At 43.3% G+C, this 71404-nt stretch overlaps 4 protein-coding genes, 2 long non-coding RNA genes and 1 pseudogene across 9 annotated transcripts; 6 read left to right on the top strand and 1 right to left on the bottom strand.

Annotated features, from left to right (window-relative positions):
* Nucleotides 1-23192: 23192 nt before the first annotated feature.
* On the top strand, nt 23193-29011 carry LOC136486726 (probable serine/threonine-protein kinase At1g54610; annotated as a pseudogene).
* A 757-nt stretch (nt 29012-29768) lies between these two features.
* Nucleotides 29769-31147, bottom strand: LOC136484866 (glucuronoxylan 4-O-methyltransferase 2-like). Its single transcript, XM_066481832.1, has one exon. The coding sequence runs from the start codon at nt 31066-31068 to the stop codon at nt 30049-30051; it is 1020 nt and encodes a 339-aa protein (XP_066337929.1). The 5' UTR covers nt 31069-31147; the 3' UTR covers nt 29769-30048.
* Nucleotides 31148-34398: 3251 nt separating this feature from the next.
* On the top strand, nt 34399-39949 carry LOC136484865 (glycine-rich protein 5-like). Of its 2 annotated transcripts, none has more exons than XM_066481830.1 (3): nt 34399-34656; nt 36746-36911; nt 39576-39949. In XM_066481830.1, the coding sequence occupies exons 1-3, from the start codon at nt 34500-34502 to the stop codon at nt 39664-39666; spliced, it is 414 nt and encodes a 137-aa protein (XP_066337927.1). In that variant the 5' UTR covers nt 34399-34499; the 3' UTR covers nt 39667-39949. The 2 variants fall into 2 exon arrangements, with proteins under 2 accessions (XP_066337927.1, XP_066337926.1); XM_066481829.1 differs by having other exon boundaries at nt 34403-34656; nt 36740-36911.
* Nucleotides 39950-40388: 439 nt separating this feature from the next.
* Nucleotides 40389-42512, top strand: LOC136486723 (chlorophyll a-b binding protein CP26, chloroplastic-like). Its single transcript, XM_066483686.1, has 5 exons — nt 40389-40654; nt 40882-40966; nt 41368-41418; nt 41565-41685; nt 41966-42512. Exons 1-5 carry the CDS (start codon nt 40456-40458, stop codon nt 42359-42361), a joined length of 852 nt encoding a protein of 283 aa, XP_066339783.1. The 5' UTR covers nt 40389-40455; the 3' UTR covers nt 42362-42512.
* A 5215-nt stretch (nt 42513-47727) lies between these two features.
* LOC136484864 (uncharacterized) lies at nt 47728-50947 on the top strand. 3 transcript variants are annotated; one of them, XR_010766236.1, is made up of 4 exons: nt 47728-48428; nt 48857-48937; nt 49478-49621; nt 50199-50575. It is a non-coding gene; the product is annotated as an uncharacterized lncRNA (long non-coding RNA). The 3 variants fall into 3 exon arrangements; XR_010766235.1 differs by lacking the exon at nt 47728-48428 and adding an exon at nt 50708-50947 and having other exon boundaries at nt 48498-48937; nt 50199-50374; XR_010766234.1 differs by lacking the exon at nt 47728-48428 and having other exon boundaries at nt 48502-48937.
* A 2452-nt stretch (nt 50948-53399) lies between these two features.
* LOC136486069 (uncharacterized) lies at nt 53400-54829 on the top strand. The gene is made up of 3 exons (XR_010766652.1): nt 53400-53527; nt 54145-54271; nt 54363-54829. It is a non-coding gene; the product is annotated as an uncharacterized lncRNA (long non-coding RNA).
* A 3729-nt stretch (nt 54830-58558) lies between these two features.
* On the top strand, nt 58559-59128 carry LOC136488831 (uncharacterized). The gene has a single exon (XM_066485634.1). The coding sequence runs from the start codon at nt 58559-58561 to the stop codon at nt 59126-59128; it is 570 nt and encodes a 189-aa protein (XP_066341731.1).
* Nucleotides 59129-71404: the final 12276 nt, after the last annotated feature.

Genomic DNA, 71404 nt, shown 5'->3' with positions numbered 1-71404 from the left:
CTCTCTAACTCTGACTCTAGTAGGGGGAGGCATCACCCCTTGTGAGAATGTTTTATGGTAGGTATCCCTGAGGGACATGTCGAAAGCATCCACGAGGGAGGGGCTACCGCACCAAACGACCTTGATGATGAGGTCAAGGAAGATGTAGGGGTCCTTCCTCGCATGTGGGTGGAACAACTAAGGGCGCGGCACTAGGAGCTCAAGAATGCATGACTCCAACTCAAGCAGGAGCACACAGAGCTTGAGCGAGAGATCGAGTGCCGTGAAGACGGTGGGCGTGCGTGAACCATGGACCACGACGTGAACCGGAGGATCATTGAAGATGATGGAGCCCTCCCACACTTCGCTCGGGCAAGCTAGAACTTTGCTGCCATGGTGGCCTTGCTCTGAGGGTGCCCGAAGCTCAGGACACCCAAAGATCATCGGGCCCATCGTGAAATCTACACGATGCTCAAGTGCATGGTGGTGTAGCAGGCGGAGAGCTCGCTGTCTTAGTGATGTGAGATCGATGCCAATTAGTGTGTGCCCTTGGGACAAGATGTTAGGGACGTGTCTGTTTACCAGGCACCACACGGTGGTAGGGTGCGCGCCATGGCCCCAGTGCATGAGCGTCTCAGCCTCCACCGTGATGCACGTAACACCTAGGATGCTCGTAGGCATGGACAAAGCGACAAGAGAGAGGAAGTCAGTCGTGGCTACCACCCTCATCGTGGCAGATGCTACAATAGTGGCAAGGATAGGAGCCCAAGCCCTAACCTGCTAAGACCTCAGGCCTTTGGCCAACATATACTCAATGTCGCCTTCCCATTGTGGTACCAACTGCCGACCAACATCCCAAAATACTCCAGGAAAACAAACCTTGGACTGTGGCTCGAGGATTATCGGCTTGCTTACCAAGCTAGAGGAGCAAATAGTGACAGTTTCATTATCCACAACCTCTCAATGTTCTTGGCTGATTTGGCACGAACATGGTTGGAGCACCTTCCACCCAACCGGATTCAAAGTTGGGCGGACCTAAAGGAGATTTTTGTGGGAAACTTCTAGGGCACCTACAAGCGTCTTGGGAACCCGTAGGATCTCAAAAAACTACTGATAGAAGTCTGAGGAAACTCTTCATGAGTACATTTGGCACTTCTCCCAGTAGTGCAATGAGCTGCCCGACGTCACCAATGTTGATGTTATAGGAGCCTTCCTATCCAGGATCACCTACGAGTCTCTGGTTCACAAGCTAGGATGCAAGGGCCTATGAACCACCAAGGAGCTCCTAGACATCACCACTAGCCATGCCTCGAGCGAGGATGCGGTCGGAGCAATTTTTGACCGTCCCAAGGACAAGGCGAAGAGGGACGAGGACGTCGGTGAAGGCCCTGCCAACCACCCAATAAGAAGAAGAACAAGCAGCGACGCGAGGGCTCACTCGTGGCTGCTGTCGACCATAAGGGTGTTGAAAGCCCACCGAGGGTAGCCCATGCCACTTCGAGAAGCTGCTCAAAGGGCCATGCCTGAACCATGCCTTTCCCATCAAGAACCTATACAAAGACTGTGCCCTCATGAAGTTGTTCCTATCTGGTGGTTCCAATAAGGCGAAGCATAGGAAGGAGCCCAAGCCAGCGGCAGACGATGCCGAGAGGAAGGACGGTGGCTTTTCAATAATGGATGGCTGCCTCATGATCTTTGGTGGGGTGGCGGCTTATAACTCCAAGCACCACCAAAAGCTTGCACATCGCGACATCTATATGGCCAAGCCGCTCCATCTTTCCTCTATGGTCGCAGTCTGCCATCACCTTTGACTGGTCCAACCACCTAGAGAGCATCCCGCAGTGGGGAAGGTACACGCTAGTGATCGACCCGATCATTGGCACAAAGTGGCTCACTAAGAAACTCATGGAAGGAGGCAGTGGCCTCAACATCATGTATGCCGAGACACTTGATGCCATGGGCATCGATCGGTCACGCATCCGACCAACTGGAGCGCCTTTCCATGGCATCATGCCGAGGAAGCAAGATGTACCACTTGGGTAGATTGACCTACCCATCACATTCAGGAATCCGATCAACTATAGGATAGAGACCCTCACATTCGAGGAGGTCAGGTTCCAAGAAACCTACCACGCCATCCTAGGACGATCGTGCTACACGAAGTTCATGGCCATCCCCAACTACACCTACCTAAAGCTCAAGATGTTAGGCCCGTGTGGGGTCGTCACCGTCGGCACCTCCTTCTAGCGCACTTATGAGTGTGAAGTTGAGTGTTGTGAGCATGCCTTAGTGATTATTGCCTCTGAGGAGCTCATGGTCATCAAGGAGGGGACCACCGAGGAAGCACCCGACCCCAAGAGGTCGGCTGGATCTTTTGAGCCAGTGCTGACATGCATTTTTGCCAGCGACTAGTACAAGCCCTCAGTCCGCTACGAGGGGCTAGAACGAACTAGTGATAGGCCATCAACCCTGGGCTCGAGGGCTGACCAACCCTTAGCTCCCCCTGATCTCAAGGTCATGGAGCTTGATGTAGACCCAGTGGAAGAGCCCGACCCTCTTGCTGACTGGAGGATGCCTTACCTCGATTACCTCCTCCATGAGGTGCTACCGATGGACAAAATAGAGGCTTGGCAGCTCACGCATCGCACCAAGTCCTTCATCATTATTGAGGGGGAGCTCTACAAGCAAAGCCACACCGGGATCTGAAAGTGCAATCAAACCTTAATTGTGGGTTTTGGTGATAATGACTAGGCAATTGGAGAACTAATAAGATTTATCGAGATAACAAGCAGGGAATTTATATTCGAGGATGCTACACGAAATGAAGGAGCCCCCAATTATAAATGTAGATGCTTCAAACTCAAAGGAGGTTTAAATTCTTTTATATATTAAATTTGAGCATAGGAAAGGCCATACTATAAAGGGGGGCATAATGCATAAGCTAATATGTGCTACCAAGTGCTCAAACAACCACATGCATCCTCAGATTCACAGCCAAGATAGTCTACACTTCACTATTACCCTTGCTGTCTTGCGTGGTGCGAGCTCTGTCTTGCCCCACCCCTTGGGTGCAAGCTTCGTCTCACCCGACCCCTTGGTCGCAGGCTTTGTCTCGCCCGACCTTGAGGCCACGGGGTCTGTCTCGCCAGACCTCGAGGCCACATGCTTTGTCTCGCCTGACCCCTTGGGTGCGGTGTCCGTTGTGGGCTAGGGGTATATATACCTTTCCTTTTCCTCCCCAATGGCTATCTATGATTTAAGTAACCATTGGGGGCTGGGGGATATATATATCTTTCCCCTTCCTCCCTAATAGTAACCAGCTTTGTTCTTCCTCACTTGAGCATGCCCAAAATAGAGCAGGAGCTCTCTCTCTCTCTCACTCCATTGTTGACCTCAAGCCCCCAAGCAAATTCATTGATTTCCCTATCAATCCTTGAGGGAAAAAGGGTCCAACTTGATTTGAGAGTAGCTCCATTGATTCCCAAACTCAAAAGAGCATTTGGTTCATGTTTTAGTCAGCGGTTGTGTTTGTTACTCTTGGAGCTTGGCTCCTAGCCAGCTAGAGCATCGCCTGTGGAGCTTGCCAAGTTGTGTGGCAGCCCCGAGAGGTTTGTAACCACCTCTTGCAGTGATTAAAATCACCCCTCATCTCAAGAGTTCACTCTCTTGACTTGAGAACGAGGTAGGGTAGCAAAGCCCTAAGACTTAGTGGTATACCTCAACAACGTGGACTTAGACAAGCCTTGGTGGTGAGCTAAACTACGGGATAAATCCTTGTGTCATCTTGTGCTTGTGTTGCTACACTTGTGTTCTTGTTGTTGTTGAGGTGATTTCTAGGGTTTGAGGCCGATCTACTTGTGTGTGGTGTTCCCACCACCTTCAGCTGTCGATCTGTGATCTACTACCCTGGAGGATGCTAAGAAATTTACTCGATCTAAATTTCATTGGGTAGATTTGGAACTATGAACTAATCTCTCCTACAGGTGCGGTAGTGCCGCTATTTAGTGCGGTAGTGCTGCTATGCGGCTATGCCGCGCTCATAGAGCGGTAGTGCCATGGGTGAATTTGACTTCGGTTTGAGTTGAATTTGTACAAGCCTATTCACCCCCCCTCTAGGCGTACTAGAGATCCTACAAGTGGTATCAGAGAAGGTTACCTCATGTGTGCTTCACCGCATGAGGTATGGAGCCCAGGGGAGGATCCAATGTTGTGAAGCCCATCAACGTCGATCTAGAGGACATTGGGCTGCATGACACTGACATCAGTGAGCTTAGCGCCTCTACAGCGAGCAACTCCATGCTCCCGCAGCTAGAGGCAACTGATGCTGAAAAAGCTCAAAATGAAGAAGAAAGAAGAAGAAGAAGGGCAGCTAGAAAAGAGAAAAGAGAAAAGAGAAGCTAGAGAGAAGAAGAAGAAGGAGCAGCAGTGGTTAGAAGAGAAGAAAGCAAGAAAAGAAGAAAGAAGACTCAAGAGAGAAGCTAGAAGAAAAAGAAGAGAAGCAAGAAAGAAGGAACAAGAAGCAAAAGCCTCCAATGCATCTTCAAGTGAGCTATCTAGCAGCTCTGAAGATGGTGATGATGATGAGTCCTACCAAGTGCATTGCAAGAAGGACAAGAAAGGAAAGGGCAAGAAGAATGGCGACAACACATATGCTGCCGTATCCTTTAACTATTCTTCTATGTCTATGCCTAACCATGATCGCAAGTCTCTCCTCAATGTGCCAGCGAGCAAGTTACCTCATTTCGATGGGACTAACTTTGCCAAGTGGAAGCACTTGATGAGAGCCTATCTTATAGGTCTTCATCCTGGCATTTGGGAGGTTGTTTGCAATGGATTTGAGCCACCGGTTGATCCCAAGAATCCAACCATGGAAGAAATGAGAATCATCCACCTCAATGGTCATGCTACTAGTGTGCTACTTAGTGCCTTGGATGGTGATGAGTACAATAGAGTGATTGGTGTGGATGTTGACAAGCAAATTTGGGATACTTTACAACTTGCACATGAAGGAGTTAACAAAGTGAGAAAGGCAAGAATTGATTTGTTGATGTCCAAGCTCAACCGATTTGTTATCTTGGATGGAGAAGGGCCACAGGAGATGTTTGATAGGTTGATGACCATGGTGGGCAAAATTAGAGGCTATGGTTGTGATGAGCTAGATGATCACAAAGTTGTCAAGATCATGTTGGAAGCTTATTCACCAAGAAATAAGACCGTAGTAACTCTAATTAGAGACAAGAAGAAGTTTGAGTACTTCACACCAAATGATGTACTTGGGAGGATCTTGACCTTTGACATGCAAATATAAGAAGCAAATGAGAGGAAGAAGCTTGGAGAATTGCAAGCAAAGCTAGAAGGCATCAAGATCAACAAGGATGTAGCTCTCAAGGCCAACAAATCAAGCAAGCAAGGCTCTACTAGCAAGCCTAGAGCAATCAAGCAAGTTCAAGAAAGAGTAGAGGCCACCTCATCCTCTAGTGAGAGTGAACATGATGATGACCAATATGAGAAAGTGGATGATGTTGCTCTCTTTATGAGGAGGCTTCATAAAGGGTTGAAGAAGCCAGGGTATAAGGTAGTAAAGAGGAAGTTTCCAAACAAGAAGAAGAGGACATGCTACAATTGTGAAAGCACCAATCACTTCATTGCCAAGTGCCCACATAAGATCAAGGAGAACAAGTATAAGAAAGAGAAGGAGGACAAGGCTGACTGGAGAAAGAGCAAGAAAAACATGGGAGAAGCTCACATTGGGCATGAATGTGATTCATCTATTCAAAGCTCAAGTGAAGAAGATGAGAAAGTTGCAACCATTGCTTTCCATGAGCCATCTTCTTCACCAAGACTCTTCACCAACATGTTCGATGATGACTACTACTCCCCTCACATTTGTCTTATGGCAAAGGGTGAGAAGATAAAATCTAAATCCAAGGCCAAAGCTCCTCCACCTCCACCTCCTAGTGATATCTCTAGTAGTGATAATAGTGATAACTCTAGTGATGAAGAAATTGATAAATTAACTAAGAACTTAGATGGAAAGATCAAAATATTCATCACTAAACTAATAGACGACTTAAAGAGTGTCTAAGCCAAGCTAGAATCTAGAGAGGAAACTCTTATCCAACAAGAGGATCTCTACATTGCTAGCAAGGAAGCTCTTGCATTAGAGAGAAGTGAGGTGGAATCCTTGCACAAGGCCTTGGCCAAAGAACAAGGGGACCATGCTATCACAAAGAAAGAAAATATTGCACTTAAGAAAAAGTAATGTGACTTAGATGAAAAGCACAAAGAACTTGAGCTGCAATATAACACTCCTTGGGATAGCAACTCACATCCTTCTAAGGCAAAGGATGCCTCTACTACTTCCACTAGTCAAGGTTGTGAAAAATGTTATAATATTGTTTTGAATGCTTATTCTACTAACCTTGCTAACATGGAGGCAATGAGAAAAGAAATTGCTAGACTCAATGAGATCATTGGCAAGGGTTGCTTGAGTGGTAAGGCTCAAGTAAGTGACAAGAAGGCAAATGATTCAAAAGTGCCTCAATTCAAGCAAGGGAGACACCCCTCAATCAAGCATGGGCTAGGGCACACTGTAGGAGCCAAGACAAATGGAAGAAAGATTATAAATGGCTATGAGTGTGTCAAGTTTGAGAGGAAGAAAAGAGTTGGTACAAATTAGCCTACACAGACAGCGGTAGTGCCGTAGTCTATAGCGGCAGTGCCATAGTGAAGGCTAGCTGTGTCGCTCCCTGCAAAATGGGAAGGCTACCAATTCTGCTCTTGATCAAACTAAGCCTAAGAAGAAGGTGTCCTAGTAGAAACAGGTTCAGCAGAAGCCAAAGGAATTAGTGTGGGGCACTATGAACAAGTATGCCTATCAACCAAAGTTTCAACCACCTCGACAAAGCTTGACATCGTGTTTTGTTTTAAGGAACAATAGCAATGGAAAAGTGGTTGCCAAATATGTTGAAAAGGAAGTCAACACATATAGGAATACTTCTATTTGGGTTCCTAAATTTCTTATGACTAACATGCAAGGCCCCAAGTCTAATTGGGGACCTAAATCAAGCAACTAAATCTGTTTTGCAAGCATACTCCTCTGGTGGGTCAAGTTAGGTGCTTGATAGTGGACATACAAATCATATGACCAGAGAAAGGAGTATGTTCTCATCATATACCCTGAAGATAGACTCAAATGAAAATATTCTCTTTGGAGACAACTCTAAGGGGGATGTGATTGGTCTTAGTAAAGTTGCTATAACCCTTGAGCATTCAATTACAAATGTTTTACATGTTGACTCGTTAGGTTACAATTTGTTGTTTGTCTCTCAATTATGCGAGATGGGCTTCAATTGTCTCTTTACGGATAAGGGTGGGGAAGTCTTTAGAAGGGAGGATTCCTCCATTATCTTTATAGGTCATTTAAAGAACAAGCTTTACCTAGTTGATTTCAACAAAAGTAAAGCTAATCTTGAGACTTGTTTAGTGGCAAAATCTAGCATCGGGTGGCTTTGGCATCACCGACTAGCCCATGTTCAGATGAAGAACTTGGCCAAACTTCAAAAGGACGAACACATCCTTGGACTAACAAATGTTCACTTTGAGAAAGATAGGATATGTAGCGTTTGTCAAGCCAGAAAGCAAGTTGGCGTACCTCACCCACCAAAGAGCATCACGACCACGACGCAACCATTGGAGGTAATACACATGGATCTCTTTGGACCGGTCGCCTACCTAAGTATCAGGGGTAACAAATATGGTCTTGTTATTGTTGATGATTATTCCCATTTCACTTGGGTATTTTTCTTATTTGATAAGTGTCAAGTTAGAGATAAAGTGAAGACTTTTGTTAGAAGTGCTCAAAAGGAGTTCGGTCTCCCCATCAAGAAAATGATAAGCGACAATGAGACTAAATTCAAGAACACCCAAGTTGAGGAGTTTCTTGATGAAGAAGGCATCAAGCATGAGTTCTCAACTCCATACACCCTACAACAAAATGGTGTAGTAGAGAGGAAGAATCGTACACTAATTGACATGGCAAGGACAATGCTAGATGAGTACAAGATGCCAGACCTCTTTTGGTGCAAAGCCGTCAACACCACTTGCCATGCCATCAACCGCCTCTACCTACACAAGAAGTTGAAGAAAACTTCATATGAGCTTCTAACCGGTAACAAACCAAAGGTGTCCTACTTTAGAGTGTTTGGGTGTAAGTGTTTCATACTTAATAAGAAACCCAAAACCTCTAAGTTTGCACCTAAAGTTGATGAAGGTTTTTTTCTTGGTTATGGATCAAATGAGCATGCTTATCATATTTTCAACAAAACCTCTGGGAGAGTTGAAATAGCGATAGACGTGACATTTGATGAATCTAATGGCTCTCAAGTGGAGCAAGTTGATTCAAGTGTTATAGGAAAGGAGGATCCACCATGTGAAGCAATCAAGCAATTCGCTATTGGTGATATAAGACCATAAGAAGACAAAGTCACTGAAGTGGAGGTTCCTCAAGCTACTAATGAACAAAGTTCCACTAACATACCTGATGTTGAGGGGGAGCAGACCCCTGCTGCAAATTAGCAGAGCAGTAGTGCCACACATAAGAGTGGCAGTGCCACACTCCCTCTAACAGCAGCAGCAAGTCTAACTCCGATTCAAGGATAGAACCTACAACCTACATTCGAGCAAGAAGATAATGAAGATCCAGAAGATGGACAAGAGGGCATTGATTATCCAAGGCTAAGGCAAACAATACAATGGGTTCATCCCGTTGACAATATCCTTGGGAGTCTTCAAAAGGGGGTAACAACTCGTTCACATTTAGCAAACTTTTACCAATATCACTCGTTTATTTCCTCTTTGGAACCTCTTAAGGTTGAGCAAGCACTTGGTGATCCAGATTGGCTGATGGCCATGCAAGATGAGCTCAACAATTTTGAAAGAAATCAAGTATGGACCTTAGTGGAGAGACCCAACACCAATATCATTGGCACCAAGTGGTCTTCCACAACAAGCAAGATGAGAATGGCATGGTGACAAGAAATAAGGCAAGATTGGTTGCTCAAGGTTTCACTCAAGTAGAGGGCTTGGACTTTGAGGAAACATATGCACCGGTGGCAAGACTTGAAGCAATCCAAATGCTTCTAGCCTATGCCGATCATCACAATTTCAAGCTATATCAAATGGACGTGAAGAGTGCATTCCTCAATGGCCCCATTCAAGAACATGTCTATGTTGAGCAACCATCAAGTTTTGAAGATCCCAAGTTCCCTAACCACGTCTACAAACTCCAAAAGGCCCTCTATCTGCTTAAGCAAGCACCAAGAGCATGGTATGAATGCCTTAAGGAATTCTTGCTTAAACAAGGCTTTGAAATAGGCAAAGTCGACCCTACCCTTTTCACTCACAATGTTGGTAAAGATATATTTGTGTGCCAAATATATATCGATGACATAATATTTGGTAGTACTAATCATACTTTTTATGAGGAATTTAGTAGGATTATGACGAAGAAATTTGAGATGTCTATGATGGGTGAATTGAAGTTCTTCCTTGGATTTCAAATCAAGCAAGTGAAGGATAGAACTTTCATTAGCCAAACGAAGTACACCCATGATATGCTCAAGAAGTTTGACATGGTGAATGCCAATCCTATCAAAACTCTCATACCAACCAATGGACATCTAGATCTCAATGATGAAGGAAAAGCCATGGATACTAAGGTATATCATTCCATGATCGGCTCTCTACTTTATTTGTGCGCATCTAGGCCCAATATTATGCTTAGTGTGTGCATGTGTGCTAGATTTCAAGCTAACCCGAAAGAGTGTCACTTGGTGGCCGTTAAGAGAATCTTGAGATATTTAGTACACACTCGTAACCTTGGTTTGTGGTATCCTAAGGACTCTAAGTTTGATCTACTTAGGTATTCAGATTCTGATTATGCCAGTTGCAAAGTAGATCAAAAAAGCACTTTGGAGACATGTCAATTCCTTGGACGATCCCTAGTGTCTTGGAGTTCTAAAGAGCAAAATTGTGTGCATGTTGTGCCCAACAACTTTGGATGAGGCAAACCCTTCAAGATTTTAAATGTCACTTCACAAAAATCCCACTCTTGTGTGACAACAAAAGTGCTATAAAGTTAGCCAACAATCTTGTAAGCCACTCAAGAACTAAGCACATAGACATCCGACATCGTTTCTTGAGAGGCCACAAAACCAAAGGAGATATCGAAATTCGCCATGTGAGCACCAAAAAGCAACTAGCCGATATCTTCAAAAAGCCCCTCAACAAGTCAAGGTTTTGTGCTTTGCGTAGTGAGCTAAATATACTTGATTCTCATAACATGGCTTAAAGTTTAGCATGCCTTTGTTTGATAAATTAGTATCTAGGCAAAAAAGTTGAAAATTTTATATTATGCATGAAAATGATCTCTAAAAGGCAACTTATGTATCATGATCATGGTATGTATTGATTATTTGTTTCTGGTCATGGTATATAGGTAATATGTGTCCATATCCTTTACAGAGAGAGTCATATAGATTATAGCTAACTCCCACTGTTTTGGGGAGTGCGGTAGTGCTGCGCCTACCATGCGGCAGTGCCACACTTTGAATCTCAATTGAGATTCGGCCCAAACAGTTTTACTGTGGGGCTCATTTATTCTTCCTCTTATCCTTAGGTCTATAGTAATTTCTTTCCCTCTCTCTTCTTCCCAATGCCGACACCTATGCCTCTCTCTCCTCTCGCGCCCACGCCGTCGCCATCGCTTGGTCGCACATTGCCGATCTCTAGTAGTGTTGTGGCAGCTGCCAGCCCTCCCTCAATGTCGCTAACGGCTGCTACTACCCCTAGCTCGAGCAGTTTCTTCTGTCTCCTCTCCTATCCTCATTTGAGAAGATGGAGCACGGAGATAATGACCGAAGGGGAAAAGGAAGATGAATGAGCAAAGAGATAAGGATCCACCTCACCATGGTCGAGGGAGTTCAACAGTAGCAAGCAGTAGTGCAGCTCCAAGGGGACTTGGTGACAGGGGGAGGCACGAGCAATACATTGAAGATGAGGAGAGGCTAGAGATGATAGGTCATACCAGTGATGCCATTCTTGACACCCCACAACATCTCTCTAAGTTTGATGGCAGATACATGAGAGATTTTGAGGGTGAGATCATCATGAGACCTCCAGATGACTCCCGCCAGCATATAGTTGTCAACTATTCCAAGAGTTGGAAGCTGGTCGAAGAGGCAAGGGGGATCAATCCCTATGCAGTGCATAAGGATTTGGGCATTGATTACAGATTCTAGAATGAGTTTCATTCTAACTTTTATGCCACTACCATTCTTGCATCCAAGAAAACCAAGATCATCAAGATGTAGTATATCGATTAGGATGAGATGCTAGAGGAGGAGCCTAAGTTTGACAAAATAATCAAAATTTGTGATAGGTTCTAGCTTTCAGACATCATGGGTTTTCAGTATAACTAGAATGAGGAGGTTCTTGTATAGTTTCATACCACATACTTCTATGACCAGACCTCTGATGAGATTCACTAGATGACTAATGGTCGGCACTACTGAGTCGATTTTGTCACTTTTAGCCGGATTCTTGGCTTTAGGGAGGAGCACAGAGGTTACACTTACATTCATGATGAGCCTCGAGCTGAGACCTGTGACATCAGATACATGTGGAGAGATAAAAAGATTGCAGATGGCAAGAGGAGTGGTCTACATAGCTTCTATTACATACTCAACAACCTCTTCAGGAACACCATCAACCCAAAGGATGAAGCAGCCTTAGATATTAATAGCTATGTGAGAAATGTGTTGGCTAGATTTGCTCTAGGTGGGGATAGGTTCAATGTCCCTAGATTCATATGGACTATGTTGAGATTTGCAGTGGAGGATGGGAGGAGGGGGTTGCCCTATGCCCTAACCTCATGTTCATGATTGAGAGGGTCATTGAATTTTATTTTCCAAAGGATGGGATGCACACCGTCTACAAAATTGAGAAGAACCAGCTAGCTACAGCTACTCAGGGAGTAGGGAGCTCTCATGCTCATGTACACATCCCTGAATCTTCTCGCTCTAGGTCTCACAGAGGAGGCAAGATGAAGAAGTTTGGCAAGTGGTTGAAGGTAATCTTTGGCAAGTGCACCTATGTAGCTGATAGAGCATATGAGACACAGCTTGAGCAGCGTCAGCAGCATGGATAGGACCTTCCACCACTTCCTCCTATTCCACCTCCTCCATAGTATGACCTTTTGAGTCTCTCTAACATAGATTTAGATGATGAGGAGGAGGAGCAGGGATGAGCAGCAGATTGGGATGAGACCCTAGAGGGATACCATCAAAGATAGGAGCCGAGGTGTTCCACTCGTTCCACTCGCTACACCGCCACTACTCACCATCAGGGCCATGCATGTATTGACTCCGATGACGATGATGGTGGTGCTGAGACTGATGTAGGAGGTGCTAGGGCTACAGGAGATGATGATATTGATTGGACGGACATCTAGGGAGATGACGAGTAGGTGTTGATCTTTCTTCTTTTCTTCTTTTTTTGGTGCTTTATGCCAAAGGAGGAGAAAATTAGAGGGGTCAACAATTTTTTTGAATTAGAGGGGTCAACAACTTTCTCGACGCCATGGAGGTTGTTGCAGCTAGAGTCTTGTTCATGTCCATTAAAAACTCTAAATTCTGAAATAATGCTACTATTTGACTCTTTGTGTGGGATATGGACATATATTAATCTATGCTATCGCTTGTGATACAATTGTGCTAGAATGTATATGTTTATATGTATCACATGTTGTGTGGTGTCTGTTCTGATCTGTGCTGTTACAGTAAGTGCGACAGTGCCATACCCAGCTGCAACAGCAAACCGTGTTGTGCATAAACTGTCATTTGCATCATGTTTTACATACCTAACAAAGTATACAGCACCCCACAAGAGCATGGATGTAGGGGGAGCCCCATCACTTTCACTAAAATGTGAATCTTGGCTTCTTATGCCAAATTTGAGAATTCAATTCTCTATTCACATACTTAGGGGGAGGTTGTACACCCATCGCTGGAAAAGTCTCAGTATTTATTTCATATCTTTTGTAAGCTCTAATTGGGTTGTCATCAATCACCAAAAAGGGGGAGATTGAAAATGTAATCAAGCCTTAATTGTGGGTTTTGGTGATAATGACCATGTAATTGGAGAACTAATGAGATTTATCGAGATGACAAGTAGGGAATTTATATTCGAGGATGCTACACGAAATGGAGGAGCCCCCAATTATAAATGTAGATGGATTCAAACTCAAAGGAGGTTTAAATTATTTTATATATTAAATTTGAGTATAGGAAAAGCTGTACTATAAAGGGGGCACAATGCTTAAGCTAATATGTGCTACCAAGTGCTCAAACAACCACATGCATCCTCAGATTCACAGCCAAGACAATCTACACTTCACTATTACCCTTGTTGTCTTGCGTGGTGCGAGCTCTGTCTCGCCTGACCCTTTGGTCACGGGCTTCATCTCGCCCAACCTCGAGGCCATGGGGTCTGTCTCGCCTGACCTTGAGGTCATGGGCTTTGTCTCACCTGACCCCTTGGGTGTGGTGTCCGTGTGGGCTAGGGGTATATATACCTTTTCCTTTCCTCCCCAATGGCTATCTATGATTTAAGTGACTGTTGGGGGCTAGGGGATATATATATCTTTCCCCTTCCTCCCCAACGGTAACTAGCTCTCTTCTTCCTCTCTTGAGCATGCCCAAAATAGAGCAGGAGCTCTCTCTCTCTCACACTCCATTGTTGACCTCTAGCCCCCAAGAAAATCCATTGATTTCCCTATCAATCCTTGAGGAAAAAAGGGTCCAACTTGATTTGAGAGCAGCTCCATTGATTCCTAAACTCAAAAGAGCACTTGGTTCATGTTTTAGCTGGCGGTTGTGTTTGTTACTCTTGGAGCTTGGCTCCTAGTCGGCTAGAGCGTCACCCGTGGAGCTTGCCAACTTGTGTGGCAGCCCTGGGAGGCTTGTAACCACCTCTTGCAGCGATTAAAATCACCCCTCTTCTCAAGAGTTCACTCTCTTTACTTGAGAATAAGGTAGGGTAGTAAAGCCCTAAGTTTAGGTGGTATACCTCAACAACGTGGACTTAGGCAAGCCTTGGTGGTGAGCTGAACCATGGGATAAATCCTTGTGTCATCTTGTGCTTGTGTTGCTACACTTGTGTTCTTGTTGTTGTTGAGGTGATTTCTAGGATTTGAGGCTGATCTACTTGTGTGTGGTGTTCCCACCACCTTCAGCTGTCGATTTGTGATCTACTACCCTGTAGGAAGCTAAGAAATTTACCCAATCTAAATTTTATTTGGTAGATTTTGAACTGTGAACTAATCTCTCCTACAGGTGCGGTAGTGTCACTGTTTAGTGCGGTAGTGCTGCTGTGCGGCTGTGCCATGCTCACAGAGCGGTAGTGCCATGGGTGAATTTGACTTCAGTTTAAGTTGAATTTTTATAGGCCCATTCACCCCCTCTAGGCGTACCAGAGATCCTATAGGATCCTACAGCGCTACATCCCCATCGAACAAGGAAAGCAATTGCTAAGAGATATCTACGGTGGGGTCTGCGGGCACCATGCTACACCTAGGACCCTGGTCAAAAATGCATTCCAACAAGGCTTCTACTGGCCGACCATAGTAGCTGACGCTGAACAGATTGTGCGCACCTACGAAGGGTGTCAATACTACGCTCGACTGACCCACTTGTCGGCCCAAACGCTCCAAACGATCCCCATCACATGGTCATTTGTGGTCTGGGGGTTTGATATGGTCGGACCTCTCAAGAGAACGCCCGGGGGCTATACACACTTGCTTGTCATAGTAGACAAGTTTACAAAGTGGATAGAGGCTCGGTCGATCTCCGTGATCAAGTTCGAGCAAGCTGTGTTGTTCTTCCTTGGCATTGTCCATCGTTTTAGAGTCCCAAACTCCATTATCACGAACAAAAGCACGCAGTTCACTAGGAAAAGTTCCTCTGATTCTATGATAAATACCACATCCACGTCAATTGGGCTGTCATGGCCCACCCTCGCACGAACGGGTAGGTCGAGGGTGCGAACGGCATGGTCCTACAAGGCCTCAAGCCTAGGATCTTCAACCGGTTGAACAAGTTTGGCGGATGATGGGTCATGGAGCTCCCCACGATGCTCTGGACCCTGAGGACGACCCCCTAGCCAGGCCACCGGCTACACACCCTTCTTCATGGTCTAGGTTTTGAGGCTATCCTCCTGATCGACATCGACTATGGAGCACCGAGGGTCAGAGCGTACGACGGGTAGGGAGCCAAGACATTCCTCGAGGATGCCATGGATCAGCTCAACAAGGCGCACGACGTTGCCCTCCTCTGCTCGGCTAAGTACCAACATGCGTTGCATCGGTACCACAGCCGTTGGGTGTGGGGTCGGGCCTTCAACGTTGTGGACTTGGTACTCCACCTTGTCTGGAGCAATAAAAACTATCACAAGCTCTCTCCACCATGGGAGGGACCATACGTCACCGCAGAAGTGCTCCGATCCGGCACCTACAAGCTCAAGACCATCGACGGCAAGGTCTTCATCAATGCATGGAACATCGAGCAGCTATGTCGTTTTCACCCTTAACATATTCATGTACCCATGAAAACTCAGAATGGTGTTTCTAAAATACAAAAATGCTTTCTTTTTTGCTATCTTGTCCTCGATCCTTAGTGACACCCGACCCCAGCAATGGCATGGGGTCGAGCCTCACTCGGGGGCTGATAAGAGCATACCTATTCAGAAACAATCGTTGTGCCTGACCCCTTCTCACGTTAAGATCTAAAAGCGAGAGCTGTGGAAATGAACACTGAGGAAAGTTGGTTGGACTACAAGGAACCTATGCCCTAGTGGCTATGGAGTTCTTACTCACCAGCATGATCAGGGTTCTTTCGCCCATGCCTTAAGCTTTGTAGACTTAACAACAAAAAAGGATCAGAATGCAGTAACCTTTTTATAACAAAAAAGAACTAAAACTTGTTCATTTATTACAAGACCACCAATTTGTTTATCTAACTAACTAATTTTTTGGGGGGGATGATCTCATCCTCTATCTTGGTAGATAAGTCCTATGCTAGAGGAGCCACCTCCTTCTTGATGTCCTCCAGCTCAGCGTCGGAGTAGCCAGGCGCAAAGCCTTAGCTCATCGTCGCTAGATTGAAGTTCTGATAGTGGCAGCGACGATCGTCAACGACTGGCAGGTCCCTAGCTCTATCCCTCTCCTTAAGCAGGGAAATAGAGAAGAAGTACCTCCATAGTTTGAAGTGGGGCTTGATCCCTAGGTACCCTTCGCACTGCACAATGAAGGCTGCAATGTGATGGATCTTGTTGGGGTTTAGATGCTGCAGCTCAATCTGGTAGTGGTGCAATAGTTCTTGGAAGAACGAATGGGGAGGAATCGCGAGTTCGTGCTCATGGAAGGGCATAAAGGACACAATGTAGCCATCAGGCGGTGCCAACACCTATTCATGACTAGGCACGAGCCACTCCGCCGCATCGGTCCTCCCATAGAGAAGATCACGCTTGACGAGGCCCTCTATGCGCGCGTAGCTGACATCGGAGCGATACCATGACTCCATGGGAGGCAAGGGCAGAAGAACAAGAGCTACGTTGGTGGAGGAAGAGTGAAGGCAATAGATCCAAATGTTGGCGGTAGAGAAGCGAAGAAGGCAAGGCTGCGGTTAGGCGTATCAAAAGATGAAGGGAAAGGCCGCTATTTATAAGGGAAGGTGGAGCGAGAGGCGAACCATCCACTTAGATCTACACGCCCGTTGTGCCTCGCCACATCGCCTCTCCGAGAAATGTGCGCATGCCACCTCTAGCCGCTCCCTTGAAGGACGCACTAGATGATGGTTCACCCCCATTCAATGGGCCGAGAACTACCATGGGTAAGGAGGGATACGAATCTTAAAACTCTCCCACGGCCCATTCAGGCCCAGGAGTTCGAAGGTTGGCCCACCAACGGGTTCCCAACTGCTCTAGGGCTCCTTTAGACTGAGGGGTAGAAAGGGATGGGCCCACTAGCAACTAGTACCTAGGCACATGAGTGCCATAGGCATCTCAACCCATGTTTGAGTCTTGGTCGGTTCACAATCCATGGTTTTTTCCTTAAAGAAAGGCAGCGAGCCTTTGGGACTGGTCGAATGGACCCAATAACTATATGGATGAAAGGTCCTAATGGCTAGAGGGGGAGTGAATAGCCTATAAAATTTATTACAACAACACTTAGCAAACCAGTTAGACAAATATGAGGCGAAGCGAGTGTTGCTCTAGCCTACTAAAAATGCAAGCCACCTACCGCAATTGTAGTTTATATAGTCTCTATCCACACAATGGCTATGTTGCTACACTAAGTTAGTGTGCTCTTAAAGGCTAACTAAAGAGCCACACTAACCAAACTAACAAGCTCTCATGACTAGCTACACTAAAAAGCTTGACAACTAGTTTGCGGTAATGTAAAGAGAGAGTAAGATGGTTATACCGCCATGTCGAGGAACGAACCAATCAATCACAAGAATGAAACCAAAGAAGACCAATCACCTTAGAATTAAATGATGACACAATGATTTTTTACTGAGGTTCACTTGCTTACCGGCAAGCTAGTCCTAGTTGTGGCGATGCACTCACTTGGAGGTTCACGCACTAATTAGCATCACACGCCAAACCCTCAATAGGGTGTCGCACAACCAACACAAGATGAGGATCACACAAGCCATGAGCAATTCACTAGAGTACCTTTGGCTCTCTACCAGGGAAAGGTCAAGAACCCCTCACAACCACCACGATCAGAGCCGAAGACAATCACCAACCTCCGCTCGACGATCCTTGCTGCTCCAAGTGCCTCTAGATGCAAACACTCAAGCAATGCACTTAGATTCTCTCCCAATCTCATAAAGATAATGAACCTATGATGGAGATGAGTGGGAGGGCTTTGGCTAAGCTCACAAGGTTGCTATGTCAATGCAAATGGCCAAGAGAGTGAGCTAGAGCCAGCAATAGGGCTTAAATAGAAGCCCCCACAAAATAGAGTCGTTGTACCCCTTCACTAGGCCTGCTCGGGTGACCAGACGCCCCGGTCAGATCGACCAGACGCACCCTGTCAGCATTCGGTCAATGAATGGCTACCACATCATCCCTCTCTTCAAATACTGAGCGCCTGATCCCAATGGTCAAGTGATGACCAGACGCAGCACAGTGCCACGACTGGATGCAGGACCCTAGCGTCCGGTCACTTCCAGTAAGCCTCCACTCACGACCAGACGTGTCTGGTCATACTCGACCAGACTCACCCAGCGTCCGGTCACTCACTGTCTCCTCTATGTGCTACCACATCAGTAGGACCGGACGCACCCCATCAGCGTCCATTCATGAAGTGGCCCAGCGTTCGGTGCACTCTGTGAAATCTTGTCTTTTCTGTATGGGGCATCGGTGGCACTGTCATACCGTCCGCACTCTATGGGCAAACACTCTGCCAGTGAAGTTTCTTACCCTTGCTCAAATATGCCAACCACTAAGTGTATCACCTTGTGCACATGTGTTAGCATACTTTCACAAAAACAATTTCAAGGGTGTTAGCACTCCACTAGATCCTAAATGCAAATGCAATGAGTTAGAGCATCTAGTGGCACTTTGATAACTACATTTTGATACGAGTTTCACCTTTCTTAATAGTACGGCTATTGAACCTAAATGTGATCACACTCACTAAGTGTCTTAATCACCGAAATGAAAAAGCTCCTACCACTTATACCTTTGCCTTGAGCCTTTTTTTCTTATACTTCTTTTCCAAGTCCAAGCACTTGATCATCACCATGGCAACACCATCATCATGTCATGATCTTCATTTGCTTCACCACCTGTGATGTTGACTAGGCCCGATCTTCCAATAGGTATGATAGCGTTGATTGGTGGAGACTCGACATTCATGATCTAGGCTTCAAACCAAGGCTGATTCGGACCCTCGCAACCATTACACCACTGCTCCGTTGGTTATCAACCACGCAAACGTGATTGACCTCACCGAGAAGGCTTTCCTGCAAACGAATCGAGAACACAAGCAAGAACAGGATAAACACAATCTAAAATTGCAAATAAATATGAGGCTTATGAAAACAAGGAGTTCAAGTCTTTATTCAAAAGGACTAATCGCCACAGGCGAACAAGATCAAGAACTGGGGCCCTGGTTCATAGCAAGCAGCCTTAGCGGCACAGTTGTAGCAAAACGATGTCTGTTTCACAAGGAAATTAAGAACTAAACAAAACCCTAAACCCTAAGGAGAGCGATGACTGCTATTTATAGAGTCTTGGGAATCACCCCCTAGACGCGCCCCCTAAAGGGCCCAAACATGATACATGGTCGAACGGACCAAAATATGGTGTCACAGCACCCTGGCAGATTCTGGATGCTGACTTGTTTCAATGATTCTCATTGATTCTAAAAGGGTTTTGATGTGAGACCACTTGCATTAGATTCCTTATCAAATTATCTTTCCAACCATATGTCGATCGTCGAAAACGGAGTCCGGATGCGTCCTGAGTGATCAGTTTAAGGTAGACTGGTCCTAGAACCTGAGATGGGCTCCAACTTCAGTTGGACTGGGCCTCCACCATGAGAAAGATGAATTGGACACCCATCCTAGACCTCCTCCTCTCCTTGGCTTGTATGTGATGAAGAAGTGATGTCCTCATCAACCTAGACTAATACTACCTATCTCATAATCACTTTTGATAAACTAGGTTAGCACTTAGGGTTTTATCAATTCATCAAAACTAAACTAGAGCTTTCAATGGATTGACTGCCAAGAATCTGGAGTCGGTCACCAGCTAACCCATACTGGACCCCCATGAACAGGAAGTCAGGGCCCCACTCGGACTAGCTTGTTAACAGCTCACCGAGCACCATGATTCGTCCATCGAGGAAAACATGGCACGGCTCAGCCCCTCCATTTTATAAAAAATGCTTAAGAGAGGACGATCATAAGATGAGCTGACCCCTTGCCCGGACCCCTGCTACACACGAGGGCTTGAGGGAAGTTGGACTCATAAGGAGACCGAATACGCGGTCGCATGACGATGGCGGATCGATCGGATCCTTGGGAGGGATCAGAATCAAGAGAAATCTTTTCTAGGCCTGGAATCTCGCAGCTACTTGTTCCCAAGGAGTCTGATCACAACAGAAAAGGATCGTAACCCACCAAGGCATCCCACAGGCAGTAGATGATCGAAACCCTCAAAGTCCCTCCATCCAAAAAAGCCTACAAAGGAGTATCCTACTCCTCCGCATGCTCGGGGGCTACAGTCAGGTATTAGTATTAGGGATACCCAAAGAAGGGATCTAAGGACCACGGACGACAACTCGCCTAGATAATCAAGGATGTATTTCAGTCTTGACCGACCCCGAAGGGATAGTTTTTGCCTCGCCAGACCCCGAGGGTATAGGAGCCGTCTCACCCGACCTTGAGGGCACGGGGTCCGTACCACCCCAACCACTATGGGTCCAAGCATGTGGGTCTAGGTCAAGCCTCTAACACCAGAAGGGGCGTAGACACGCCTTGACATGACCTATGACCACGACAGGCCACGCCTAGGGGTTCCATCGCCAACAGTGATGGGTGTGTGAGCGCTGTGCTGCCTAATCCCCGTACGACCGCTGATAGGCACGTCGGTTCACCACACCGTCCATCGGTACAAGATGGAATGCCACGACCAGCTAATGACGTCAAGGCATGGCACCAGTGGTGAACAGGAGCCCAACATAGAGCCGTCCCTGTCACCATCTATAGCATCGGCGGGACTCACATGAAGGAGAAGAAGGACGCAACGGTCCTAGAGGGCTTCTTCTCCTTGATTCTCTCCCTCTTTCCCTCTCTCTTTTCTCTTTTTCTGATGTAACCTACATCTTCCCCTTCTTCTATAAAAAGAGGAACACAACGCAACACAAGACAAGGAGATAGGCACGAGCACATGGCTGGGCAGCTGAACAAACTCTTAGCACTTTTCAATCCTTCCACCAGAGACCTGGGATCCGCTCCCTCTCTCGCCCATCTGTAACCCCTACTACAGATAGTGTCGGTAACACGAGCAGCAGCAGACTAAATGTAGAGATGTTCTGCCCGAACCAGTATAATTCTTGTGTCCTCTGAGCACACCATCTGGGCCAGACTCGTAAACTAGAAATTTACTAGCCGGTGATCCGAAACACCGACAATAAGCATCAGGGAAGACAAAAGTAATGATGATGCAAGTGTGTTATGGGTAGTTAGGAAATGGGGAAATAACTCACGCTGAATTTACTACCACCGGTACACCAAACAATCGTGTAGGGCTAACGGCCATAACGACTATCCCAGTCAGCTCGGTGTTCCAAACGACATTGGAATTCAACCCCACTACCACCGCCGCATTGATGGTTTTCAACTACCGGTTTCTATTCTTAGGAGGCATCCATATTGGTCCAACCGATGGTGAAAGTATCACACCGACGCTTTTATCGCTACGGCAGTAAAAGTGGCGATAGTGATAAATCAATATGTAGTAGTGTTCCACCCTCTCCACTGTAGTTCACCGAGCGCTCGCCATTCCACCGCGCCGCCCTCTCATCTAGCGCTGGGGCCGCTCGCCTGGGCACCGCATCCGCCCGCCTGCTGACATCCCCCCCTCGCGCGTCGCTCCACGGCACCGAGCTCCGCGTCGACGAGCCTCTATTCTCTCAAGTAGCAAGGAGATGTTATGCTGAAAGCACATGTTGTAAGAGTATGTTTCAAGTGTTTTAGATGTTTCAGGGATATGTTGCAAGTGTTTCAGATGGATGTTGTAAAAGTAGATCGAGATGTTACAATGGTTTGTACACGTATGATGCAAGCGTTTGTTCTCAATATTTGAGACGTATGTTGCAAGTATGTGTATCTAAATGTTGCGTATGTTTCACATATATGTTGCAAGTGTTTTATCTATATGTCGTGTATGTTTGCAATGGTTTTCAAGTGTTTTTAAAGTGTTTTTGACGTATGTTTCAGGTGTTTAATATGTCTTGTTTTGTATGTTGCAAGTGTTGTATCTAGATGTTTTAAAAATAGATCAGTGTTGCACATAGGATACGTGTGGGAAGTGGTAGGTGGCGTGCGACGTGAGCCCGCTGCTGGGGCACTCGGTCCAAGTCCAACGCTGCTGGGGCGCTTGCTCGCTGCGCGGGCTCCTTCTCTTGCTGGCGCGGTGGCGCCGTCTGAGGTTAAATCAAAAAAAATATCCAAAAATCCAAAAGTCAAAAGGAAATGAATTAGTTAATTCAATAAAAAAGAAAAGGGGACTCGCACTTGATTTCGTTGCCCAAGCGAATCCCATTCAATTGTTTACTTATGGAATGAGTCCGTTGGAAAGTTCAATCCATTTTTTTTTTCATATAAATTTAGCCTTTTGTGAAGGATCTGTGCCTACTCTACTTTCCTATCTAGGACTTCGATATACAAAATATATACTACTGTGAAGCATAGATTGCTGTCAACAGAGAATTTTCTTAGTATTTAGGTATTTAGATTCAAAATATCAAAGGGGCCTATTAAGAACTTTTAAAATTGTAAAATAAAGATTAATAGAACCTTCCCGAAAGAAATCAGTAGCTGGGGTGGGTCCGCCCCTACAACTCATCAAATCTGCCTTCTTTTCTGTTCTGCGCTGTACATATTCTCAAGTTATGAGAAAGAATGGATTTTAATGAAATTTTTCATTAAAAAAATAAACGAATGAAGAATATTTTGACCTCTTATCTGATAAGCAATCAAAGCATTTGAACTGCTCAATGAACAATAAATAAAGAGCTAAGGTCAAAAAGTATTAACTAGTCCACTAAATCGGGGTATTTCCTTGGCCGTAGCTGCGCTCCGAATTCAATAAATCATATTTCAATACAAGGGATGAAGGTATTCCATTGGCAAGAACGAGTGCTTTCGCTTCCATTAGGATCACTTTCATCCGACTTTCCTTCACCCTCCTAGTGAAGTGTAAAAATGCCTAGTAAAATGCTATCTAGATGGAAGCTATCTTGCTTAGTGGATTTCTTTTTAGCCAGTTGCTTTTTCGCTCCGCGCCTTCCTTTACCCTGCAACTTGACTCTATTAAGTCCGAATGAAGATTTTCCAAAAAAAAAAAAAAAAAGTTTGCCATCCTTTCCCTGTTTAGCTCATTTTATTTGCCATGTTGGGCCGTTCATCGTCCTCACGTTGTGGCTCAGCACGGCCCGGTGTTCGCCGGTGCCAGCTCGGCCCTTTTTTATCTCGTGGCTTGGGCCGCAACTAACAAAATGCAAAGCGTCGCCACCGCCTGCAGCCATGAGCCACCGCACTCAGGGAAGACGAGCTGTCGCCGGAGGCCGGTGCTCCCCGGAGGGCGTGGAAGATCTGCTGCAGCTTGGATTACCGTCCCCGTCAAGTGGCCTGTTGCACCCGCAACATCCAATGGCTGCACTGCCGGTGTCCGGTGAAGAAGATCATCGCCGCCGTCGCGGATTAGTGACGGCCATAGCAGAGGGTATTCATTCATGGAGGCTTGTCCTTAAAGAAGCGCCATGGAGCTCGTAACCTCAAGATCCGACGCCGATGCTGTGGAGGTCACGGCTTGGGTAATGTAGTCCCCCCCGTTCTTATTCCAATGTCTTCTCCTAGAATGCTTGATGATAGTTTGGTTGACTTAATATACTGTATCTATGTATCTATAAAAGGAACAGAGAAAACTAGAAATAACGATACAATCTAAATTTAGCTCTCGAGAAATCCTCACCTTCTCTCATTTTTCCCTGCTTGCTCCGAGTGCTGTGCGGATAATTTATTTTCCCTCTTTTTTTAGATAGTGATTTATTTTCCCTCTTGAAATTATCTGTACTTTTCTTTGTTAGACTAGAAAAGGGAGAAAAGCTAAAGAAATCTTGAAACAAGAAAACATATCATGGAGCAGTTAACTCTAATCCAACTTCTTTTTTGCATATTACTTTTCCCACCTTTCTCTCCTCCATTTGACGATTAGAATGGAGAAAGGGGAAGGTGGGGAACATTGTTCAATTTTTGCTGCCAATATATTTTCTTGAAAGGAAAAGAAGAGCAAGGAATCAAGTTCTGAGGTAAATCCTAATTGTCTTGTTAGGAAATTGCAGTTTTCTGTTATTGCTATTAGCCCATTTCCCTTCCTTGCCTCTTTAGCTTGGGATTCCAGTCTAATGCTTATGGATATCGATTGGTCCTGTTTTGGGTTTTCTACACCTCGTGTTACATGTTTTTGGCTGCAGTGAAGAACTTCAATTGTATTGATCATGGTGAAGAAAATTATTTCCCCCTTTATGTAGCCCCAATGATGCCTTTGAGCAAATATAGTAGAATCACAGGAATTGTCTGTTCCAGACACAGGCCATAGAAGGTGAGATTTTTTTATCCATCCTTGCCTGAATTCCTAAGAATCTTTATTTGAATTCTGGGTTGTGGAGATAGAGCTGTACAATTTGTGGGTGGCAGACAGACATCAGTCATTGTTAACTTTCCATCTGTACATCTAAATTTTATTCAGTTCTCTGAATTACAATTTAATATTGGAGTTTCTTGTAATTAGGTTTTTCCCCGCTGAAATTACAAGTAAATATCATTCTGGACTCTAGAATTGCATAAAGACCTCATTCATAATTACTAGTTTGGAACTTTGAATAAGAATTTCATCAAGGCTATTTTCGGATCAAGAGTGCCTGGCTTCATGCACTAACTTCTGTGGTAATGAAGATATTCTCCAAGAATCAGCTGCAAAGGTTAATACAGATCCGATGCATTCAGTCAAGTGGAAGGGCATAAATGTGCTTCTAAGCCACCTTTGTCCTAAGTGTTCTAAAAAACATGATAACACAACTTCAGGAAGCCAAACCACTGGATGCACATGTTGGCAATGGTTCTTCACACCGTCTACTAGTAACGATTCTGCAACTGTAGCAACTGCCAATGGTGGAAATACTGAAGTGCTCACTTCTCATCCAGAAGAAAATGGTTTTGCTCCTAGTTACAAGTTGGACAATGAAGAGACGTTAGTTCCAGCTGTTGGCCACCATAGGAAACCAAGCATGCACCATAGACTGAAAATATGGATCAGCAGTGGGCATAATGGCATAATAGGAAAATATGGGAATAAGTTGGAATTGGGTGTCCCCCATGTAGCTAGGCCATTATCAGATGAACATGCGAAACCTGGATGGCCAGATTGGCTCAAAAATGTGGCACCAGAGGCAGTACAGGGTTGGTTCCCTCGGCGACCAGATTCATTTGAGAAATTAGACAAGGTAAATTGTTAATATGGTGATACAAGTTGCTTAATCTGGTACTAGTTTTCAATGTTATTACTTCTTGGAACTAACCTTTTCTGTTGTCCTTCTGTTTTAACTATTTAACTTCTTTTCAATTGCAGGTTGGACAAGGAACTTATAGCAGTGTCTACAAAGCCCGAGATCTTAAAACTGGCAAGTTTGTCGCACTCAAAAAGGTGCGTTTTCTCAATGTGGAGCCTGAGAGCGTGCGCTTTATGGCTAGAGAGATTCTTATTCTACGGAAACTCAATCATCCAAACATCATCAAGTTGCAAGGGATCATAACATCTTCTGTTTCACAAAGCCTGTATCTTGTATTTGAGTACATGGAACATGATCTTGTTGGTCTTGCTGCGACTCCAGGCCTTAAGTTTACTGAGCCACAGGTGATTGTCATACTATCCTGGTTCATTTGTAAAGGTGACATGAACTTAAATATTTTCACATGAATCCAGGTCAAATGTTTATTTCAGCAATTACTCAGTGGCCTTGATCATTGCCACAGCAATGGAGTCCTGCATCGGGACCTAAAGAGTTCCAACCTCTTGATTGATAACGATGGTGTTCTGAAGATTGCAGACTTTGGTCTAGCAACCTCATTTGATCCTGACAATCAGCAACCACTGACTAGCCGTGTTGCAACATTGTGGTACAGACCACCTGAACTTCTTCTCGGTGCCACCAAGTATGGCCCTTCTGTGGATTTGTGGAGTACAGGGTGCATTTTTGCAGAACTGCTTGCTGGCAGGCCAATCTTGCCTGGAAGAACTGAGGTACAGGCAACTGTTACATTTTTTATGATACAGGATAGGCTATACCAGTATCTTTGGTTACACAATTTTACCTTATGCTCATTTAGTCTGTATTGTGATTTCGTCAAACAATGTTATGGTAGGTGGAGCAACTTCACAAAATTTTCAAGCTCTGTGGATCACCTTCTGGTGACTATTGGAGTAAACTGGAAGTACCACAGACAGGGATGTTCAAGCCCAGCCGCCAGTATAGTGGGTGCATTGCTGAGACATTTAAAGATTTTCCACAATCAGCTCTACTTCTTCTAGATAACTTGCTTGCACTACAACCAGATGCTCGTGGAACAGCTGCTGAGGCTCTCCGAAGTGATGTAAGTTCTACACACCTTTTACTCATCACTGTTGACTTTTTTGTTGGTTTGGAATATGACATGCAACAGCTTCTGAAGTCTTGTTTGTTATTTCAGTAGTTCAAATTTAATGATACCAAAGCACTTAAAGTTATGGCCTTGATTGCAGTAGAGCAACAAATAGGGCTCTAAAGGACACTAGTATTTGGACAGTTATCCTCCTACCACCAATGAGGCTCAGTTGACAATTTCGAACCAGATGCTACCTTTCCCAGTAAAGAATATGTTTTCCTTTCTATATATGCCTAACTGTAGTGAAAGTTAGATAGTTTTCGTGAGTTTTTAATGATTACTGCTGAAATAATAAACTCTATTTATGCATCAATTAGGAACTAGTTCAAAAGTATGAAGATAAATCATATTTTTCTCGAACACGCAGGAGAGCTGCGTATCGTTATATTAAGAAAAAAAAGGGGTAAAAACCCTTACTATGAATGAAATTAGTCAATACTTTTCCCCTAAAAGATTAATTAATGCTAACTAGTGTGCCTGGTCACTGAGCTGAAATTGCCCTGTGCTTGACTACCAGTCGAAATATGTTATCATGTGAAGTGCAAATACTTGCTTCATATGGAAGTTTCGGTTGCTTCCAGGGGAAATTTACAGTGGTTTCTTTCTGTGATTTTCTATCTAGTTCAGAGGTAGTTTATCAAAACCTAGTCTGCGTCCATACAAATTGATCAGCTGTCTGATATTCAAAGGCATCCTTTTGAAGATTTTGTACAGCACCTAATGCATGGATCCAAAATCTGTAGTTTTTCAGGAAAAAACCACTTGCTTGCAGCCCCTCAAGCTTACCAAAGTATCCCCCAAGTAAAGAGTATGATGCTAGACTTCGAAGGGAAGAAGCAATGAGGTACCATTTTTCCTAATATTTTCTTATTGGCTTCAGGGTGTGCGAGGTTGCAATCGAGAAGAATTATTGGTTGTGTTGATGTACTGTCTTCTTGTCTCAATAGGAAAAGAAAGGCAGCTGAGAGTGTCAGTGGATTTCGATCTGTCGAAACAGATGGAAATCCTTTCACAAGCGAGAAAACAAAGGTTGCTATGATTAGACCTGAATCTGCTGATGCAAGGAATGAAGTACTTGGTTCTCAGAACAGCAACCTGGGATCGAAGGGCTCAGTTGTGGTAAGTACAGTACTTATTAAATACTGATTTTACATACTGTTGTACTCGACGGAAGAATTGTTGTTGGTATCATTATATTTTCCACTTATTATTTCTCAAAGTATTTTGTTCTGCTCTGTTGACATGGTTATACAATTTCCTTTTTGTAATTCTTGGGATTGGTTAGTTCCAGAATTCAGTAGATACAGAGGTTTTAATGCTCTGCGATGATGTGGATCCTATGCTACCTATTGTGCTTGTTTATGTAATAATCTGCAATTGTTGTATAAGCTGAGATCCATAGAGTTTGCGTGGACATTGCACATATTGACTTATTTTTCTACTGGAACAAGATAGCTGCTTTGACATTACATCAGAGTATTTTTGGTGTTTTTTCTTTGTCTACCATTAACAACTTGTTTGCTATACTTCTACCTGATCAGAGGTACAAGGGCAAAAGCAGAATATATCAGCACTCAGGTTCAATGATTACAGCAAAAGGAAACATGGAGCGGATGCTCAAGGAGCATGAAAAGAATATCCAAGAAGCAGTGCGCAAAGCGCGCCTCAACAAGAGCAGAGAGTTGTGAAGCAGGTTGCTGAGGATAAACTGTTGACCGTACTGGCATTGGTATTTCCATGTTTCGACTCATGCTGCTCCGAAACCATATCAAAAGATTAATTTGCTTTTGCGTTGATTCAATCCTGTGATTTTAGGAGATCAACCACCTTAGCTGGATTGGCAATTTGGCATGGAGTTGCACTGCAGGTTGTGCCCAGCAACTTCTGAAACATCACCCACTTATTGTTGTGACCTCTGCTGCAGCGTCCTTCTTCCCTGAATCTCCGAATCAGTGGTAGCCTGGTAGGAGAGGCCGATGGTGTGGTGCTCTAGATCATTTGAAAATTTGGCACAGAAAGGCCTTCGACAGCCGCTCTTCTGCTGGACAGACCGATTTGTTGCAACTCTCTGGGTTCCCAGGAATCAATATCCTGGTGCAGCAGTCATATACTTAATGCAATATAAGTTATTATGCCTGTCACAGGGCAAGTGCTCCTTTTACCACACTCCAGGTGTTTGTAAATTGGTCCGGTTTTCTGACCTTGCAATATGAACAGCGTGTTCGTTATCCAAGCAATTGTGCAAGATTTTGGGCTCCACAAGTCACAAGAAGCAAAACTTGGAACTACCATTTTGGCTGCAAAATTGAGCTTCCATTTCCCACAAATCTTTTCATTTTTAAAAATACTATGAATCAAACCCTGATCTGGTAGCAAATCAAATGAAGAAGCAATGGTTTCTAGTTCCATGTTCTACAAAATGTTGAGAAGTCATTATTATGAGATCACAAGACTTTTTCTACAGCATTTCTCCAATGAAACCATTTATATTAAGAGTAAACAAAAGCTGTCGGCATATCTGACTTTACTAATTGTCTCATTATGTCAGACAGTTTCTTCCCTTGGAAGTTATATTCTTTTTCAATCGTTAGTTACAACATCCGAGAAGCTGTTGTGATCCTGTCGTATATATTTATCTGTATTCTCGATTTTTTTTTTTGCAAATTGCACGAGTACACGTACGTACACTCACCTTCTATGAACATAGGTATGCAAATCATACCCCTTTAAGCACCTCCGAAAGACCGTACTGGCACATCTCGAGACTGATGAAGTCACCACTAGCGTCTCGCTGTCGACGGGAACGTTGTTAAATCCTGGAATAAATCTAGAAAAATACGAGTACCCGTGCCAAGTCGAAGACTTAAACACAGATAGGTAGGTTTCACCACAAGGAACCTAACCATCTGAGCTAGGCTCTGTATTCTCAGATTTGTGTGTGCAAGAAGAACAAAATATAAATCTGACTCTTGTGCTAAGAGAAAAAGTAGATTGGAAAAATGAGCTAATGTGTTGATGCTTGTTGTAGATGTCAAATGTGGTGCTTATATGGTGAAAATGATTTCTTGTGAAAATTTGTTCTTGGCTTGTTCAAATAGGCAGAGTTACCTCTATCACCAATCCCACTTCTTTTCTTAATATTTGCCACAAATCCTTTCATTTCACGGAAATACTCTGAATCGAAACACTGCAACGATGACAACTCAATAGAGTTCACAAAAAGGGCTTTTATGGAATGTCCATTTCGTCATCCTGGAGTTCATATATAACTCCAGATCGCATTCCCCCAAGGATTATAAACAAACACCGACAAAATAAGGAGAAAAAAAAAACGAAAACGAAATCACACATACACCAGTCACAGCGTGAAATGCTGTTTCACCAGAACGAAAAATTTCTGAACTTCAGATTAAATTTATGAATGCTTATTCGATCCCTAAGACTCTTAACTCCTGCAATAGTAGCATATATCAATTAGGAGTATATCATTATTAGCATATTAATGACTATCTCAAGGGCAAAATGGCATGGCGTCCTTGTCCCTGTGGCTCGGAATGGAGAAGTGCCGGAGCCTGCCAGCTTCCTCCTTGAGGTACCCCTCGCACAGGAACACCCTGGCGAGGCTCTCCTCGGCCGTGCCATCCACGCCGTGGACCAGCACGTCCGTCTCCCCCGTCCCCGGGCGCCGCGCCCTCGCCGCCACCCCGGCGGTGTATATCGCGCCCGGCACCGGCGCGTTCACCACGATCACGTCCCACTCCTCCTCGTAGAACGCTGCCGGCAGCCCGCGCGGCGCCAGCGCGCACGGTGACTGCTCCAGGTGGTCTGGGGCGAGAGGTTTCGCCGGGGAGGCGGCGGCGGCGCAGTCGGAGGAGTTGCGGAGGGCCACCAGGAGGAGGTCTCCGTCGGACGGCGTCGTCATCGTCATGGCCTCTTGCTGGAACGCGACGGTGTGCGCCTGGAGGTCGATGCCGGCCGGGTGCGCGGCGCGGGCGGAGGCGATCCGGTCGGCGTCGGCCTCGAGGAAGAGCGTGCGGCCGCCGTGGTTGAGCGCCGCCCAGAGCGCGCTGTCGGGTCCCAGCCCGAACACCAGGAGGCCGCACGGCGCGCGCCGCGCCAGCACGCGCGAAGCGGCCCCGGCCTCGACCTCCGTCTGCCGCGGCGTCTCGTTCGACGTCGCGTAGTGGACCAGCGCCTCCGCGACGGACGCCGGCACCTTGCTGGCGCACTCTTGTTGTTGGTGGTGGTGCTGCTGCTCCTGCTGGTCATCAGCGTGGTGGGCGTCGGCGACGGCCGCGGGCGGCGTGGACGCGGCGGCAGGAGCAGCGGTGGCGCCAGCGGCGCCTGCTCTGGCGCCGCGCAACGCGGCGGAGTGGAGGGTGCGGAGGGTGAAGACGAGGAGGAAAGCGGAGGTGGCGGCGGCAACGAGGAGGGCGACGCGGCGCGGGGTGACGTTGTGCTTGAGCTTCGCCTTGGCGGAGATGAGGTGGGTCTTGAGCTTGGCCTTCCGCGCGTGCATGGGGCTCGTCATCGTGCTCAGGAGCACACTGCACACTCCCTACTCTGAGCGAGGATGTGTTCTGTTTTTTAACCTTTTTGGCCTTTCGAGTGCAGTGCCTGCCAACAGTTGTGCATTGGGATGGCAATACTTTGGTTTGGACTTTGCATTGGTCGATGCTTCAAGATTCAGCAAAACGTCGTAACATCAGCAGCTGGTGTGTGAGGTGGGTCATGAGGACTAGGCACCTAATGTTTGGTGCGGCCGTGTGGGTTAGTGAGATCTTTACCTGGAAATACAAGCAGCAGCTCCCCAAGATGATCTCCTATCGCTAGTACACAGAACGGTTTTACTGTAGATGCTTTTCGTCCCCGTTCTTCAGCGGTACTTTTTAACGAAATAATAGTATTTTTCTCTCACACGAAATCAGCATCGGCATCAGCTAAATTTCAGCAAAACGGACAGGACCGGCGCTTTTGCTGGCCGCTAGTGTAAAATCAGCAAACTCCAAAAAAAAAATACCGCCCGCCCGTGTGAAATCAGCAAACTTTACTAATGCCATCTAAGAACAGCCACTATAAATATTTACACTCAATTTTCTTAAGAAAACCACATTGTAAATGATTTCTCAGAAATTGCAGATCAGGCTCAAAAAATAGCAAAAATATATATTTTTTCGCGAGAAATACAACATATGCGGTTCCTAAGATTCAACTCAACACCTCAAACCTCGCGTCATACACCCCTTACCACTACACTCCAAAGTCACTTATGACTTAATAGCAGAAATATTCCCTTAGTATTCACTCCAACATATTTTGAAAGCCTTAAACGGATTAATAAAAAAAGCTACAAAGTTGTAGATCTCCAGATTAATAAAAAAAGCTACAAAGTTGTAGATCTCGTCGAGATCTGCAACTTGCTTTTGATCATTTTCTCATCCGAGGTCATTTGAGAAATTCAAAAAAAATTAAAACTATTAATCTTAAAACACAATTTTTCGAGCCCTAAATGATTTTAAATAAAAGGTTATCAACTACAAAGTTGTAGATCTTTTCGAATACTAAAACTTTTGTTCAGATCATTTCTCCATCCAACATCATTTGAAAACATCAAAGAAATTAAATTATTTATAGTGACGCTAGCTAGGTTAAAAAAACCGTCATTACTAGCAGTAGACTAAAAAAACAGTCAGTACAAATAAATTTACAGTTTAGTGGTGTGCTCTTGGAAACTATTCTTTTATAGTTTGGCTTCGTTTTCTATTAGAAACAAGAGTGTTTTATTGATAACGTATAATATAACTAGAAAAAAAATAAAAAGTCTAGAAGATTGAAAAAAGACTATATAACTAATCTGAACTTGGATGTTGGTCTACTTAACTCACGGACCAACAAATTCCGGTATTTCAATCCTGATCTACCAAAACCATTTACTAAGCCATAAATGGTTTTCATTGGAGGCTTCGATGCTGAGCATCTATAGGGCCCACATGTCAATGCCACTGCAACACGGGTCCACCTGTTAGCTACGATATCCTTCAACCTTCTATCATCCTCTTCAAGTATCCCTCTACGTGACCTGCCACGCCCTCGTCGACAAGGTCACACGAGGTCAAGTGCCACTGCCACCGCATGCCTTCGCATCGTTGACATTCAGCCTGTTCGTTTGTTGGGTTCAGCCAGAGCTTATCAGCCAGCCAACAGTGTTTTCTCTCATAACAAACCAGCACCAGTCAAGCTTATCAGACCCGATTATGTGCCACCACAAGCCACCACCCGTGCTGCTGTCTTTGTTCTTTTACACCACGTGGAATAGTGTAATTAATTAGGATTTTTGTGTGTCATGCTGTATTGGCGTTTCTATGAATAAAACTCTTACGTATATGCCTTTAATCCAACCCAAAGCTCGCTTATTTTACGAATCGAATCCAATAGTTTTTTTCCTTTCATGCACTGGCATGTGGGTCCTAGATGTGCATAGAGGTGAAACTCCAAATTGTTGTTTTTAGGTGAGAAGGCAGAATACCTGAATTTTTTTAAATTAAGAGGTGAAGTATACCACATAAGATACGAATAGTATCATGGAGAAATAAACAGTAGCATGAGAGAAATGAGCAGTGTCATAGGAGAAATTGGGTGGCATGAGAGAAATGAGCAGTGTCATAGGAGAAATTGGGTGCTTTATTCTCAGCACAACACAATTTCGGATTTTGGGCGGATCTAAAATTATGAGATAAGATCAATCCATTCATCTCGATCTTTGCCCCTGGTTTCGATGACTTTGATCTCTTTTGATGTGTTATGTGCTTTGCATGTCTTCTAAGCCCTTCAATATGTATACTTCTTCTATATTTGAGGTGGTTGATCCTTTGATCTTCATCGTGATCTATCTCTTGCATCTATAAGACTAAGTGCGTTTGGCAATTAAAGGGGAGAGGCATGAGAAATAGTGGTGGGAGTTGATAGAGAGAGTTTAGATGGGAAATTGACTTTTATTCCGAATCCATTGTTTGGTTTGTGGAGGGAAATAAGAGAGGGAGTTGAAGAGGGAAATTCATATGCCCTGTTTGGTGTGGGGGTTTTGAGAGGGAAATTATATAGCAAATCACGATGGATGTATTATTCTTTTATTAAGAGCACAATTGCCTCCCAATTACCACCCCTCCCTAGGGAAATGATTAGTGGGAGTTGGCCCTCTAAACTCTTATTCCCCTTTCCATCAAAACTCCCACTCTCACAAAGCAAACAAAAGATTTCTGAACTCTTATTATCTCTGAACTCCCATTCCCTACTTTCAATTACCCCTAACCAAACGAGCTAAGCACTTTATATATTAGCAAACCTTGTTAGTCTCGTTAGTTATGTTGTCACTCAACTATCAATGACCCATGTTTCTTACTAATACCATTTTAGATACACATTAAATATAAATAAATTATTGATGCAAATTTTAGATCCTATTTTTTTTATATAATTTGACTAGATATATACTAGTATATTGCCGGTGCTAAATCTTCGGTGGCGTCTAAAAAAGATACATAAATCATAAAACTAACATAAATCATTATAAACTAAAAAATAAATCAACTGTCTCGCAAATATTAGTCATTTCTCACTTAGAAATTTTTTTTGGCAAGCCCACACAACTGTGGAACCTGAACAACACTAGAGGAGGAACAACATTGTGAGAAGATGATGCCACTTCAACAATAACCCAATAGAGAGAAGCCAATATACATGTCATATTAATCAAAATTAGTAAACTTTCTTTATATAGAATATGTTTAGCATTCTAGGACGATGGTGACAACCAAGGGGGTCCACGAGAGACCGATCCTCTCCAGTCCGTCTCCCAGTTCAGTTGGCCAGTTCGACACGAAACACACACGGCAAAACCGGAACAGAAAGCCTTGGAAGGGCCGAGGCGGAAGCAGAACGAGCTGAGAAAGGGAGAAGGTTCGGATGGGGGCGAAGAAGCAGGGAGGAGGCGGCGGAGGAGACCAGAAGGGCCTCCTGTGGAGGCTGCCGAAGGTCACCTCTAAGGAGCTCGGCAAGATAGGCCCCGCCCTCGGAATCGGCATCGGCTGCGGCGCCGGCGCAGGCGTCGGATTCTTCGGCGGTAAAAGCCCCGGCCTTCCCCTCTCTTCTTGAAAATGGTTGCATTTCTTTGGTTTCTGGTCAGTTCTTGTCTAGAGGAACCGTTCGCATTGCTCTCTCCTCTTCACGCCCCGATTGATTCGGTCGATTAGGGTACCCTAAATGAGATTGAGCTTCGGTAGATTGGTGCGTACTTTATTTACCATCCCTTTTGTTGGTTGACTGGCGAGGTTGGTTATTCTATAATCTGTCTTCTTAGTGATTTGTTCTTCAGACTATGTAGTTTTGGCCATAGGCCATCATCGCTCTGGTTACCACATACCAGGTCGGGGGTTTTAGTGAGGATATGGTTTCCCCCAAGTCGCAGTTGTTCAAACAGATTTGTTTCCTCGGAACCTGCGGATTGGTTTTGAGGATTCTCTGATCTGGCGTTGCTTAATTATTCCTGAGAGATTTTATCTTTTTTTCTGAATCAGTAGCGATTCTGATTTTTTTTCTTTAAATTATCTATTAGTAGATTGATTACAGGTGCAGGTGGTATACTATCAGGATTGCAGGACTTGGCCTTTTTCATGTAAGATAGGTTTACTCAAGGGTTTATCAGTTACATATTGTTGCGATTGGTGCATGATCACAGTCCTAAATAGGGAATCTTATCAGAAGATATTTCACAATTTTTTATAACATTCACCGGTTCAGTTAAAACGTCTTATCCTAAGGTCGGGAAGTTGACACATTATTCCTAACAATACATGTTTTTGCTAAGTGTTAGCACCAAGGCAGTGTTCTGAAAAACTTGGGCACTATCCGGCAGTCGGGTGACACTGGAGGTAGGCAGATGCTCATAGAACAATTACTAACTATCTGAAATGATGTGCATTTCACTGCTTAATCCTTGAGGGCGTTAGGATAATTATTCCTGCCTAACAAGCTGTGGTTAATTTCCTGATTATTTGTGGACTAAATGTTGTGTCACTTCCAAACAAAAAACAAACGTATAACTCCTGGACTTTGGGTTTCCTACTTAATTTTTTGATTTATGTGTATTCAGAAACTGTGTACTCCCTCTGTCCCAAAATAACTGCACATCTCGCTTTTCGACGAGTTAAACTTTTTAAACTTTGATTAGATTTTTAGAAAATATGATCCACATTTGTATCTCCTAATATGTTTAGTATGAAACTATATTCCAGTATTTATCTAATGATACCCATTAAGCATCATAATTTTATTTTATTTTTGTATATCTTTGGTCAAACTTAAAAAGTTTGATCCTTGAAAAGCGAGATGTGTAGTTATTTTGGGACAGAGGGAGTAAGCATGTATGCTCTTACAACATCAAAATTTTCCACCTCAGACAATTTGATGTTTGAACTGAAACACATTATTACCAAAGTCAGCAGAAAAATATCAATTCATAATGCCAGTGGCATAGTGATTGTTGATATTGTTAGCATTCTGAAAATTGAGTGGATGAATTAATACCTGCCACTTCAGAATTGAAAAAAAAAATGATACACTATCTGACGGATGCGGATCTCATGTCCACTTTAGCCAACTAAATAAATGGAAGATCCGGTTCTATATTTTAGGGGATAAAAGACCTAGGGGAGGGGCTGAGGGAGTGAGTGTATTGACATATATCCTATGGCGTAAACCATACATAGGAAAGACCCACATGGCACCAGGTGAGTGTACATCTAAATATCTAGAAGACTGTGAAGGATACAATGACCTTGTTGTAGTTGAACTTTGAGGCTGAAAAGCTCACTTGGCTTAAGCACAGGGTGAAATTCTGAATGATAAAATATGGTATGGAGAATCATGAACTCCAGACTCCAGAGACATACATGTATGAAATGATTTTTACTTATCAACTGGTTCTTGTTGCTCACACCTAACATTAGAGCATATATATGCATAATTTTTATTTTCAAAGCTTAATATGTTTCTAGATTGGTGAAACTAGGAGTTATGGAGATTTAGTGGTTGTGTGCCTGTGTTATTATTTTACACTAAACGTAGAAAAGATGTTTTAAGTAATTTGTTTTTCATCATGAATGTTGTATGTCTGCACACTTATATTTTTTCCATGATTACTTTAGGTGCAGGATTAGGCTATGGATTTCCTGGACTCACATTAGGCTTTGGAGTTGGAGCTGGATGTGGTGTAGGAATTGGCTTTGGTTATGGGTTGGGCAAAGGAATTGCATATGATGAAAACAAAAGATACTCCAATGTTGGCAAAATGTTCCAGGAAGCTCCACATCTGCCTACGTAAGTTTAATGTGGACACAAGAAAAGAATTTGGCAAATTTGTTTTCACAGGTGTTTTGATTCATGGTGTTTGCATTGTAGGTAGCTTTTTCTACATATGGCATGAGTCCTAAGTTTGCAATAATAATTCTTTTACCTGATTTATTTGTGTGGTGGCTAGTTTCAATCTTTCCACATCAACAATAGTCTTATTGAATTAATGAAGTCTTTTTAGTCTTTATAATGCTTTGTTATTGTTGATTAGTGTTAAGGATGACCTTGTAATAATACTCACAAATCATGCGCCATAGTGCCAGTAATTCATTTCAACTCTATATGGTCTGCTCACTACCAAAAAGAAGAAGGAAAACTCTCCAGTTTAATTTGAAATTAATGTTGCGTGGTCAGAAACTCAAATCAGCACGTGCTGTCAATACATTTGATTTCAAATATATTATGGTGCCATGAAGCATGATATGCTAAACTGTTGTTTTTCCCTCTGAATATGGTGTGCAATCTAGAAGTCAAGGTGGAAATTGCAAACTTTTTTAATGGCACATATGGCATTGCTAACTTTTATAATGGCAATTGCAAATATTTATAATGGCAAACAGGAAAAACTTTTCCCTCTGTACCATTATAAAAGTTTGCAATTCCATGTGTCATTAAAAAAGTTGAGTGGACACAGTGCCACTGGTCCGAACTTTTTTGCCCTCCACGCCATTCCGTCCATATTTGCCTCTAACGGTGTCAAACAGATGAATGAAATGACCATTTTGCCCTCAAGTCAGTTAGAGTTCTAATTTTCTTTCGTTTCCTCCTGCGCCACTCAAGTCAATTGGAATCAGCACGACATCGAATCAAATCGTCAAAACCGAAACTGAAGATTGCTCTGCACTCCTTCTGTTCTTGGCTAATCAACATTCAACAGCCACCATAGCAATCAACATTCAACAGGGACCTCTTCACTTTTCCTGTTCAATTCTGTCAATGACTTGGTCATCATGAAGTTTATTCCCATCCTCATCCACGACATGGAACACTGCAGAAAGGCAAAGCAAAGCCACACACCCACCACAGATCACACATCAGGATTGGAGAAAAAAAGGAGGATAGAAAGATCACAACCCAAGCAAAAGCTAGACTTTGCATCACCCCACAAAGGCACCATCTTTCTCTCATCTATCTTCTTAAACTTTCCAAAGACAGCAGGGAAGGAGGCAGCGGCACGGCACTCACCATCCATGAACCACCCTCCGTCGGAGGAAATGTAGGCCTGATTGATGGTCAGCTTCAGACCAGTCAGCATCTGAACCACCTCCAGCAAGGTCCCATACTTGTTGGCGCTGTCCACCTGCAGCCAGAAATCGAGCAGCCTCGCTCACCGGTCCTGCATGCGCAACGGCGCTATCGTGCCTGCCTGCGATGCGCACGGGCCCAGCATGCAGACTGCAGAGAGAGGAGAGAGAGAAGGTGTGGTGGAGCGGAGGGGGATAGAGTTGAGAATGAGTGGCCTATTCAAGCAGGGGTATTCTGGAAATTTTCACTGGCTGGCCCCACATGTCAGGGCTGCCAAACCATGAAAACCCAACGGAACATGGATGAAATGGCGTGGAGGGAAAAAAAATCGGACCAGTGGCACCTGTGTCCGCTCAACTTTTTAATGGCACATATGGAATTGCAAACTTTTATAATGGCACACAGGAAAAGACTCAAATTTAATAATGAACGTTTTGAAAGCCCATATAATCTTACTGTTATCTTCTCCTGCAGCTGCTTGGGCAGCCTTTCATTCTTGCACAAGAGGACAGAAAGGAGGAATGGTTCGCCTTCATGGCTAGGCCAAAAATTTAGGAACTTGTGTGAGCGCGTGTTTAGTTCCAACCCCAAATTCCCAAAAAGTGCTACAGTACCCATCACATCGAATCTTGCGATACGTGCATGGAGCATTAAATGTAGACGAAAAAAAAACTAATTGCACAGTTTGGTTGGAAATTACGAGACGAACGTTTTGAGCCTAATTAATCCATGATTGAACACTAATTGTTAAATACAAACGAAAAGTGCTACAGTAGCCCAAATTCTCAAATTCACCGAACTAAACACGCCCTGACATTGCTGCTTCATAGTATCTGCTTATCCTGAGGTCTCTTTGCCAAGAACTCATGCTGTGGTGGGCAATATGTATGTGCAGTTGCTGTACATAACACATGCCTTCGCAGGTCACCTGCCTATCCCAATAAATTGCAAGAGCAAGCAACAGATGTTAACTACAAAAGTACCCAAGATATAACTGACACCTGTAATTTAGTAGGGTTAGTATGGATTTATATTGCAATAAACTCCTTAATCCACATTCTGGTGTCATGGTAATATTATATTATTCTGTGTCTTGAAGAAACGCTACTGAACTATCAGCATTCTCTCTAAAAATTTTGAACAGACTAAGTGCACTCAGTTAGATGATTTTCTCCACTGAGAAGATGGTTCTAATTCTCCGATTAGAAGAAATACTGTAGTCAGTAGCCATAAATAGTAAAATAGCATGAGATTTATTTGGTCTCCCAGCTTATTACCTTTTCCAGGGTGTGTCATGTCTTCAACAAAACTTCACCAATTTGCTAATAAAAGAACATTCTTATCGTTGTGTGATGTTGCTCATCATTTCTCACTCCTCTTTTCCAGGGACACTGTTGTTGGTTTATTTGACGAGCTGGTTATAAACACCAAGAAGTTTGTGACAGCAACATCAAAAGGAATTGAAAAATGGCGTTGAGCTGCACCGCTGCATTGTCATCTCTATTAGTCATCTTGAACTGTGTCAACGGAGATTGCAAGTAGCAATTATCTTGAACTGGCAGTAAGACTTAGCCCTAGAGTGCAGCCTGTTGCATCTCAGGACTTTCTATTGCTCATCAGCTAGTAGCTTTGTATTTAGGTAGGATCCTGAGACAATACATATGATTTCTGGTCGATGTTTATTAGTTACAGTGCACTGTATTGTGGGTTGCTCATCACTTCTGTTAAATTGGAGGAAATTTGATGCTATGAGCTTCAAATGAACTGTGTTTCGTGCTTGTGCGTGTGTTCTTCACCCTTCTGGTATCAGTGTGTGGCCTGCAATTGTTCAAGTCTTGGCTGGCTCTCTCTCTCTCTCTCTCTCTCTCTCTCTCCCTCTGGTTCGTTACCCTGGGTCTCTATCTATCCTGTTTGGACCTATCTATCCTGTTTGGACCATTTGGCCCCAACTGACAAACAAGTTCACAAGAGGCCCTAAAACTGCCACATCAGCACCCTCTAAAGCTGCCACATCAGCACTCTCTAAAGTTGCCACATCAACACCCTCATCTGCCAAGTAAGCACAGCCTGCCCAATCCCATCCAAGCAACAGATAGCCCTCATGGGCACCCAGCCAATGGCAGCTCCCATGGCCAAATCTCTGCTGGGCCCACAGCATCCTCCGATCCTCATTTTCATCCATTTAAACTAGCTCACCTTTTCCTCCACAAACACCCATCAGCCATCCCCTCCTGCAAATCTTTCTCTGAATTGTGGGTCTCCGGCAATGGTGGCGCTCGCTCCATCAAAGATTCTGGGCACCCAGCTCAACTTCGCCGGCTCCTCCCGCTACGCCACCGCAACGCCCACCGCGGGGGCTCAGAAGATTATCTCCCTCTTCAGCAAGAAGCCTGCCCAGAAGCCGAAGCCCGTTCCGGTCTCGTCCTCTTCTCCAGACATCAGCGACGAGCTCGCCAAGTGGTATGGTGAGTAGACCTGGCCCCAACTGCTAGGAGTGCACAACTTCTAGGATCCAAATTTGCTTCAGGGTTCCCTTTTGTTGGGCGTTTGATAGAGCTTTGCCATGAAAATCTTCAGAAGCTTCTTCTGTAGTAATTGTCTCTTGTTTTATGTTTGAGATATAGAACTTTGCCCATGAAAATCTTCAGAAGGTTCTTTTATAGTAATTATCTCTTGTTCTATGTCCCATTAGGTCCTGACAGGAGGATCTTCTTGCCGGATGGGCTCTTGGACCGCTCGGAGGTGCCGGAGTACCTCACCGGAGAGGTCCCTGGAGAGTAAGTCACATGGCTCCAATTTTGCCTTCTATAAGGGTTTTTGTTTGTTTCAGAAAATTTTGATTTCAGGTTAGTACTACAAGTCAGTTTAAACAAAAGTAGCAATTTCATAGACCAGAACAAAAGAAGTTTTTTCTTGAAAAAAAGTATTTTGTAGTCAATATCAGATTTTTCACCAAAATGGCGCATCATTGCTGTTTGTAGAATTCGTTCTGAAAGTACACGAGTTTCTCAAGCTCTTAAGCCAGCATTTGAAATTTGAACTAATCTTTGTTACACTTTTAAACAACAATCTTCAGCAATTAAGGCCGTCCTTTCCTCTACTTTTCTTGAAATGAAATGCTGCAGAAAATCGACGTTAACGTATCTGAACTGAACTTTTTTGCTCTTCCAATCTACAGCTATGGCTACGACCCTTTTGGCCTGGGCAAGAAACCAGAGGACTTCGCCAAGTGAGTCTCAGATCTCTATCCCAAACATATAATTTCACAGCCTGACCATTGAGATTCTAGTCTCACGTACAATATATACAAGCAAAGAATTGGATTATAGTCTCAACTATTCAGCAAAATCTTATCCTACCATCAACGCCGTGCAGGTACCAGGCCTACGAGCTGATCCATGCCAGATGGGCCATGCTCGGTGCCGCTGGCGCTGTCATCCCAGAGGCCTGCAACAAGTTCGGCGCTAACTGCGGCCCTGAGGCCGTCTGGTTCAAGGTCCTGATCACCACCTCTCAGAATCATCATACTACTTCAGTAGCAATTTTTTTTCTTTCTCAGATTCAGATATATACCATTCCCAAAAGAAAAGATTCAGATATATACCGGAGAATTGCATGTCATTGCATTTATTTAAGAACAAAATAGAACACAACACAGTTTTACAAAGATTTCACATTTTAGTTGGTAGATACAACAAAGTAGCAATATCTTAATCTGAAAATCTGAACTCAAAGCTCATGGATGGTGTCTGTCACTGTCACCTGAATGGATGCAGACCGGCGCCCTGCTCCTGGACGGCAACACCCTCAACTACTTCGGCAACAGCATCCCCATCAACCTGGTGGTGGCCGTGATCGCGGAGGTCGTCCTCGTCGGCGGCGCCGAGTACTACCGGATCATCAACGGACTGGACCTTGAGGACAAGCTGCACCCCGGTGGGCCCTTCGACCCCCTGGGCTTGGCCAGCGACCCCGACCAGGCCGCGATCCTCAAGGTGAAGGAGATCAAGAACGGCCGGCTCGCCATGTTCTCCATGTTGGCCTTCTTCATCCAGGCCTACGTCACCGGCGAAGGCCCTGTCGAGAACCTCGCCAAGCACCTCAGCGACCCCTTCGGCAACAACCTGCTCACCGTCATCTCCGGCGCCGCCGAGAGGACGCCCAGCCTGTGAGGACGCACGGACGCCACGCCGAGAGCAAATGCCAAGTCATGCGCTGCTGCTGCCGTCTTTGATTTTACTGGGAAGCTGTATGTGAAGGTCTGAAGAATGTGCCATGCCCATTCATGTAAATTATCAAGAGGGGGGAGAATCCTTTTCATTCTGATCTCTGAATCTCTGATATGACTGCTGCTTCAATTTGTGCCTGAGATGTGCTACTTACTTAAGTTTTTGGAAGTTAATAAGTTCGTGCGCGTCCCATGGTGAAGCCGTGGTGAAACCCTCGCTGTCAAATTCCAACCGCAACACGAGGCCCGCCCCGCTTCCCTGTGTCCGCCGTTCTGCTGGCAAAGCCGCGCCTTTCTCCTCGCCCAATCCTCGGCCTCCCCATCATCGGTCCGGTGGTGCTTGCCCTCCCCAATCAGGAGCTTTCTGTTGGAGTTGTTCCAAATTCACTCCAGAATATAGGCCAGGCTTTTGACGGAGCGAAGCGGAGGCCCGTCGCCGGAGGCTTGGGGCGGAGCGTAGCGGAGTCTGAAGCCGGCCCATCAGGTCTCGCCCCTGTGCTCGGGGGGGTGCGGGGGGCGGAGCCCCCCGCGGTACGGTACGGTATATATACCCTTGCTAGGGTTTCGTGGAGACTCGATTCTCTTGTAAGCCGCCATAGGCGTGTAACCCAAAACTCTTGAGATAGTGAGATTGTTGCTGGCTGGTGCCCGTGGTTTTTCCCCTTCACATCGGAGGGGTTTTCCACGTTAAATCGTGTGTCTCCTCTGTGGCTTGATTCTTTACTTCATATTCATATACGTCGTTCATAACAAGTGGTACCAGAGCTTTGGTTGCTGTTAGGGTTCATGACGACGTCGATGAAGTTCGATCTTCCGCTGCTGAACTACGACACGCGGTTCTCGCTATGGCAAGTCAAGATGCGGGGGATTCTGGCGCAGACTCATGACTATGATGAGGCGCTAGATAGTTTCGGAAAGAGAAAGGCCGAGTGGACTCCAGAAGAGATCCGCAAGGATCAGAAGGCGCTCGCCCTAATTCAGTTGCATCTTCATAATGATATTTTGCAGGAGTGTCTGAAAGAGAAAACTGCTGCAGAACTATGGCTGAAACTGGAATCGATCTGTATGTCCAAGGATCTAACCAGTAAGATGCAGATGAAGATGAAGCTGTTCACCCTGAAGATGAAGGAGGAGGATTCAGTGATGAGCCACATCGCTGAATTCAAGAAGATCGTCGCCGACCTAGTGTCGATGGAGGTGAAGTATGATGATGAGGACTTAGGTCTTTTACTGCTATGTTCTTTGCCAAATTCGTATGCAAATTTTCGTGACACCATACTTTTGAGCCATGATGAACTAACCCTAAAGGAAGTTTATGAGGCTCTCCAGTCTAGGGAAAAGATGAGAGGCATGGTGCAGAATGACGGGACGTCGTCCTCCAAGGGTGATGCTTTGCATGTGAGAGGCAGAACTGAAAACAGATCCTCCAATGATGGCAATGATGGTAGAAAGAACTACGAAAGGAGAGGCCGTTCAAAGTCCAAGCCGCATGGTAATAAAAAGTTCTGTGTTTATTGCAAGCTGACAAATCATAATGTTGAGGATTGCAGAAAAGTACAGAATAAGGAGAAGAGGAAACAAAAGTCGGCTGGTAAGGTCTCTGTTGCTGCTGCTGCGTCTGATGATGATTCTGGAGATTGTCTGGTAGTATTTGCTGGTTGTGTTGCTGGTCATGATGAATGGATTCTCGATTCCGCATGTTCATTTCATATTTGCACTAACAGAAATTGGTTTAGCTCGTATAAGCCTGTGCAGAAAGGGGATGTTGTGCGGATGGGAGATGATAACCCGTGTGACATTGTGGGGATTGGATCAGTTCAGATCAAGACTGATGATGGCATAACACGCACGCTGAAAAATGTCAGGTATATACCAGGGATGTCCAGAAATCTTATCTCATTGAGCACGCTTGATGCAGAAGGTTACAAATATTCCGGTTCAGATGGCGTTCTGAAGGTATCAAAAGGTTCTCTTGTTTGCTTGAAAGGTGATCTTAATTCTGCAAAGTTATATGTCCTTAGAGGGTGTACTTTACCTGGTTCTGATTCCGCTGTTGCTGCTGTTACTAATGATGAACCTAGTAAAACTAACCTTTGGCATATGCGTTTGGGACATATGAGTCACCATGGTATGACAGAATTGATGAGGAGAAACCTGCTGGATGGCTGCACTTCGAGTAAAATAAAGTTTTGTGAGCATTGTATTTTCGGGAAGCATAAAAGGGTACATTTCAACACTTCTGTTCACACCACTAAAGGTACTCTTGATTATGTTCATGCTGATTTATGGGGTTCTTCCCGTAAGTCCTCACTTGGTGGTGCTCGTTACATGCTTACAATTATTGATGATTACTCTAGAAGGGTTTGGCCTTATTTTCTGAAACAGAAAGATGATACTTTTGCTGCTTTTAAGGACTGGAAAGTAATGATAGAAAGGCAAACTGAAAGGAAGGTAAAATTGCTTCGTACTGATAATGGTGGAGAATTTTGTTCGCGTGAATTTAATGATTATTGCAGATCGGAAGGCATTGTTAGGCATCACACCATACCCCATACTCCACAACAGAATGGTGTGGCCGAACGCATGAACAGAACCATCATATCTAAGGCCCGTTGCATGCTGTCTAATGCCAGGATGAGCAAGCATTTTTGGGCTGAAGCTGCTAATACTGCCTGTTACTTGATAAACAGGTCGCCTTCTATTCCACTAAATAAAAGAACTCCCATTGAGGTATGGTCTGGTACGCCTGCTGATTATTCACAGTTGAAAGTTTTTGGATGCACTGCTTATGCTCATGTTGATAATGGAAAATTAGAGCCTAGAGCTGTTAAGTGTCTTTTCCTTGGTTATAGTTCGGGAGTCAAAGGCTATAAATTGTGGAATCCTGAAACAAGAAAGACTTTTATGAGCAGGAGTGTTGTTTTCAATGAATCTGTGATGTTTACTGACAGTTTGCCCTCAGATCATGTTCCAGAAAAAGAGCTGCAGCGTATGCGCATGCAGGTGGAGCATGTTGATGATGATACAGGTGTGCAGGTGGAGCCTATTGATGAGCATGGTGACCATGATAATGATGTTGCTGAGGATGATGCTCATGATGATGTTCAGCAAACTCCTCCTATTTTGCAGTTAGAGGAGGATTTACCTATTGCTCAACGCAAGTCAAAAAGGACAATTGCACCTCCTAAGCGTCTTATTGAAGAGTGTAATTTGTCTTACTATGCTTTGAGTTGTGCTGAACAGGTGGAGAATGTTCATGAGCCAGCAACCTATAAAGAAGCTATTCGTTGTGGTGATACTGAGAATTGGATTTCTGCTATGCATGAGGAGATGCAGTCTCTTGAGAAGAACAGTACATGGGAGATTGTACCTTTGCCTAAGAATAAGAAGACCATCAGCTGCAAATGGATCTTCAAGCGAAAGGAGGGTTTATCTCCAAGCGAGCCTCCAAAGTATAAGGCAAGGTTAGTTGCTAAAGGCTACAGTCAAATTCCGAGTGTTGACTACAATGATGTGTTCTCTCCAGTGGTAAAACACAGTTCAATTCGTACTTTCCTTAGTATTGTTGCTTCACATGATCTTGAGCTTGAGCAGTTAGATGTGAAGACTGCGTTTTTGCATGGAGAGCTTGAGGAGGACATATACATGGACCAACCAGAAGGGTTCATAGTGCCCGGCAAGGAAAAATATGTGTGCAAGTTGAAGAGATCCTTGTATGGTTTGAAACAGTCCCCTCGTCAGTGGAACAAGAGGTTTGATTCATTTATGTTAGCACACAGTTTTAAAAGATCTAAGTATGATAGCTGTGTTTACATCAAGCATGTTAATGGATCACCTATATATTTGCTGTTATATGTTGATGATATGCTGATTGCTGCCAAGAGTAAGATTGAAATCACTAAGTTAAAGAAGCTATTGAGTAGTGGTTTTGATATGAAAGATCTTGGTAGTGCTAAGAAAATTCTTGGTATGGAAATTAGTAGAGACAGAAAATCTGGTTTGCTATTTCTTAGTCAACAAAATTATATCAAGAAAGTTCTTCAGCGTTTCAACATGCAAAATGCTAAGGCTGTTAGTACCCCTATTGCACCTCACTTTAAGTTGTCAGCTGCTCAGTGTCCTAGTACAGATGCAGAGATTGAATACATGTCAAGGGTTCCTTATTCTAGTGCTGTGGGGTCTTTGATGTATGCCATGGTTTGCTCTCGTCCAGATTTATCATATGCTATGAGTCTTGTTAGTAGATATATGTCTAATCCTGGCAAAGAACATTGGAGGGCAGTTCAGTGGATTTTTAGGTACCTCAGAGGCACAGCAGATTCCTGTTTAAAGTTTGGAAGAACTGATAAGGGTCTTATTGGCTATGTGGATTCTGATTATGCTGCTGATCTGGACAGGCGAAGATCACTTACAGGTTATGTGTTTACTGTTGGCAGTTGTGCTGTGAGTTGGAGGGCTACTTTACAGTCAGTTGTTGCTTTGTCTACTACTGAAGCAGAATATATGGCTATTTGTGAAGCGTGCAAAGAATTAATTTGGCTGAAAGGTTTGTACGCTGAGCTTTGTGGAGTTGAATCTTGCATAAGTTTGCACTGTGACAGTCAAAGTGCAATTTACCTCACTAAAGATCAGATGTTCCATGAGAGAACTAAGCACATAGATATTAAGTATCATTTTGTGCGTGATGTGATTGAAGAAGGTAAGCTGAAGGTATGCAAGATTAGTACTCATGATAATCCTGCTGATATGATGACAAAGCCTGTTCCTGTTGCTAAGTTTGAGCTGTGCTCAAGCTTAGTTGGTTTAATTGGATAGTCCAAGAGACTATTGTTGGCACCAGTGGTTTTCTATCTTTTGTTATGTTCAGGATGAAGGGTTGATTTATGATACAAGATGAATTTGTCTCAAGGTGGAGTTTGTTGGAGTTGTTCCAAATTCACTCCAGAATATAGGTCAGGCTTTTGACGGAGCGAAGCGGAGGCCCGTCGCCGGAGGCTTGGGGCGGAGCGTAGCGGAGTCTGAAGCCGGCCCATCAGGTCTCGCCCCTGTGCTCGGGGGGTGCGGGGGGCGGAGCCCCCCGCGGTACGGTACGGTATATATACCCTTGCTAGGGTTTCGTGGAGACTCGATTCTCTTGTAAGCCGCCATAGGCGTGTAACCCAAAACTCTTGAGATAGTGAGATTGTTGCTGGCTGGTGCCCGTGGTTTTTCCCCTTCACATCGAAGGGATTTTCCACGTTAAATCGTGTGTCTCCTCTGTGGCTTGATTCTTTACTTCATATTCATATACGTCGTTCATAACACTTTCCTGTCTCCCCAGCCCCAATGGGCAGCTCGTGCCTGTCCTCATCCCCACGCACCCCGTCCCCTCCTGCGCTCCCAGTCCAGCACACCACCAGCCCCGCATCACCGGAGGCCCTTGAGCGCTCGCCTGGCCAAGGATCTGAGCGCTGCCGTCCGAGAGACGACCGAGCACACTGCTGTCGACTGGGAGCCATGGCCCGAGCAGCCCCACCGGGGGTGAGGGGACGAGTGCCGTCCGAGAGACGACCGAGCACGCGGTGCTAGCAGCCCCACCGTAGAGGGAGGGTGCCAAGTGCGCCGCCGCCGGTTGAGCGGGATGGGACCGAACATTGCCTGTGAGGGGGCCGAGCATCTCCCGTTGCAACGCCCTGCGCCGCCGCCGCCCGCGCGCGCCCTGCGCCCCTGCCCCAGCCAGCGAGCCACCGCCGGACCGTGGCCGGCCGCCGGCCGCCGCCCGCGAAGCCTCGGGCCTCGGCCGGAACCCTAGGGCCCGCTCATCCTTCTCGGTCCTGTCCCGCTCGGCGGGAGCTCCAGGGGCGGCCGGCGAGGAGCGGCCGCATCCCGTCGAGCAGCAGCAGCAAGAGCTAGCGCAGCAACCGGAGGACGCCTCGCACATCCAGCTCGCGCTCTGCAACTGCTCTCCGAGGACTACGTCGCGGCCGACCCCAACTTCTTCAACGCCTCCTACACCTCGCTGCTGCCACCAGGTATACATGTATTATGCCTGCTAATTTCGATCCCTTTCGAAGATTATTATGCCTGCAGTTCTGTGTGCTTTGCACTACATGTTCCTTGGTGGCATTTGGATAGGCAGTGCAAATGGGATCAGGATATGTGATGACGAGACAGTTAGAGTTATGTTTTGTTATCACTCATTTGAATTTTTTATAGCACTACCACAGTACTGAAACTTGTAACCTGTACACACCGTTTACTTCATTACTTACTACTTTTCTTATTCACCATTGGATATTTGGATTTTGATGCTTTCCAAATTTCTCAGCATAGTAGAAAGATATTTAAGTTGTTCCTTTTCTTGTAAGTTAATAATATGACTGGTCTTACTATTTGGCAAATTTACGGAAAAGGCACTAAAAATTTGGAAGGTGTTAACTTACATGCCACTACTGCTTAGATATTCAATGGTGAACTCGAGAAACTTATTGCTGACTGGCCTACGGAGGTGGTAAAAAGGCAGAAGAAAGATAATAGGAAGGTGGGATACTTGATCTTTGGTTCGATTCCTCAAATCAAATCAGTAAATTGTTCATTCCTTTTACCTTAGCCTACCCCAACTTGCTTGGGACTGAAAGGCTATGTTGTTGTTGTTGTTCATTCCTTTTACCTGAACACAGTCATTATTTAATCTGAACTAAATCAGTACCTTGCAAATAAAAGATATCTGCAGACTTGAATGTGTAGCAGACTTGATTAAAGATATCTGCAGTTTCATATTTTTGTAGCACCAATCTAGGTTGGAGAAATTTTTTAGACATGCGGCGAAGATTCACATGCTTCTGTTTAAGTTAGCTTTGACCATGGCTATGTTTTCTAAAATTCCTGATAATGAAAATAGAAGTAGTTGACAGATTAGTAAGTTAAAGGCAGTGTGCATCCCCACTGTGCAGACCATGTTATGACCATCTCAGATGTTAGAAGCATGCAGCCTACTTTTCATACTATTATTGATTGAATACTGGAGCTTTGTAAATTATTGATTTGGTCCCTTTTAAGCAAAGTTCTGTTGTGTTCTCAGGACCGCTGCCGTCAGGGCCGCAACAAGGTGATCGCCGATCCTGATCCTACGGCAGCACGCCTGCTCTCAGGACCTAGAGACCCGAATCGGAAGAGCAGGCCAGCGACGACAAGTTCCCCATAGCACAACTTGTGCAGCGCCCAAGTATTATTCTCTTATGCATAGTTGCTATTATTTTCTCAACTATTGCACAAGTTCATATTCCAGCGATGATGATGATGATACTACCTTTTCTTGTTGCATAAAGCGTCAAAATGCAGTGGGCTGTTTGTCTTCCCTGGCCCTTGCTCCAAATTATTGTTTGGATATGAGAATTTGAGAATAAGTCACTTGATAAAAATAGAGCCTGCATCAGTGATGATCTCAATACCGTCATAATATTTTGATCCCACAAGATCAAGTGGACGGCATATCTATGCCATGTGTATTTCAGTTCTAAAATAGTGAAATTCGTGCCTGTGCGTTGCTAAGCAGTAAGCAGGTTGGGGCTTGCTATTCGGGGATTGCATATTTATTTTATATAAGTAGTATCATGCTAATTCAGGATATTCTTAAGTCTCCTGCTAATTCAGGATAAGCCTACTCCTAATTCCTGAACAAACATTCTTTGATTAATATATGGTATGTATATGATTAGGTTATTCAGGACTACATTCTTTGTTCAATGATTTACAAGTTCTTGATGAAGAGCTAACAATTAAAGCAACAAATCCTTGTGCAGAGCTAACCATGAAAGCAAAGAGCAAGCACAGATAACGGTTAAAGCAAGGAATTCCTGTGCAAAGCTAACTATTAAATCAAGCAGGAAGGCGAGGCTTCAACAAGTTCTTGTGCAGAGCTAACAGTTAGCAAGCAGCGAGGCTTCTTTAGTGTATCGTGTCTCCCCACCGAGCTGAGGTGCTCCTGTCTCCCCACCAAGCCGTTGACCTGCATACTGATTGATGATGTGTTTTACAATTAATTTTCTTTCAATTCTATTTTACTCCACAAATTGCTTGTGCATGTAATATTGAATGGGTGTTCTGATAATTAAAGTTAAATGAACTTTCTGATTGTATTTAAATTATATCCATGAGCGTATTATATTAACTTGGGTACCATGAAGATCTACTTAGATAATTGCTTTCCACAGATTTTTTACGTTCCTTTTTTCTATAAAAACATAGAACTATAAGGTCTTAGTGTTGTTTCATCAAAATTAATACCATTTTATTATTGGTTGATGTGCAGTTGTTTCACCAAAGTCATATTAATAGTTTGGTCATAGATGGATCTAACGGAAAACAACAATTCTAGCACTCCATTCGGAGACTTGTCCAACACTACTAATCCAGGGGCACATGCTAAAACACGTAAAGCGGAGTTGCAAAACGCCAGACGTGCAGCAATGTCAGAAGAGAAAAGGAATGAAATAAATAAGAAATGTAGAGAGGCAAGACAACGAAAGAAAGCGCAATCTACACAACCTAAGTCATCCGGCATGTTCGCTGGTTGGTTTCTAGGCTGGTTTGACCTAGCTGGTACTGGTTTGTTGTGAAAGTAAAACACTGTTGGCTGGTTAAATAAGCCTGGCTGAAACCAACAAATGAACAGGGTGATCAACAGGTGACATTGCAAGAAAAAAAATGTCTTTATTGCTTGTACTACACTACATTTTTTATATGGTGATGGAACAATTTGTAGGTGAGGTACATCAAACAAGGAAAACGAGAATCCTAATGGAAATGGTGATTGGCTCCACAGGAACAATTCATATCAACCCCATTACGTTGATGTTGAGAACATATCTACTCAAATACCAGGTGTTGTTTATTCAACTTGTTATTGGTTCACTTCGCTGAAAAAACAAGCTGAAATACTGTTCCGGCTGATTTGTCGTGAGAGAAAAACACTATTCCGACTGAAAAAACAAGCTGAAAAGTACGGATTATAAGAGAAGCGAACATGGCCATTGTGTATTGTGCTTTCAATAATGAAATCATAAAACATCGACTATTTCAACAAGAAAAAGATCGTTCTAATTGAAATTTGGGTTGTAACTTTAGGTCAAAGTACTACTTCCTCTCTTGATGACCGACATAGGCCCGGTTCGCTTGTCTTATAATCCGTACTTTTCAGTTTGTTTTTTCAGTCGGAATAATATTTTTCTCTCACAACGAATCAGCTGGAACAGTGTTTCAGCTTTTTTTTCAACGAAGCGAACGGGGCCATAGTCAAAGAGAAAAAAAAAACGCACGTACAGCCGAAACTATTATAAAAATCTAACACCTGAACAAAGAATATCTAGGCTCGAACGCCAAAGGTTGCATGATGTGACGTCGGAGCGACTTGAGACAAAAAGAGACTATAAAAGAAGACATACGGAGTTGCATGCCAACACTTTTCACCATCTGTCTATCGCCATGGAGAACCCGTTATTTATTCCTGAGCTTGTGTGGCCCAATACGGGCGTATCAGAAGCTCATGGATCCATGGTGAAATCCAGTGATTGGGTTATCCCAGAATCCAGTGCAACACCTCTTTATATTCCTCCACCTCGTGAGGAGACCGATGATGAAGGATGCGAGTGGACATATGGCACAAAGATCACATGTTCCATCTGGACAAAGACATGCATTGTTGACGTGTCGTAACATGATGTTTGAGCGTCGCATTGGTTCGAACACAAGGTCATCTAATAAAGATAGTGACTGCATGGCTGAAGATCGAGTGGATGCTAACACGCCCTTGCCTCAATCAGCCGTGACCAACAATGGTAAATACTGATGCCTCAATATCCCATTTAGGTGACCTATTTACCATATTATATCTCACCGATCCATGGTCATTCTGTGATTACCAGAAAATGCAAGACCGTACGTTCAGGCTACATCAGCCACACCGATGGCACCACTATTTGATGATTATGAATGCATGGCTGAGGAACACCTAAATGATAACACACCCTTGCCTCAATCAGTACTGACCAACAATGGTAAATATTGATGCCTCTATGATCCCATTTAGGTGACCTATATTATATATCATATTATACCTAACTCAACCATGGTCATTACATGATTTTCGGAAGGGATAGGACCTAGCCTTCATCCTACATCAACTTCACCGACGACACCATTATTTGATGACAATGGTAATTTACACTATTTTCTAACATTCTATAAACTATTTGAACTCCTTTGTTTATTTTTACCTGTAGTTCTACTAACTCACGTATCTTTGACGACCATAGATGATGACGAGGGAGGTATATTTGAAGAGGATGAGGGATACTTGTTTGTTGGGCAAGGTATTTGTACGAAAGACCGAATAGAAATCAAATCTTCCACTGCTTTATCTAAACTATTTGTCACACCTCAAAAATTCCATTTTGGATTGTGAATAGTTTTCACTGAATAAAATTAATGCTTTTATCATTTTCTAAAGTTTCCAAGATTTAATTAGGGTTTTTGCAATTTATAATGTGAAAAATGTTGATTTTTAAATAACTTTTGTAATATAATGTGAAGGGTGTTGCATTCATGTCGGTTGCATTTGGTGTTTATGAGTGCAAATGGTTTTGAAATATGATAGAGCGATGTTTCTTTCTCTCTGAGAATTTTTCTGACCTTATCTGGAATTAAATTCCTTTTTCCTTGGGCTTAATATTTTTCCTTGATCTTTGCAACAATCTTTTCGTGAGCTCAAACAACTTTAGTTGAGTTCCTCATCCTTCAATCTATCTCCAGGATTTTCCGGGGATTTTTCTAGGCTCCGGGCTATTTTTTGTGGCTTAAAAAGCAATTCTGAATTTTCTGAAATTATTTTAATTCGTGAAATTAAAATAATTTCAAAACCCTAATTTTTCCACCGACCTAAACCCTGCATATAAATACATGCCGCCATTCTCCTTCTCGCATTGATCACAAAAGTACGATCGGTTTCGCGAGCAGTCAATCCGTTTGCCCTACATCTATCGCCGAAGTTACGACGGCGAACTTTTCCGGCGAACGTTCGGCGAGCTTTTCCGACCAACTCCGGTGTCCCTGCGAATTCCGAGACCATCAAGAGGTTCGTATCGATGTCCTCTACACTGTCTCTAGTTTCGTTTCACGAATCCGTCACCATTTGACCCGTTCCCCATCCTTTCTTTTTCTTCTCCGGCGAGATCGTCCATGGCCAGCTCCTTTTCTCTCTGTTCCCGGCCGTCACTGGCCATGGGCGCTTCTCTCCCTCAGTTTCCAGCCGTCCAGTCCCCCTGGGCCCGCACCCCGCCGCCGGCCAGCCAGCTCTCCCCGGCTGGGCGAGTACCCTCGTCGCTGCGCCGCTAGCTAGCCAGCAGAGCCCCAGCCGACCGCCCAGCTTCCCCCACGGCTCCTCCCTGGCCAGCCGCCCAGTTTCCCCCGGCCCTGCCTTTCCCCTCCATGGCCGAGCCCCTCTGTGTTCCCAGCGCGAACAGTAACCCGTGACTACTGTAGCACGATTCAATCAGAGGTGGAAGAAGGACCTACATGCAAATGAAGTTTTCTTGTTTCGCAGATAAGTCCCTGATTCATTTATTTTCCATCCTTTTTCATCCGTTATTCCTTCAAATCTAATCCGAATTCCGTTGTTTCAGTTTCATCTCTCCAATATGTATTTCTATCATTGTTTAATCCCGCCAATACTAATTATTTTATTTATTTCAGCGCTTTTCAAGTGAAATACCTGGAATGCCCTCCCTTGTTTAAATCGTCTGGAGTCCGTATCTTTTCCATCCGGTCTCCATTTTCAACGGTTTTTGCGCTCAGGCGATCGTAGAAACAAGACCTACACGTAAGTAACATTTTATTAAGTTGTTTATCATGTTTGGTGTACTGCTTTTATTTATTTATATATGTTTGCTTGTATGTCTATGCGCCCGAAGATTTGCCGCGATGGAAGAGAAGTCATCGGTGGACCCTCGAAGACCAAGAGTTGAGTTGTTATGCGTTTCTAAGACTAAGGCAAGTGTCCTTGACCATACTTGCTCCTACTTTTGTTTTACTTTGAGTTAGTTTAGTTAGACCATTAGTTGCATGCTGAGTCATAATTTGAATCCTAGGTTAGGGTTTACTAGAACTTGATGTTATCATCCTTGTAACCTGGGTTGGTTGGGTAGCTGTCTTGCTTAGCTTGCAGTCTTGGGTTGGAAAGGTTATCATTTAATATTGATTAATAATTTATACAACTTGGGTTGGTAATGTTTATAGCAACCTGGTGAATAGGAATCCGACAGGATGGTTGGTTTTGGTGATGGTGTGTGCCAGATTTTGGGTAAATGTTTTCTGGTGGATTGTTGGAATTGGTGGAATGGATTGTGCTCGTTCCTGCTTGGATTCTAAGGACCGGTTCATGGACAAGTAACCCGGCTTAACAGCACAACCTCGAGGGCTATATGGCTCTGGCCCTGGCCAAGTAATTAGTTTCCTCCAAGTTATGCTACATCGGGTCAGTTTGTGTGGCACAAGAGGGGGCTTCTGCAGTGGTGTTGGTACCCACTGTTAGCGGTTAGAAACCTTAGTGAAGGTGTAAAACAGACTTGGAGGGACTTTGTAAAGGCCTTGTAGTGTGACCCCGCTGAGCACCTAGGTAGTGTGAAGCGTGATGGGGAAACATGACTCGTGGCGAAAGTGTGCAACCTCTGCAGAGTGTAAAACTGATATATCAGTCGTGCTCACGGTCAAGAGTGGCCTGGACTTCTTCTTGATTAGATGGCTCTGATTTAGTTGGGAGGCTTGGATGGAATCCAAGTGTTGGTTTGCTTGGATGGAATCCAGGTGTGGTGCTCGGATGGGATTCGAGTGTTGGTTATAGTGGTTTTCCGAGGTGAAGGAAGATCTCACCTAGTTAAATAGGTGCTTCAGGTTTAAGGTAATAGGTGTGTTGCTTAAGGGCTTGTGTTAAACCCTGTTAGCCTTTCCTTGTGTTGGCCCGCATGTCATACTTTTCTACACTTGTGGAGTACATTTCGATGTGCTCACCCATCCCTTTGCCCCCTTTGCTACCCCACCTAGCGGTTCAGACTAGAAGATGGAGTTTCTTAGCGTTTCCTAAAGACGGTGTCGATGCTAGGCTGGTGTACCCCTAATCAGCTGCCTAAAGGGATGGAGACCCTGTTTTGCTAGAACTCTGATGTAATTTTGTGTTTAGACCCTCTGGTCATTTTTTATATATGTAATCATTTTTGTAATAAACACTGCAATGTATCATTTTGTCATCGCATGTATGAATAAACAGATCCTGTCATACATGTGATGTGCATTCGGTTTTGTTTTATGAAACCGAGTGTGACACTATTGTGGCTTAAATGTCATTTTAGATGATGACGATGTCCAAGACAATGACCTTGAGGAAGACACGACTTATGTCCCTGAAGTACCTGACCGATATGAAATGGTGTATAGTAACATGCCTACAGATACCCATATGCTAAAACCTATTGCAAATTGCAAGCACTATGATGCGAAAAAGGTTTGAGCATGAACCACCTGGGTTCTGTTGTCGCGGCGGATAGATCGAGCTCAATGAACTGAATGTACATGATGAGCTTATGAGGCTTTGGTCAAGTAACGATGCAGATGCTAGACACTTTTGTAACAACATTAGGGTTTTCAATGGTCATTTCTCTTTCACTTCTCTATATTGTCGCACCGATAGCGCTACTGCAAGCATGAAAAACAGCGGCATATACACGTTTCGTGCACACAGCTAGATCTATCACAATATAAGGTCATTTGGCAGAGAAGATGGTAAGGAGCCAAGACATCTTCAGCTTTACTTCTACGACGATGATCCAAGCCTTGAGCACTGCTATCGACGATGTTGTGAAGAGAAGTGCCAAAAAGACAAGGAAGTCATTAAGAGGCTTGTGGCCATCCTTTGTGACAACCCATACTCACAACAACTTAGGAGTTTGGGCCAGGCTGACCACCTTGAGGACTATCGTGTCACACTAAACCTTGACCAGAGGCTAGACTAGAGAACATATAATGTGCCATCAGCTTCAGAGGTGGCTACCGTTTGGATCGAGGGAAACGAACTCCTTGGTCAGTTCTAGAATAGTGTTGTCCTACATGGAAAAGATAGAAGCAAACACAACATTCACTCATATCATGGATGTTACGATGCTCTTTCATACCCCCTATTCTTCCCTAGGGGTGAGCTTGGGTGGCACATGGATATTTCGAAGAAAGGAGTTAGTATGGAAGAAGTCATCGAGTACCATGCCCTACAGAAGGATCGTAGTGGGTCAGAAGAAGAAACAGGTTTGTTATTCTTCTTATTTAAATACTTCACATACACCTCTCAAAAAAATACTTCGCATACATGTACCTCAGTGGTTATTCTACAAACAACTCTAATTCATGGCTATTTTTTTGTAGACTCCCCTAGTAGACTATGTGTGTCTATGCATGACTACTACTGCTACAAGTTTTAGATGCGTCCAGGAATATTTAACCCCATACTATACGGCAAGCGTCTGTTCCAATAGTTTGTAGTTGTCACGTACATCAAGATCGAGAGTTCTTGATAAGATTATATACGCAACCATCAAGATGATATTAGGGCTAACCTCTACCAAGGATTGGTTGATACCCTATATGCTGGTGAAGGTAGAGCAGAAGCTATTGGAAAGCAGATAGTGAGGCCTTCATCGTTTATTGGAGGCCCACGTGACATGAGGCGTCGGTACATGGATGCCATGGCTCTGGTACGGAGGTTTGGTAAACTAGACATCTTCCTCGCTATGACATGTAACCCAAACTGGGATGAGATTAAGCGTGAACTCTACCCTGGCCAGACACCACAGGATCATCCAGATCTCGTTGTTCGGGTCTTTAGAGCAAAACTACAAGAGTTGAAGGATAGGCTACTAAAAAAAGATATCCTTGGAAAGATCTGAGCACATGTTTATGTTGTGGAGTTCCAGAAGAGGGATCTACCGCATGCACATTTTTTGCTAATCATGGATAGGAAGTACAAGATCACGTGTCCAGAGTAGTATGATCGCCTCATCTCAGCTGAGCTCCCGAACAAGAAGTACCAAGTCTTGTACAAGATGGTTACCAAACATATGATGCATGGCCCTTGCGGAGTGCTTAATCACGATTGTCCATGCACAAAGGGTCATGATTCCTGCAAGAACCGTTATCCTAGACCTTTCTGCGATGTCATAGTATAGGGCAAGGATTCATATCCAGTTTACAGATGGCGTGAAGATGGCCGAAAAGAAAAAGTTCATGGACATGAGCTTGACAATAGATGGGTCGTGCCTTACAACCCATATCTCCTCCATCTATTCAACTGCTACATCAATATTGAGGCATGTGGGAGCATCAAGGCAGCCAAGTATCTGTTTAAGTACATTTACAAGGGTCATGACCAGGTGTCTGTGGCTATGAGAGAGGCTAACAAGGAGGATAGTGAAGGGAACATTAATGAGATCAAGCAGTACAGAGATGCTAGATGGGTAACACCCCCAGAAGCCTTATGGAGGATATACAAGTTTGATTTGAGTGATAGGTACCCTGCTGTTTTGTCCTTACAGCCACATCTTCCAGACATGCACATGGTGTCATTTCACCGGCGCCAGGGGATTCGACGAGTGCTTGATCGTCCAGGTGCTGACAAGTCAATGCTTACAGCGTACTTCGAGAAGAACAGGACAAATGAAACAACTTGAGGTATATTGTACCGAGACTTTCCTGGGTTCTATACATGGCAAGCATAGGGTAAAGTTTGGCAAAATAGGGTACATCATGACACATTACGATAGATTGGAAGAATCATGTCTGCCAATCTAGCCGAGGGGTAGCGTTACTATCTTAGGGTTCTCCTGAACCACGTGGTAGGTGCAACCTCCTTTGAGTGTCTAAGGACTGTGGATGGTAAAATCCTACCGACCTTCCGTAAAGCTGCAGAAAGAAAGGGCCTAATCGAAGAGGACAACACATTAAATGAGAGCCTTGCTGAGGCAACCGATTGAATGATGCCATATGCGCTACGAAGGCTCTTTGCAACAATATTGGTATTTTGTGAGCCCAGTGATATGTTTGGACTATGGGAGAAACACAAGGGGCAATGTTGGAGGACTACAGGCGTAATAATCAATCCACCTTCATGGTGGAGCAGATGGTCCTCATAGATATTCGAAAATTGCTACAATCAATGCAGAAGGATATAAAGATGTACCCACTTCCTGATATCGATGACACATATGATGCCTCGTGTGATATTCCTAGAGAGATTTTTGAGGAGGCTAGCATTGAGGCTAACGAGGATGATGTGGCTCTGTCAGACACCCTTAATGAGGAGCAGCGGGCTGCATTCGATGAGATTATGTCCTTGGTTGATATCGAACACGAGAGTCTCTTCTTTGTAGATGGTCCTAGTGGGACTGGAAAGACTTATCTGTACAGAGCACTTCTCGCTACTATACGTAGTCAGAAAATGATTGCTGTGGCAACAACTACATCTGGTGTCGTAGCCTCAATAATGTCTGGTGGTAGAACCGCCCACTCGTGCTTCAAGATTCCCCTCACCATTGATAATGGGATATTTTGCACCTTCACGAAACAGAGTGGTACTGCCAAGCTGCTTCGAGCATCATGTCTCATTATTTGGGACGAGGCTAGCATGACAAAGAGGTAGTCTGTCAAGGCGCTGGACAACAGTCTCCATGATATATTGGACCAACCAGAGCTGCCATTCGGAGGGAAGACTATGGTGTTCGGTGGAGATTTCAGACATGTTCTTCCCGTTGTTCAGAGAGGGTCAAGGGCTCAGGTGGTCGGTGCCTCGTTGTGGATGTCATACCTTTGGGATTCCATGCGACATCTAAAACCGGTGCGCAACATGAGGGCAAAGAGTGACACATGGTTTGCATAATACTTGTTGCGTGTCGGTGGAGGATCTAAGGAGGCGATTGTTGATGATGAAATCTATCTTCCTCATGATACATGCATACCGCACACCAGGGAAGATAGTGATCTTGATACCGTAATTGACTGCATATTCCCTAATCTCAATGCGAATATATCAAGCAAAGATTATATCACCTCTCGAGTGATCTTATCTACGCGGAACGACTGGGTTGATATGATTAATATTAAGATGATAGGTTGTTTCCATGGGGATGAGATGGTGTACCATAGCTTTGACTGTGCGGTGGATGATCCGCACAACTACTACCCTAAGGAATTTCTTAACACTTTGACACCCAATGGTCTACCTCCACATATGTTGAAGCTGAAGATTAGTTGTCTAGTCATATTGCTCAGGAACATTGACCCTATGAACGGACTTTGTAATGGTACCAGGCTTATCATGCAGAGGTTTCAAAAGAATACCATAGACATAGAAATTGTGTTAGGACAACATGCTGGAAAGCGGGTTTTTCTGCCTCGCATACCCTTATGTCCGTCAGACGATGAGATGTTCCCTTTTCAATTTAAGCGAAAGCAGTTCCCTATTCGGCTCAGCTTCGCGATGACCGTTAACAAGGCAATGGACCAAACTATCACTAAAGTCGGGGTATACTTGCCGGAACCAGTGTTCTCGCACGACCAATTGTATGCGGCGCTATCAAGAGCTACGGCAAGATCGAACATTAGGATCCTAACCGTGTGTTGAGAAGGACGTAAACAAGGGGGAAGGAAAAGGGAACGGGAAGAAGAAACCGACAAAGGATATATTCATAAAGAATATCGTATATAAAGAGGTTCTAACTCCATGAAAGAGATAATGCAAGCATGTCAATACATATTTTTTAGATAATCAATAGTACGTTAACTTTAAAAATTAACAAACAACAAATATGTAGGATACTTCTAACTACATCGTGAGCCATCTGCATGCTTCAGCTGCAAGAAGTCAGACGCTGCATCTTGGACTTGAAAATCTTCTAGAACATCTTTGATTGATGACCAGCTACAACATGGCGTCCATGCGAAGCACGTTCTCCTGGTCGAACTATTGAGAGATTAGATTCTTAATTATATAATATATTGTAAAACATGTATTGTGAAACACAAACTTGTTATGATTAAGATGAATGCTCGTGTGTTGCAATAGAAAAAAAAATACTAGATAACATATATACTGACGAAAAAAACTCGTTCCCGCGGCTGCGGCTGCCTTAGTGAGTACACGTATTACTACTGCTGGTGCATGTGAGCATGCTTCGTGAATCTCTATTGATATACAAAGGAAATTCAAGACAAACTTTAATTCCTGAAGAAGTGCAAGTTTATTTTTCGTGTATCGTAGACATGAAGTGATGCGATAGGTTCTTACGTTACGGACAATTGAAGTTGATGTTTCAGTTTCGCATTCAAATTTAGAGTTATATTTTAACTATCTATCTTTCTTGAAGATTTATGTAATATTGATTGGAACATCATGATTGCAGTATTTATTTTAGATAATAGTATAACACATGCTTATACATATGTTATCGTGGTATTATGTGTTCCCGTTGCAATGCATGAGCATTTACCTAGTATTAGTAAAGATAAAGAAGAAAGCCTGGACTGGACTTTAAGATTGCAAATTGAACTCTTGGAATAGTGACTATTCATCACCCGGTTGATAATTGATACAGTTATCATCCACTTTTTGAGCCAATCATAATTGAACACGTCATCTGTAGAGCAGGGGGACCAACCACTCAGTTAGATCTCAAAAGAAGCATCGGTCACCCCTCACGCCCGAACACGCTCCTGTTCCTGTTCGCCAGTCGCCGATTTCCCGTGCCGGAGCATGAACGCACAACGGCACAACGGCACACGCAAGCTTGAGCGGCGGGGGCCAAGGCCGGCCTGCCAGTCAGGCCGAGATCTCATGCCCGCTGCAGACTGAAAACATAAATATCCACGTGGTCCATTTGGATTCTCTGACCACACACTGAAAATAGAAGACGAAGATGACTGCAGACTGAAAATTAAACATGACATACAAATACAAATGGGCCACAATAACTGATGAAATTAACCCCACAATACACAAACGGCAACCAACTAACGGTGGATGAAAACACAAATATCCATCACACGGATGATGGATAGAAATTCCGCTTGGAATATGCACTCTGTGAATGGAGAGTTTTTGGAAGTTAATTAGTTCGTTTTGAAACACGGCGAAGAAATCCACTTCGGGCTGGACTAGGTTCGGACCAGGCCAACAAAAGCAGTTATTTTTTGGGCCTACTACATTCTACACCCAAACGAGGCAAGGGCAGGCTGGGCCCAGCCTGGTGGGCCGCCCTGTCATTCTTTTAAAAAAAAACAGACAAGATTTGCTCAAGTGTAAACAAGTTGCATGAGAGAGAGACTTCACACCGGAGCATTGGGCATCAATTCAATTTGTACCCACCAAATAGTGTCTTGATTTTTGCTCAAAACAATATTGTTCTTGATTTTTGTTCAGGTTTAGTCAGCCTAATATATGTGATGGTGGGGGCCAAGCTTTGACGGCTGGGATTGCCATGGGTATTGGGTAGTTGCACGTCCTGACTCACATTTTAGGTCGTGCTTAGACCGGCACGATATGAAAATAGCACGTAACCACATCTACAAAACTATAATGCAATTTTCTAGTATTTACTATACTATCTCTAATCTAGGGACGACAGTGAGACAATTTTGGGTCGGGCCCCATGGATTTTGGATCTAGCAGGTGTGGGTACTGGGATATCGGAGTCATGGATCCAAAGTTTATTGGGTTTGGTTTTGGGTTTTGGGTTTTGGGTTCCACCCATGGATTCTCAATGAAGGCCCATAATAGATCATTTTGAATCAAAACTAATTATATCTTTTATTAATAAATTGTTTATAAGTTGAGTCGTGGAAATTTGTGTCCTTTGTTGGCTCTTGCCTTATACATGTGAATATGTAATTAATATATATATATATATATATATATATATATATATATATATATATATATATATATATATATATATTTGCCCACTTTGAGTTACGATAATTACTATACTAATTTATGAGATTATAATAACTTCCTCATAAGTGATTTACTATAGCATTATGGTAAGTATCATCTTGAATTATAGTAACCAATGTATCGTAAATGTGTATTATCATTATCGTAAATTGGTACAAATATTATCGTAAATCAAGGTGGCCATAGAATAAGTTATTTTGTGGTTAGATGTAGAATAGCCTTACCGTGTATATATATATATATATAACTACTACCCTGTAGCTGGCTACAAAATAACTTATTCTGTAGCCACTTTGAGTTACAATAATTACTATGTTAATTTACGAGATTATAGTAACTCCTTACTATGTGGTTTACTATAACGTTATGGTAAATATCCCCATGTGTTATAGTAACCCAACTATCGTAAATATGTATTGACATTATCGTAAATTAGTATATAAAATTATCGTAAATGAAGGTGGCTACAGAATAACTTATTTTGTAGCTGGCTACTGAATATATATATATATATATATATATATATATATATATATATATATATATATATATATATATATATATATATATATATATATATATGTGTGTGTGTGTGTGTGTGTGTGTGTGTGTGTGTGTGTGTGTGTGTGTGTGTGTGGGCGCGCGCGCGCATGTGTTGCCAAAATTCTATGTTGCACTTATTATATTGCCATACAATGTTTAGGTTTCGGGATGGCTATTGGAGATCCACCGGGTTTGGTGGTGGGGTGGAATATTATTCAAAACGGTGTTTGAGGTGGTTTTGGGTTTTGAGTTCGGGTGTCAAGTGGGGATGTAGGGAGACTAAACCCAACCTGACATCCGTCCTTGCTCTCATCTAATTATAATTCTTGAATGGATATAAAAATTATTAGAACTTTCATGAAAAATCTACGAGCAAAATATATTTTGTGTGTCATGAGCTGACAAATAAAACTAATAAAGATATTTTGAGAGTTGAGCTTAGGCCAACATGAGACAAAAACGTGCCGCGAGCCGTTCTCGGATCAAAGCAAAGACTTGTCATGTCTCACGTGTCTAGAGGTCTCGATTCGAAACACATTCGTGCATTGTCGGCACGACAAGGCCCAAGAGTAATAATTTATTGATATATGCAAATAAAGAGACATTTGTTTTTTTTCTTTATACATGGTTCATAGCAGGTAATTTCAAGCACCTAGTAAGAATATGGTTTTTGTTGGAAATTAAGCTAGAGGTATGCTAAACTTCCTAGCCAAAAAAAGTAGAGTCTCTCATGCATTTTCTTAACACAAGGACTGCTGCTCGTTGTCTCGTATGCCGATGAGTAAATAAATAAATTAAAATATGTACACCTTTGAAGAAACAAAAAAAGCACATGGCAGGCTGGATTCTCAATGAAGGCCCATAATAGATCATTTTGAATCAAAACTTATTATATCTTTTATTAATAAATTGTTTATAAGTTGAGTCGTGGAAATTTGTGTCGTTTGTTGGCTCTTGCTTATACATGTGAATATGTAATATATATATATATATATATATATATATATATATATATATATATATATATATATATATATAGCATGCATGTGTTGCCAAAAATTCTATGTTGCACTTATTATATTGCCATACAATGTTTAGGTTTCGGGCCGGGTATTGGAGATCCACCGGTTTTGGTGGTGGGGTGGAATATTATCCGAAATGGTGTTTGGGGCGGTTTCGGATTTTGAGTTCGGGTGTCAAGTGGGGTATAGGGAGACTAAACCCGACCTGACATCCGTCCGGTTGCCGTCCTTGCTCTCATCTAATTATAATTCTTGAATGGATATAAAAATTATTAAAACTTTCATGAAAAATCTACGAGCAAAATATATTTTGTGTGTCATGAGCGGACAAATAAAACTAGTAAAGATATTTTGAGAGCTAAGCTTAGGCCAACATGAGACAAAAACGTGCCGCGAGCCGTTCTCGGATCAAAGCAAAGACTTGTCATGTCTCACGTGTCTAGAGGTCTCGATTCGAAACACATTCGTGCATTGTCGGCACGACACGGCCCAAGAGTAATAATTTATTGATATATGCAAATAAAGAGACATTTGTTTTTTTTTTCTTTATACATGGTTCATAGCAGGTAATTTCAAGCACCTAGTAAGAATATGGTTTTTGTTGGAAATTAAGCTAGAGGTATGCTAAACTTGCTCTGTCTTTAATTTCCTAGCCAAAAAAAGTAGAGTCTCTCATGCATTTTCTTAACACAAAGGACTGCTGCTCGTTGTCTGGTATGCCGATGAGTAAATAAATAAATTAAAATATGTACACCTTTGAAGAAACAAAAAAAGCACATGGCAGCTGAGCAGATCACGACAAAGGTATGAAATCAAAATGAATAAATGATCACATATTTCGCGGATCTCCCGTAGTATGGTCCTTGCCCTTGCATGAATAAATGGTAGTACGTGCATATGAAAAACGCAGAAGACAGGAGGCCGGGACAACCGGACAAGGATAGCTCACACACATACATTCCGGCCGTTAGTTCCGAGTTGTACACCACGGACACACGGAGCCGGGCAGGCAGAGCCAAGCAGCAGCAGTCGTGCAGCACAGCAGTAGTAGTGTAATAACTCGAACTGCGAGGTGCGAGCGAGAGAGATTCGTTTGATCTTTGTTATCCTAAGTTTAAGTTTGATTACTCGTCTTATTCAAAAAAAAATTTGTGCTAAATATCACTTTTTTTTTTAGTGTGGCTTATTTTATTAACAAAAGTTCTTCAAAAATAACTTAAATTTGATTATGTTTGTAAAAATCTTTTTTTAATAAGACGAGTAGTCAAACTTAAAGTAAAAAAAAAAGCTAAACGAACTATAATTTAGAACGGAGGAAGTGCTACTGCAGTAGAGTATAACGTAGTAGTACTGTAGTAGTAATAATACAAAGTCGAGTCGATCGTCTGGCGATCTCATCTGATTCGATTCTGACTTGTGATCGATGAGCGTACCGACGTTACGTTATGTGGTCCTCCCTCCTCGTCCTGCAGGCGGCAGCTGCCCAGCCCAGCGCTGCGAATAAGTAATTGGTTGCATTAATCCTGGGGCGTGTCGGGACGTACCTACGGATTATTGCCGCAGGGCACTTGGTGGTGCTTGCATTGCTTCTGCTTGCAGGCCCCCATGGCTGCAATACTGCTGCTGCTAGCCGATGCACGGCAGTCTCGGCAGGCCGGCGCCAGCGCTGTCGTTGGCCGGACCACAGGATCACAGGATCTCGCTGATCTACTCCCCCATCGTCCGATCCACAGGCCAAGTTTGGAGCTTTGGGCACGCCATATCTCAACAACCCGGCCAAATTGTGCCTCATTTCTCAACAACTAGCTTATCAACCTGTGCTCCAACACGACCTATGACAGTACGTTACATGAGTTGTTGGGGGATTCAATCTCATAAAAACACAGCCCCCGAACTTCAAAATCGGCTAACGAACTTTTTTTCCTATAATTGACATGCAGGAACAGGGGCGGACATAGCGGTGGGGCGGGGGGCTCAAGCCCCCCCTAACCATGTCGCAGCAGTGGAACCCTCTGTGGAGCCTCCATAAATTTTTAGGCAAAGTTCTATAGTGTAGGGAGGGCTGAGACTTAAGATCGAACAGCAGTGTTGTTCAGTCCCCTAAAATATTTTCTGGGTCCGCCGCTGTGCAGGAATAAGGGCGAAGATAAAAGTGTTGACTTCGCCGAATTCAGAAAGAAGAGAAAGAGGCTAGACATCCGAGTCACAGTTCGGGTACAAGCACAATGACGAGCAAGTTGCGAAGTCAAAAACAAATTCCCCAGACTCAAAACAAGGAAGCGAAGACGACGTGTCGACTTCGTCTCAGAAAAACGAAGAAAGAAGCGAGTGGCTTTTAAAGTCAGGATGTACACGAAGACAAACTATTGGCAGACAAGTTTCAATAACATAGAAAATGTGAAGTTGGTGGATAAAATGACCATCCTATCCTCGTAGTTTGAAGGGGTTGTATTCAATTATCTTGGGGGTATTTTAGTCATTTGTATAGAAATACGAAGGTTAGGACCTCCGTAAATACCCCACCTGACATGTATTGTACGATCATGAAATGAATGAGAATTCCATTTTGATTCTGTTCATTTGGTGCTTGGGCTCGAAGTTATCTTCGCCCAAATTATAAGTCATTCCAACTTTCCTGTAGAGTCAAATCATCTCAAGTTTGACTAAAATTATAGAAAGAATTACAAAAATTTATGACATCAAATAGGTATGCTATGAAAATATAATCAATGAAATATCTAATGATGCTTATTTGATATCATAAATGTTATTATTTTGTTATATAAATTTGGTCAAACTTGAGATGATTTAACTCTAAAAAAAAAAGTTAAAATGACTTATAATTTTGGACGAAGGGAGTAGTTGAAAATTTCGTGGAAAAAATTAACAGCGCAACTAATTAAAAATTATTATTTTACTCTACAAGTCTATATATATTCATTTCGATCGGAACGCTGAACCCACTTAGATACTCTATAACCCCTATTTGCTTACGGTAGATCTAAGGATGATAACTTTATATGCGTTTTCATCCTACACATGTGTTTCTATGGATTTTATTTAAACGTATTTAGTTGAAATCTCAGCTTAAGTAATATAAACTTTTCTTGCATTCCTTTTTGTGATATCATGAATCTATATTTTGACAATCAACTTTTAGTCTTATTACTTGTTGCAATTTCTGTATACAGGTGTTAACCTCAAACTCTAGTGGTGATATATTTTTATCTTTTATTGAAAATTTTGTTAGATATTTTCAGTAAAAGATGGACTTTAGGTCATAAACTCCACTCTTGGTTACTACAATAACATAAACAAACTTAAAATATTTTTCCACGGTTGATAAACTATAAAACTATATATTTACGGTAATGTGTGGTTGTATGTGTGATCTATATGGTGACACATCATTTATATTTATTTTGAATTAATAATAGTTGTACAACTTGGTAGTTTACAAGTATATACAAGACACTTTACGATTGTTTAATTCTTTACCACAATAACTTAATAATTTGGACATGTGTTTGAGAGGTATTTTTGTTTCTATTTTATAATGACAATTGTGGGTAATTCAGATACAAACTAAAAAGATTACATTATATTATCTTTCACAATGATAGAGATTAATAATTTATAAAAGTAAAAAATAGGAGTTACTTTAATTTTTTTAATAATAGAATTTGGTTGTTTAAATGTGGATTTAGAGGTTATATGTTTTTTTTGTAATGTCAGAAGTGGGTAATTATTTTAGAAAGCACAATAGAACCAACCGTTATTCTCTATAGTGATTAGAGTCAACCAAATTAATGGTAAGATATTTCTGATTATTATGATAATTTCTATGATATATACTTTTTTCACTAATGTCCCTTGTGATTCTTTGTTGAGGGCCTCCATCATGGATCATTTATATGTAAATTTAGGGTGTGTTTTAAATTACCTTTCATAATGGAAGAGACGGGTAATTTAGATGTAAATTGAGGGATTACTTTAGTATTGTTCATGGCAAAGGCGTGTTATTGTTTAGGAAATAACACACATCCAACGCCTATTATTGGTGATGTTGATTAAAATTTACTAAATTAAAGACCAGATGTTTCTGTCTTTTTTTTCAAATTTCAAAGATTTACCTATTTTCTAGTGCGTCTCATAAACATTACCATGGAAGAAAATGGGATAGTTGTCTCAAATCTCCGTGTGGATTGAAGTTGTGGCACTTACCTTGAGTTTACTTATTGCGTGTTGATAAAACATCACGCAATGGTGTTGAGTACTCGAGTCTCAAGCCAACTGCCCCCTGTCCTTGCCGTGGCAGGTCACATGCATGCTTGCATTGCATTGCATGCCTGCGCGCGTGGATGAGCTCGATCGCTAGCTAGCTATTGGGCCTCGCGCGGTGTTTTAGTACTCTATCAGAACTGTTTGCTTATTGGTTTCGGGCAGAGTTTATCAGTTAACCAATAATATTTTTCTCTCACAATAAACCAGCATCAGACAGATTTATCAGCCTATAAAGCAACCAGTGAACAGGTTCTATATATATTGTGGCAGAACCACCTAATTTATAGGACCCACATGCACTTGTCACTGTCCGACGACCTTTGACAATTATGCATGTTCCTGGTAACTTAAGAAGTCTGTCGGGTATCCTCGGGGAACCCCGAATCATCCACGATTTCCGAGCAGGATCACATTACAGAGTCTTTGCAGTATTACAACATTTATTCAAATATATACACCAGAGTAAAAACAGCGGAAGTCTTACAATAACATAATTTACAAAACAGTAGTTTCAAACCTCACAACTAAGTTCGATGATTATTACAAAACGAAATAGTGGAGTGGCATTATAATATGATACAAAACACACAATGAGACTGCCCTGCCCAAGGGCCACACATTTACTTCTCATCGCCAGATCAAACAATAGTCATGCAGCACGATCCAAAACAGATCTGCTCATGAGGCTCACCTGCAACAGGAGTCAACGAACTCTGAGTACAAAAGTACTCAACAAGACTTAACCGAAATAAAAACTGATAAACTCAGAAATGCAGGCTCAGGGATTCAAGGTATGGCTTTAGAAATAATCAAAGTTCTTTTGCGTAAAAGCTCTTTAACAAAATTCTTTACTTCAAAGGTAAAACTTTATAAGTACCACATATGAATCTGCCATGATCCGTAATGAGATCATGAACTTCATATCAATTTTTTTCTCAAACCTTACTCACATTCCAGTTATTAATCTACGATGATGATCAGAGAATTGAGTCTCCATAACCGAGGAGCAACGACGATTCGAACCGATTAAAACCCAGCTGGGGATTCCAGACCACACGACATATGCATGTCCTCGACTTACATATATCAATCTACCCTCGGATCCTCTAAACAAGAATGGGTCCGCGCCACCCGAGAATACAGTACACCACCAATCCAGCCTATTGCCACGTGGGTACACGCTATTCCCGCCATCTCTCCACTCCCAGTGCGCGAGTAGCCATTCTCATAATAGAATAGCCAAGTTAAGGCTTACCGAAGTATGTGGTTAGTACTACAAAGTCTCAACTCACACAGGTCAACAACAGTACGGGCCTTAATCGACACAGGCGGAAAGAACCCGCTCACAAGACCTCCATGTCTTGCGGCTCATACACACCGAGTCCGCCCGGTCTAGATTTATTACTTCACATTTCCATATCACATGATAAAAAAAATGAGTAACCAAAGTTCCAATTAAACTCGCAGATGATAGGTAATCACCTGACTTTTATCGGCCTAAGCATGGCTAAGCATAAATGGACATTGCCGAACTAAAAACGGTTAACAAGGTTGAGATGGAACAACAAGGTTGGTAATGCATCAATTATGTTTCCACTTGACTTCTAATCACTTAATGCAGTATAGAAAAGCAAAAGCGAAAACAATTTGTAAAGCACAAGGTATGTTTAAATGCATCCGGGGCTTGCCTTTGTTGACGGAAAAGTCCGGTTCCTGCGACGTTCCACAAGTATCAGATCCGACCTCAATCGACGGATTAACCTCCTCCGCAACTTGATTAACTACCACGTGCTCACCTTCGTTCACTACACGTAGTAACAATGTCATGTTTAACATGATGCAAGATACAAAATATGATGCTCGATGATGGATGCAAAATTAACAACTTGAATACAACTTCCTTCGCGGTACAATTACAAGTCAAACTAACTAAACCTTTTCGTACACCTAATTCAATTGCCAAGGATCATTATCAACTAATGACCCAAGGACATCACTCAATCAAAAATTCAAACAAAACCTAAATCACTAAAGGTTACTATTTACTTTTATGAATTAATTAATTAATTAAGAATAATGAAATAAATCAACTTGTTCCAATTGACCTCAAAATTTTTGTAAATGTTCATCACATGATAACTACGTGGCAAAACAATTTTCATAATTTTTGGATACATAAATAAACCTAGAAAAAATCATGGAAACTCATTTATTAATTAATTGAGCAATTTTTATCACATTCAAAGAGTACTAAAAACAACATTTCATATTTTTCCTAAATAATATACATCACAGAGAGGTCACACAAAAATTTTCATAAGTTTTGGAGCTCTAAATAAATCTACATAAAAATAACAAATTACAGCACTATCCAATCATTTCTGAAAAAGGAAAAAATTCATTTTCAAATCACCTGGTCACACAAACAACTCAGGAAGAACCAGGAGCTCACTCAAACAACTCGGAAGAACCAGGAGCTCGCACAAATAACTTAGAAGAACCAGGAGCTCACATAAACAACTCGGAAAGAACCAGGAGCACACATAAACAACTCGGAAAGAACCAGGAGCTCACACAAACAACTCGGAAAGAACCAGGAGCTCACACAAACAACTCGGAAAGAACCAGGAGCTCACATAAATAACTCGAAAAGAACCAGGAGCTCGCACAAACAACTCGAAAAGAACCAGGAGCTCACATAAACAACTCGGAAAGCACCAAGAGCTCGCACAAACAACTCGGAAGAACCAGGAGCTCACATAAACATCTCGGAAAGAACTAGGAGCTCGCACAAACAACTCAGAAGAACCAGAAGCTCATATCAACAACTCGGAAAGAACCAGGAGCTCGCACAAACAACTCGGAAGAACTAGGAGCTCACATAAACAACTCGGAAACAACTAGGAGCTCACATAAACAACTTGGAAAGAACCAGGAGCTCACATAAACAACTCGGAAAGAACCAGGAGCTCACCCCGAACGCACTGGAGCATAAAGCTGGATCGGAAGAACAACGGATGAGTGGTTCGACGTGCACAGGAAGCACCAGTAGCTCACCCCGAGCTCGATAGAGCAAAGAACGGGGCTGGAGAAGCAACGGTGAAGTAGGTCGATGATT

This window comes from Miscanthus floridulus, chromosome 10 (assembly GCF_019320115.1).
Source record: "Miscanthus floridulus cultivar M001 chromosome 10, ASM1932011v1, whole genome shotgun sequence".
NCBI lineage: Eukaryota > Viridiplantae > Streptophyta > Magnoliopsida > Poales > Poaceae > Miscanthus > Miscanthus floridulus.
The sequence above is the reverse complement of the archived record's forward strand: the minus strand, read 5'-3'. Positions and strand labels throughout refer to the sequence as shown.

What these genes read in the sequence shown, in the direction of transcription:
- LOC136484865 (XM_066481829.1), top strand. Translation starts at nt 34,500, where the DNA reads ATGGGGGCGAAGAAGCAGGGAGGAGGCGGCGGAGGAGACCAGAAGGGC. An exon ending in AGGCGTCGGATTCTTCGGCG is followed by an intron (nt 34,657 to 36,739) that starts GTAAAAGCCCCG and finishes TGATTACTTTAG; the next exon opens with GTGCAGGATTAGGCTATGGA. An exon ending in GAAGCTCCACATCTGCCTAC is followed by an intron (nt 36,912 to 39,575) that starts GTAAGTTTAATG and finishes CCTCTTTTCCAG; the next exon opens with GGACACTGTTGTTGGTTTAT.
- LOC136486723 (XM_066483686.1), top strand. Translation starts at nt 40,456, where the DNA reads ATGGTGGCGCTCGCTCCATCAAAGATTCTGGGCACCCAGCTCAACTTC. An exon ending in AAACCAGAGGACTTCGCCAA is followed by an intron (nt 41,419 to 41,564) that starts GTGAGTCTCAGA and finishes AACGCCGTGCAG; the next exon opens with GTACCAGGCCTACGAGCTGA. An exon ending in CTGAGGCCGTCTGGTTCAAG is followed by an intron (nt 41,686 to 41,965) that starts GTCCTGATCACC and finishes GAATGGATGCAG; the next exon opens with ACCGGCGCCCTGCTCCTGGA.
- LOC136488831 (XM_066485634.1), top strand. Translation starts at nt 58,559, where the DNA reads ATGTTGGAGGACTACAGGCGTAATAATCAATCCACCTTCATGGTGGAG.
- LOC136484866 (XM_066481832.1), bottom strand. Translation starts at nt 31,068, where the DNA reads ATGACGAGCCCCATGCACGCGCGGAAGGCCAAGCTCAAGACCCACCTC.